The 51,363-nt window shown below is 38.7% G+C and overlaps 1 protein-coding gene and 1 long non-coding RNA gene across 3 annotated transcripts; one reads left to right on the forward strand and one right to left on the reverse strand.

The window, feature by feature from the left end:
* The first annotated feature begins 1,046 nt into the window (after positions 1 to 1,046).
* rnf152 (ring finger protein 152) lies at positions 1,047 to 41,861 on the forward strand. Of its 2 annotated transcripts, XM_028004770.1 has the most exons (3): positions 1,047 to 1,482; positions 34,642 to 34,767; positions 39,805 to 41,861. In XM_028004770.1, exon 3 carries the CDS (start codon positions 39,935 to 39,937, stop codon positions 40,568 to 40,570), a length of 636 nt encoding a protein of 211 aa, XP_027860571.1. In that variant the 5' UTR covers positions 1,047 to 1,482; positions 34,642 to 34,767; positions 39,805 to 39,934; the 3' UTR covers positions 40,571 to 41,861. The 2 variants fall into 2 exon arrangements, with proteins under 2 accessions (XP_027860571.1, XP_027860570.1); XM_028004769.1 differs by lacking the exon at positions 34,642 to 34,767 and having other exon boundaries at positions 1,048 to 1,482.
* On the reverse strand, positions 5,906 to 7,116 carry LOC114136648 (uncharacterized). The gene is made up of 2 exons (XR_003593854.1): positions 6,724 to 7,116; positions 5,906 to 6,418 (listed from the first exon to the last, which is right to left on the reverse strand). It is a non-coding gene; the product is annotated as an uncharacterized LOC114136648 (long non-coding RNA).
* Positions 41,862 to 51,363: the final 9,502 nt, after the last annotated feature.

Below are 51,363 nucleotides of genomic sequence, written 5' to 3' on the forward strand. Positions count from 1 at the left end.
AAATCCAAACCTCCTGCAGTAGCACTCAGAAGAACACAACGCCGACTGTTATAGTCTTAATCTCCTTGGAGGGATTTCACAATTATAATAATTTTCATACCAAGACTTATTCTTTTTGATATTAAAAGTTAATTTAAAGAGCAACGGAGTGAAAATACATTACAGAAACTTTTAATATTTCAAATTAAATTAGATTTGCCAACAAAACAAAAAGATAATTTAGCTTCTTATGCTGCAACATTACAGGAAATAAACCATTAAACAGAACTGACTTGTGTCTTAAGCTTTACTTATAATTTAATTTGTTGGATTTTTTAAGTTTCATTCTGTGTTAGTGTCTCGGACACCTGGTTCTAGTTTTTGAATTACCACACCTTCTTTTTGTCAGTTAATTTTTAAGGTAAACACTACCTCAGTTTTCCTTAAAATATGTTATTTTCTTACACTAACAGGTTGTTAATAAAGTATTTACACCTTTGCACTGAAGAAATTGTAATCTGTCTGTATTTTTATGTTTTTTAACAAACTGCATTTGTTTATTTCAAAAATCTACATCAAATATGACTATAATTTAACGCCTTGAAATTGGGCCTCTGTCTCTTTAAGAAGCTCCTGCTCTTTCTGAAACCCTGCCTTCAGGAAGTCATCCCAACATGGCTCCTCCACTGAGCCGCAGCTCCTATAATCAGCTCAGCAGTTCCACCTGGTGTTTGCTAATTGCTGCTGGCTAGTCTGAAGGAGCAGAGTGGGGGAGGAGCTTCATCTTGAAGGCGGGGCATTAAATAATCAAATCAACACTCCAGGAATGTTGTTTGTGAGGGAAGAACATTAGAAAATTATGTAAATTGAAAAAAAGAGTAAATTTTAAATAATAAAATTTCACTTTAATTTCACTTGTTTTTGTCTACAAATTTAAAAAATTTAATATTTCGGTGTATAAAAGATATATATGAGCGTCCGGCTTTGGATTGAGCGATCTTTTTGATTATATTGTAATTTGTTTGAATGCACCTGAATCAGTGCTGAAACCAGGTCATTGTTCATGGCTATTTTCAGATGTAAACCTTACATTTGAGCAGCCGGTGGGCAGCGAGACCCGCTCTGAAACATGCGGTACCACAACGCCCCATCAGGATGGACATTTCTTCCTTTTTCATCCAGCCTGCCAGCCTCCGGAGCGCAGCGGTGCAGCAGGGGTCCAGGCTGCCCGCCGGATCCGCTCTCGGCTCCGCCCGCTTCCTGTCTCCGTCCGCAGACGCGTTTTAGCGCATTAAACCCGGCGGCACAAACAGGAGGAGTGGAAGCAGTGGGAGGGCTCTCTGCTGTGTTGTTGTGATTTTTTTCTCCCCTATCCTCTCCTTGTGGGTGGAAAACACTGGTGAGGAGCCACGCCGCCCACTAAACAAGCCCAGACGCGCACCAACTGTTTCCCAACCCGGAGCGGAGCCCCGACACACGGCCGGCTGGACGGACCAGAGGACGGTGAGTGCCCTTGCGTTCACATTTTATCCTGAATCTCAACAAACAAGTTGTCTCTGCGTTGTTTTGCACCCAACCTGACATTTAGTGGCTTCGCCTGCAGACTTTCGCATGTGCATCCTGTTTCTTTGCTGTCACGCAGCGCGATGGTTACACTCCAGATATTAAGATGCATTGAGACGCAGTTTTAATCTCTTTGTTTCGTTGCGCTGTCACCTCCGGGTTGCTGTTTTCAGGTTCCTCATTCTCCTTTGACCACATTTCCACCCCGATTGTGGCTCTGATAAGCTTCATCTCTCTTCCGCCACTTTGCAGCCGCATTCCCCTTCTAAAACAATCAGCTTTTTGTTGTAAAATTGATTTAGATAGGTTATTTCTAATAAGTTTAAGGTTCAGGGAATATCTGCGATGCTGATCTTAAGATATAAAAGGTTATTTAATGTAAAATCAGTTCATATCTTGGTTTCTGGATCTTCTTCCTGATGTCCCTTTGACCCCTTTAACAGCTGCCGGACTCCAGCCAATATTTAAGACACTTTATTTTTCAGTCAGAGTAATTGGCTGCAGGATCCGTGTGTTCGGATGAGAGTTTGAGCCCATTTCGGTCCTTGTTCTACAAGCTGTAAACCTTTACTGCTTGGTGAGCACTTTTCCTCTTCCCTGGCTTTTCTTTGTGTCCCTCTGTGGAGGCGACAGTCAGCAGGTTGCTCTCTGTCAGATGGAGTAGTTGCTCGGTTGTTTGGACAAGATGTGCTGTTTAAAGATTGAGGTCAGTGGCGCAAAAAGTGCGGATGCGCTATATGCGACGAATAAGGGCGCCATGCTAGAGGGGGCGCCAAAATATGGCAGAATAATTATAGTTGGCATTTTCTGTATTTGTTCAATCCAGATACATAATTTGGCTTCAGATTTACGAATATCTCTTTATCCCTTCAACAGTGGGAATATTATACTTACCTCTTTGGCTTTTATGCCTTTTTTCATAAGTTTGTCTCAAATTTCAAGCTTTGCACAACCACAGAATTGAAGCTTAAGCAAATGTTTCTGCAAAATAGTTTAAATTTAATCAGGTTAGTTGGAGAGCATCTTCCAACAAGATTCTTTAAGTTTTGCCACAGAATTTCATATTGAATTTTGGTTTAGACTTTGACTAGGACATCTAACACATGAATATAATTGGATATGAACCATCTGTTTATCAGCTGTACCTCTGGCTGCATGTTTACTCTGTGTGTGTTGCTGGAAGGTGAATCTCCACCCCAATTTTAAGTCTTCTGCAGCCTGTTAGGGTTAATTCATACGAGGCTGGTTTAGTTTACTTTGCCCAAACTCCAGTCTGTTTTTCTGGAAAGTCCGGTTTGTTTGTGGAGGTGTGAACTCTGGTCCGCCCACGGTCTCGATTTGGTTGTTGTGAACTCTGATGTGGTTTGAATGCCTTTGTGAATGCCAGGCAGACCGGATTCTGTTTCAAACGCAGGAAGTGGACTACAGTGCAGGGCATTCTGGGTAAATACAATCAAAACATATGCTAGAGTCTAGCCCTAGGAGCAGAAATGGCTTGTGGTTTTTTACCAAACACAAAAGAAGAAATCCTCCAACCACTAAAATCTAGCTCTACTCCTTTTTTGTTTACATTTTGTTAAGAAGGAAGATGCACTCAGTGTCTTCTTTAGAGGTTTTCATGTTGTTTCCTTCAGTGGTTCTTGGTGCAGCGCCCCCACAGGCGAGGAGAGGAACAGGTTTTTCAAAGGGTGTTTTTGATTTGACTCAGTGCAGTGAGAAAACAAACTACAGCATCTGAAATGTAACAAATGTTGCAACTTTGGTCCCAAATCAAACTGAATCTACTTGGTTACCAGGTGGGAAAAAAATATTCTTACAGGATATTTGATCTTATCTTAATGTGGATGTGGTGTATTCAAATTAAGTGGCTGTATTAGTTTTATATGCAGGCTGCAAATTTTCATTCTGGTCTCGTCTGAGCAGACAACGTTCTTTTATATGTTTGCTGTAGCAAATTGTCAATCAGAATTTCATCTGCATTGTGTCTAATATTAATTTACAAACTTGTGAACTCTAGTTACTAAATAGGTCGTTTTAGCAATTTTACCTTGTTTTTTTTTCTTGTAAAAAGTGGTGATAAGACAATACATTTAGTAGTTTGCAATGAAAAGTATGAAAAGTTTTAAGGATCTAAAAAGGTCTGTAGAGCTTAATCATGATTAATCAATTATTGATAAAATTGTCAACTAATTTAGTAATCCATTAATCATTAACTGGACTTTACAGACTAAAAAAAGCATTTTTTCTGAAAGAACAACCCACTCAGACCAGTAAGTAATCCAAAACTGTACAAAAAGTATAAATATTTGGGATTTAAGATGAAAAAAATTATTTTAAAAACCTAGTTTTAACTTCACATTTTTGAAATTCAGTAAAAAACAAATTACCTATTAGGCACCTATTCAACAGTACGGCATATTCATGTTAGGAGGATTTTTTAGCTGCATCATTTGCTATCAAGCATTCACCGAAGGAATTCTGGTTTTTTTGCAACAAAATGTTTCTTTTCTTATTTAAAAATAATAGATTTACTTGTTTAGTTGCATCTTTTAATGTATTCCTAATGCTGCATAAAAAAGGCGTGAGTGGTTAAGTGAAAAACCAGCAGAATGCGCCCATTTTCTATCCGATTAATTGTCAGAATAATCGATTAATTGTTAGTCATAAGGTGTTTTTGTAAAGAAATGCAACATTTAAGCTCCAACATCAGGCTAATAAAGAAGCTAATGTACTGAATTTTCTTTTAAAGTCTTTTGTTGTCTGGCTCTTTGCTGCGTTTCTCTCAGTTGGACCTAATTGATTCCGCTTCACATCAACACCATTTACCTGCTTCAGTACTCTGTTATCGACAATCAATAATCTATAGGAGAAATCTGCTGCTACACACAGAGTCTTTGTTTCCAAATGAACTTCCTAATTTTTCTTAACATCATGATTCTGCTAGAAAACACAAGCAACATGCAGTAGATGTATGTATATTTTTGCAAACCTCATCCAGGCTCTTCCTTTATTTTTATGTCAGTCTTGGAAACGCTGCTGATTATGCAGATCTATAGGATTCTGAACCCTCCGGAGGAATATGTCACTTAATATCGCCCACACTTAAAGGTATTTGCTTTATCTCACTGCTGCCTGACTTGTGTGAGGAGCCAGAGGATATAAAGGCAAAAATTGCCTTTAAATTTCATTAAGGAGCCGAGTTGAAGATGCATTCGCTGCTTTAAATCTCTCCCACTGAGGTTAACCTGTCCTGGCATCTCACCCACCTGTGTTTCTGTTTTTGTTAGTTTTCTGTCTCTGTTGGATAATGAGGAAGATTCAGTTTTACTGTGGTAGAAAAAAAAAACAAGATTTTGACTTCAAAAATTGTATTACACTGAAAAATATATTACTTTTTAATCAGATTAATCGTCACTAATCGATTATTCAAATAATCATCAACTAACGATTAATCGCTAACTGAGGTGTTCAGACTCAAAAAATGCTATTTGTTCAACAAACAACATATTCAGAGCAACAGTTAAGCCAAAAATGTACAAAAATACATACATTTAGTGATAAAAAATCATTCTTTGTATGTGAATCTGTTCACATTTAACAAGATAAATAAAAAATAAGCAGAATGTTGCAATTTTTTACTCTGATTCATCGATTACTCTGACGATTAATTGACTAACAATTAGAATAATAAATTACTAAAATGATTGTGGGCTGCAGATCTTTTACAGTTTTTTTTCATTTTAAGCCTATTTACAATCCATTTGAAGTTGAAGTTTAATGTAATGTTATGAAAATGGTTAGCGTGTAAAGCTAATAACAGTGAATTATTGTTGAAACAGGGATGCATCAGTACAATCCACTCAGAAATGACAACAGGCATGTCAGCAAAAGTTTTTTCTAACGTTTAGGCCGTCCGTTCACACGGATGTGGCGTCTTGGGAGACCAGAAGTTCTACGTATTAATTGTCATTGAAGATTGAAAAATAAAGGAGTAAATTTCCACCAAAAAAGTCTCAGAAATGTTGAGATTTATCTCAGAAAAGTTGTAGAAAAAACTGAACTATTTTGAGGTCGTAAAGTCAAAACATTTTCAACTTTTGGAAATTTTCTGAGTTTCAAAATTAGAATATTTTTTAACTTTTGGAGCTCAGTGATTTCCAAGTTGTTTCTGGAAATTTTCTGACATTAATCTAAAAATTAATGCTCCCTGTTTTTGTCAATTGGTGACTGTGTGGTGTGTTCTATGATTTTGTATTTTTATGATTTAATGCACTTTGAACTGCCTTGTTGCTGAAATGTGCTACACAAATACACTTGATTGATTGATTGAATGGCTCTAATACACCATCGTATGAAACACAACCAGACTCATCAATTCTTTATTTTGCAACCATGTCATTGTAAATCTGGGATTTCAGTTTTACATTACCACTACATTGTCGTTGTCTGGCAGCGCTACAGCGCCACCAATTGATGTGGCGGACCTTCTACACCATTTGAGTGCATTTTTAGTTAAAACCGCGTTTGTTTCTGTGTGAACAAAAGCTGCAGGAAGGTTTTTTGATGTCTGATTTCCAGTTGAATTTGTCCAGATTTAGTTTCTGCCTTCTGCTGCTCGTTGCGTTAACCTTTCTGGGTCCTTCAGTCCGCTCCTCCTTACTCGCCATACATCATTTCCTGCTTTACTCTCTCCCTGTTTTACAGAAGTCCTCCTCCTCCTCCTCCCCCTCTTCCTCCTCAGTCTCCTTCATTAATTTCTCCTCTCCCAGGATGCTGGCAGGTCCACTTCCACCTTCCTCTGGTGATTCATTTGCATCTCGGCTCCACACGGCTGCCCAAGTGTTTTCTGGGAGTCAGGTGGCTAATTGGTTCCCATCTGTTGGGAGAAAACGGCCTTTATGGTTTCTTGGGTGATTTCTGTCAAGAGTTTTTAGCATATTGATTGAGTTTGTTTCCTCTCTACCCAGATTTAATCCCAATTCTCCCTGGAGTGTTTATCTTTTTTCCTGTTTCAGTTAAAGGTCTGAACATCTTACACTCTTGTCCCTAGTGGGGTCGGGAAAGGTTTGGACATTTCTTGGCTATTTTACAGCATCTTAAGTCTTTGTTTCTCTTATCTAAGTTGTTGCTTGTGTGTTTTTATGGTTGTTTTGAGCTTACAAGAGCATAAAAGACACGTACCTTCCCTCCGCTGTGTTTAATAATTTCCCCATCCTTATCTGCGCTGTGAGTTTCGCTCTGTGTGAAGATAAGGTTCAGAGAAGGAAGTTGTTGAGTCTCGCTCAAACCCAGCAGACCAAAACAGGAAGTGACAGGAAACCCTGAGTCGGTGCATGTGCAGCAGACAGCCAGTCAGACTGACTAGAGACAAATTCTCACGACGGATGTTATATGAGAAAGTCAATATTTACAGTGTTGACTGTTAGCTTTGAAGAACAATACATGCTTGTTGAAAATTTTTATATTTTGCCATGTCACAGCATTAACTGTCGGTGTGTGCTTTATGCTAGAGTGGTGGAGGATCGATTAATCGATTAATCGGATAAAAAAATTGGCCTTTTTAAAAACAATATTAGAAATGCATAAAAGTATGCTAATAAACAAATGATTTAATTCTGTATTTAAATAACTTTATTGCCTAAAATGCAATCATGTAGCACTCGTTTAGTAAATCTGAACAAGGTGAAGCTTTAACTGCTTTGCAAGGAGATTTGGGTGAAACATATTTACAGACAAAAGTGTTTTTATCTTAAATGTAAAATGTAAATGCTTTCAATTTCTCCCACTGAGGTTAACCTGTCCTGGCATCTCACCCACCTGTGTTTCTGTTTTTGTTAGTTTTCTGTCTCTATTGGATTATGAGGAAGATTCAGTCTTATTGTGGTAGAAGAAAACAAGATTTTGACTCAATCAGATTAATCGTGATTAATAGATTGTTGACGTAATCGTCAACTAATTTAGCTACTGATTAATCGTTAACTGGGATACACAGACTCAAAAAAGGCAATTTTCTAAAAGACCAACATATTGAAAGCAGTAATTAAGCCAAAACTGCATCAAAATTACAGACATTTTGCATTTAAAATAAGAATCATTTCTTTGTCTGTAAATCTGTTCTACCCAGAACTCATAAGGTGACATGTTTAGCTTCAAATGGTTCAAATTCTGTAAATGCAAAATATATATTTTTCTTTAGCGTTTGGCTACTGCTCTGACTATGTTGTTTTTTCAGAGTCTGTTAACAATTAATCGATTACTAAATTAGTTGACGATTAATCGTTTCAGTCGTTTCTGCAGGCAGCTTTGCTCACTACTATTCAGCTGGCTTTTAATAACTTTGGTTAAAAAGTTCATTTTTGTTGTTGCAGTTTTCCAGTTTTTATGGAATAATTGTATTAATTTTCCACAACAGAACAACACTAAAGGTACCAGTAATATATTTTTTAAAGGTTTTATTTTACATTATTTTCCACAAATGTCAACATCCGATAAGAAAAACGGTGTTTATTTTGTCGTTCAGATTAAAAAAGCACATTTTTAAATCCGTGTTTAAAATAATAAACACAATAATAGAGGAAGAACACATTCTAAAAGATCAATAAATGTTACATTTTAATGAGTGTTTAGCCCTGGAACTGGACGATATTTTAAATATCCAGAATAAATAAACAAAGCAAACTAATAAAACTAATAAAATGAATTATAAAGTATCTGCAAATGAAACTGTTTTGCCTAAAAAAGGCTAGTTGAGACCAAAACACCAGACTGAAGAGTTTTATTATCCAGTTTTTGATTGGGAAAAGAGAAACGATAAATCACACAAATAGAAATTATTGAGTTTGTTTAAATTTATCATTCAATTAATCAATTAATTGATTTATTGTGACAGGCTGAACTGAAACAGACAAAATCAAACTAACAAACCTTACAAATGGAAAGAAAGTGCAATTAGGAATTTTAAATATAATGCAAAACAAATAATAAAACATAGAATCAGACTGTCGATATCAGGACCGATACAGATATTGATTTGATTTTGGATCGGTTCATTTCTAAATTCACGACATTTGTACTAGAAACTCAAATTACTTGTTCAGATTTTGTTCTTTTGTAATGTAACGTCTTTGTTCAGCTTTACATTCCCAGCTTCTCTCCTCTAACGGATTGTGAAAGCAAGGTAAATGATTTGCCTCCGACAATACGCCACGCATTAGCCCTCACCATTCGTCACTGTTTACAATCCACCCAGCAAGCGGAAAATAACGGCATCCATCATCAGCAGAGACGCTTCCCTCTAAACAACAGGGCCACCGGGAGCGACGGTGATGGATTCAGATTGGATCCTTTTCAGGAATTCCTCGTCGCAGGTTCCCTGCGTTCATCAGAAACAGAGTCATTAAGGCCCGATAAATGGGGCTCTGCATATTCGCGCGGGACATTTAGGATTACGGAGGCTGGATGGAGAGACGGAGAGCAGTAACGAGAAAACAGCAGCAACAAATCCCCCGTATGAAGACACTGGAAGTGGTAACTGCCTTTCAGAGGCTGTTAGGTGGAGTTTTACAGAAAGTGTCTCAGTTTTTGAGAGTTTTTTTCTGCCACTATAAACCTCGTCTTTACCTTATTGTTCCGCGTTTCTGTCTCTCTCTCTTGGGAAATTAAATCCATCCAAGTAGTAATGCAGCGCTGAGTTTCAGTCTCTCTGTGTGGACCACAGCAGGTCAGCTGGACAGCACAAATATTTTTTTGCAAATAAAAACCTGAAAAGTGTGGCATGCATTTGAACAAATACTTTGTGGAATCACCTTTCACTGTAGTTGTAACTGCCAGATTTTCAGTGATTTTTAAAAAATCTTACTTTGTTTTTCTATGCAAAAACAGAAAATATTAAATATATACCAAGTGTTTTTGTTTAGTTTCTAGTGCAAATATCTTCATACTCTTGAAATAAGACCAAACTAACTTTTCAGAACTGCGACAGACTGGCGACCTGTCCAGGGTGTACCCCGCCTCTCGCCCGGAACGTAGCTGGAGATGGGCACCAGCAACCCTCCCGACCCCATTAGGGACAAGGGTGAACAGAAAATGGATGGATGGATGGATGGATAACTTTTCAGAAAGATGTAGGAGCTTGTTTTTAGTAAATTATTTCTTAATATTGATACATAAAATGCTAGTTCCATTGGCAGATTATTTAATGTATAACAATAAATTTCCCCATGTTATAAGTGAAATAATCTGCCAGTTTAAATCATTTTAAAGGAATTATTTACTTAAGCAAAGAAGGCGATTCTGTTTGCGGTTACCATGGAGTGATTTAGTAAGGCATTCATAAACGTTTCCCAAAATGTCGGAGCGAAGGCGGCGCTTCCAGAGTTACAGTCTAATGATCCGGGGATGATTGACGATCGGTTTGAAGGTGTGTGTCGCTAAGCAGCGGGATCAGGTGATGATCCATGGGATTTATATCTGAGCCAGGTGTGAACTCTGATTGATGTTTGGTATTTCAGACTGCGTTAGAAAACCTGTGAAGGTCTTTATCATACAACATGGCCCTGCAGTCGTTCACTTGACCTCTTAACCTTTAATGGTCTGCAGTCAAACACTCACCACTTAGCTTTGCTTTATAGGTCTCAGCAAATTCTGACCATCTGTTTCATGGTTTAGAGAAAAGTTCATCTTCCTCCTCATGTCGCAGTTTGATCGGGCATCAACTAGACACCTGACCCACTTATCTTTTATTCCAACATCTGGAGCTGTCTGCCTCGCCTCAGCAGCGCACACAGGCCTTCATTATTTATCACGACTTCCCACAGTCGGTTACAGCTGCTCTTCATGAAATCATCAGAGAAAATGACTGCCGCCGCCGTCTCCGCCGCCGCAGCAGCAGCACATCACGGCTTTATGGAAGCGTTCAAACACTTTTTCATAATCGTTTGATCCGTATCGGATGATGGCATATTAGGGCTGCTGTAGACGGAAAACAAAACAATGGGGTAAATTTCCATTAAAAAAAAATCTTACATTTGAGATTAATCCCAGAGATGTTCAGGAAAAACATGGAAATTTCAGAGTCTAAAAAATCGGAATTTCCCAAGAAGAAAAAATCCTCAAATTTTGAAATTATCAGTAATTTTCTAGAAAAAACAGGGAAATTCCTGAGAACAAAGTTGGAAATTTGCAAAACAAATCCTAAATTTAAGGATTCATCTCAGAAATTTTATAGAAAAACGTTCTCAGAAAAGATTGGAATTGGGTTTCTGAGGAAAAATGATTGGATTTGGGTTGCACTTCCCTGTTGTAGCCCAAGTTACATAATCTGACCCATAACTAACAGATGGGATTATTTTGGTGAAAACGGCTCTGGAGTTTCATTCTTGATGCTAGCTAGCTGGCGGCGCTGGAGCTCTCCATTATCCACTCACTATATTAAAAACTTTACTCCTAACAGTGTGTTGCCTGAAAAAACTCTCTTTATGGTTAAAGTTTAGAAAACTGGCTGAAAATACACTCTTTCATATATAGTTTTATTTGATAGATATTACTGATTCTTCCATACCCGTTTGGCTGTTAGCCTGTGAATCCATTACAAAATTGATCCATTTATTTTCAGCAAAAACATGCAGCTACAAATCCCTGTAATGACCTCAGCATTGCAGCCTGATAACAATGGTGAACTAGAACAATCCCAACTCTATTAACAACACCGACTTATTTTTTTTACTGAACCAATGCCTCTTCTACTCAAAGCTGAACATTATGTCCCAGTAAGGAGATTTGCATTAAATTGTGGTTATGTCACAGTGGAAAGAGTGGTGGAAATCATTGGTATATATTTCAGGATGAGCTCAGCTTTTCTGAGAGGACGTTTTGTAGAAAAGTATGAGTCACAACACACCTGCTGTCACAGCCGCCGCTTCATTTCCAGCGTTGGAGAGCAGGAACCCAGAGGGGTGTGGTGTGACGGAGGCGAGCAGCAGCAAGGTGGAAGTGAGGATGAGTAATCAGGAAAAGTTTAGACGAAGGGCAGATGAAAGGCAGACAAGCTCTTTGACTTTTATTTAAATTTATTTGAAGCACAGCATAAAATCTGAATATCTGGATGCCTTAAATTTAAAAACATGTCAAGTTTTCTGATGGTTTTGAGATGGTCATCTTTGGTATTTGGAAATGCTATTCTTTGTACAGAATTGTCTATTTTTGCTTTTTACTTTTGTATTTTGGTTCAATCTGGTCAATAATGTATATATTTTCTGTCTGAATATCAGTTATTTTTGTTTTGTGTATGTTTTTTATTTGCTAAAGATATTTGGAATATTATGTTTTTGTGTATTATGTTGCTATAAAGCTAGCTAGCTAGCTTTATAGCAACTAGCTATAAAGGAACGAATGCCTTGTTTCTATCTAGATAGCTACTTTGTTACTAGGTAGCTAGCTAGCTAGCTTTGTTGCTAGCTAGATAACTAGTTTTGTTGCTCCGTAGATAGCTAGCTAGTCTTGTTGCTAATTTTGTTGCTAGCTGGATTACTAGATAGCTTTGTTGCTAGCTAGCTAGTTTGCTTTGTTTCTGTCTAGATAGCTAGTTTTGCTGATAGGTAGACAGCTGGGCATGTTGCTAGTTTGTTACTAACTAGATTACTAGTTTTGTTGCTAGCTAACTGGCTAAAAGTAATAGTTCAGATTATTTGACGTATTACAAAATATTTTTCCCATGTTATGAGTGAAATGATCGGCCAGTGGAACGAGTATTTTTTCATCAATATTATGGAATTATTGACTTGAAACAAACTGAAAGGCTACTTTTAAGTTAGTTTTTCTTATTTTGTAGTGCACTAATATATTTTCACTAGAAACTAGAACAAAAATAGTTTTTTTGAAATCTATGTTTTTGTTTTTAACTTTTCTTGTTTGGTATTTTTGTGTTTCTGGTACGTCTATAAATCTGACGCATAAACTACATCCGCTAAGATCAATGGACGACAAAACCACTTTGGCCCTTTGGGGGTTAATTTTTGCTTCAAAACAGATTGGATTGGATTGGATGCTGGAAAAGACTATTGTTGTGTTCAAGTTGTGCTAAAAGGAGTTAGCTTATCAGGAAAGCTAGTCAAGCCTAAAATAGCATCTCAATGCTACCATGCAGCATCAGCACATACAATATATCTATTTATTCAATAATTTAGTAGGAGAAAGTCTTTTATTTTGTCAACATTGTCACAAAATGTGTGATTACTTATAGACACTATTCTTATATTAATGTTTATCAGTGCCGTTGTTCTCTTCCCTTTTACCACTTATCTTTTATTTCACCACTTCATATTTCCATCCGGATCTTTGTGAGCTTCGTCCATTTGCACTATAATAAAGACGTAGTGTCTCTGGATTTACCGCCGCTCAGCGCTGCCAGTGATTCTGTCAGATTTACACACTTGGCATTCGTTCCACAGATCATTGCTGGACATAAAACAAGCGATGGGCACCGAGGATGTAAGAGGAGAAGGTGTTAAGATGAATAATTTTTCTGTTACATTTTCATCCTGTACTTGATTGCTGCATGTATAGCAGATTTAAAAAGCAGTTTTTCCTTCAGTTGTGTGTCTTTTTCAGCACTGATGAGGGTTTTCTGACTTTACCTTTGTTGTTTTTGCTCTACTTGGTATTTGGTCTGAATCAGCACACCACCAGGATGACAAACTGGGCCGTGCTGCGTCCCCTTCTGCTACACTAGGCGCTGTCTCGCCAAGCACCTTGCTGGCGGGGAGGTTGAGGGCAGCATGTGGCACCAGTTGACCTCTTTGAGACGCTTTAATTAACCCACACACAAAGAGAAACACACAGATTCAGCTACATGTGGACGGCAGAAAACAAGGACGCAGTGACATGAAAAACTGGGCCGATATCCGATATTCTTTTATTGAGTATTGTAGGGCTTAGCAACAAATCGATTTCATAGTTCAGAGTGATGCCAGCGCAACCAGGGAATTCTGATTTTTTTTTTCCAGAAATTTTATTAGAATTTAGATTTTTCAGAATTCTGTCTCTTTTCTCAGAATTTTGAGAAAAAAGTCAAAATTCTTTATTTTTTGACCCTAAGCCATTCCCATGCATAAAGCTACAATAGTAGAGTAACGTGAGAATAAAGGTGTAATATCAGGAGAATGAAGTTTGAACATAAAATTTGAACATAAAAAAATTAAAGACTGTTTTAGTTAAAATTACTTTTTTTTCTTGTAATTTTAAGACGTTCTTTTTATGTGTTTCTCTTGATTGAAGTGAACCAACAACTAATTGGATAAAACGTACAGCTAATGTTGTCATTCATCAACATTTCCATCTGTTTCTCCACATTAAGACGTCACTGTTTGGTGTTTATCTTCGGTATTTGATGTTCCGCCCCTCCTCGTTCCTGTTTGCAGCTTTTCTCAAACCCCCCCGTTTGCTTGAAGGACTTTTCAGCTGTTTGCTGAGCTCTAATGAATCCATGCAGAGCATAATCCTCAGATCTGGATCTGAGGCACATTTCACATCCACATCAAACCCAGTTGTCTAAGTTCTAAACTTTTCATTGATGTCTCGTACTTTGCTGTAAACGCCGTCTTGTCCGTCTCTTTGGGAGTTCCTCCACTTCCTCGTTCGTCTTTGTCTTAATGGGACAGCTGATTGTTTTCCTCCTTGTGAGCATGTTTCCACACAATTTGAATTAATTGGATTGTAAATTGATCCCACTTTGGAGCTCAGACCCTGGAAGCCGGAGCATCGGCTGCATACAGCAGTTTAATCTGAATGCTAAATGTTATTAAAAGCCTCCACTGCTTCCTCTGTGTAGGACAGTGTGTACCTGGTAATGAGAAAAGAGCCCCACGGGCCTGTTGCACTCATTGTGCGCCAGCATAGTATAATTCAGTAATTAATTGCTTTAGTGCCTGGATGGCGCTGTAATAGTTGGGAGATAAATAACACGACCTGCTGGTTCTGGGTCCATACGAAGATTTCCGAACCTAAAAGGAAAGAAGCGGGACGAGGAGACAGACTGTAATGTTTTCATAATGAGAAGAAAACCTGCAGGCCAGTGATGCACAAATTCAGTTTGAAATAAATCACTGTCTGAATTTAAGTTCAAAGATTATTTGCGTTATTGATCAGTTTTTTCTTTTGCCTGAAATCCTTTCGTGCCAACTGGAGAGAAAATCCGGAAAAGAAGAATTGGTAAACACACATATGACGACTCAGCGAAAAATTGGCAATATCTCTATTACAACTGAAACGATTAATCTGATTAATTATGATTAATCGATTATTTAAATAATTGTAAACTACTTTAGTAATCAATTAATTATCAGATTAGTCAAATAAAGACTAAACCAACTTAAAAGTAACATTTTAGCAAGATATAGGAGTTTTTTTAGGTTAATAATTCCTTAATATTGATAAAAAGTTCTAGTTTCACTGGCTGATTATTTCATTGATTAAATGGGAAAAATGTCTTATAAGTAGAAATAATCTGCCAGTGTTTTTCATCAATATTAAGACATTATTGACTTAAAACAAGCTCATATTTTTGGCTAAAAAGTTGCTTGTAAGTTAGTTGTCTTATTCCAAGTGTACTAAGATATTTGCACTAAACCGAACCAAAGTATTTGGTCAGATTTTGTGTTTTTGCAGTGAAGTGGTAGTGAGTTTCCACCTTCTCTCTCCCAATAAGTTGCCTGAGAAAAACAAGCAAAGCCAGGAAAGTGAGTCATGACGCCCCTACAGACCGGCCAAACGCCAAGTAACTGTTTCTATCGGACAAAACAACGACCCGTCTTCGGTCATAACAGGATGCAATGATGGCCGACTCCATTCAGGTCCCAAACCTGGACAGTCTGTGCCAAGAACTCCTGGAAACCTGTTGCTATTGTTCTGCTTCCCAGGCTGATGGATGTCAGTAACTTTTCTCATTTGTTCTACAGAAATGATGAGTTGGGGCATTTTTAGATCTTTTAGCCTGCTTCGTGTTTTCAGACAGGTTCTGTTTGAGGGTTTTCTTGATTTTCCAGATCTGGCACTGGGCTATGGGTGCTGAAATTGAATCAAAAACAGTGTTGAGTACTATTTTTCTACTCACTCGGGTTATCTTTCACTAACGTTAGGATTTTTTTTTTTAAAGGGGACCTGTTATTCAAAATGTATATTTTGCACATTTTTGTATTTCCCTTGGAGTTTCTATTGTTTCTAAAAATAGCTCAAGTACTTAAAAACGTTTTTTTTGACAAAACTTTTATGCTTTTTGCTGCCATTATCTAGTTACTTCTGCACCGTTACCTAGCAACACCAGCCAAGGACTGCCCGGTTACCTAGCAACCAGAGTTCCAGCACGTTTGGTCAGCTGGTTTTATGTGCTGTGCAATGGCCACTGGAAGAGAAAAATGTTTCGCTGAAGACTTGGCACCCAGAAACCACTTGCTGCATTTTTGTTGGTTGTGCAGCAGGTTCCACTTCTACTTTTCAAAGATGTAGGGTTGTATAATTGCGCATCTATTTGCAGCTGTTTTCATGCATGAGTGTAAACATTAAGTTCATTCTGAAATCAACTGACTGAAATCTTATCTAAGGATGACTTTATGCAAATAATGTAACAGACATGTTTTGTATAGACCATAGACCAATCCTAAACTGGTCAAGGAAGCACAATAGGTCACAGTTAAATCTAAGACAGTTATCAGCTGGAGTGCGCAGGTGATGTTTTGAATTATTTGCAGGTGTTTCGTTTTTTCTTCTTTCTTTTTTTGTTGCTACTTTGCCATTTCTCTTTGAGACTCCTGATAACCCTTTAATTTTGTCGCACTGGTACATTTTCAGGTCCGCGCCGTATCTGAATTTGCTCTGACAGAATTTTAAATGTCACCCGTCTGAATCCTGCTCTCCCATTGTGCATCTCTATTCTGCTCCGCCCGCCTGCCGTGCTTCCACAGAGGCGGCTCTGCGGAGCGGCGGACGCTCCTCACAATGGAGATGACAGGATAAAAAGAGAAAGAGAGGGGCGAAGAATGAGTGAAGAGGCAGAGGAGAATGGGAGGAGATGTGAAAAGGCCATGGAAGGAGGATAAGCCGCCGTGTCTCTGTTGTCTTGACATTTCTCTCTGTCTCCCCTGAGAATGAAAACCCAGATATAAATGTTCCAGACTGATGATGGAGTAGGGGAGGAGGAAGAGGCAGAAAGGTGGGACTGCATCAGTTTTAGTTGAAGTTGTCGCTGCACGATCCGTTTTAATACGTAGTTCTCATGTGACATCACACTTCCAGGAACTTTGTAGCTGACAGCCATCTTGGTAGGTATCTGTAACTGTCATGACAGTTGCTATGGGGTTGCTATGACAACAATAAACAATCCACATCCTGGTCTGATAGTTTTGTTGATATAACTTTCTCTTGCACTTCGGTCAAGAGTTTCAATATCAGTTTAATTTTTTTGGTCCCGAAGTCAAGGTTCATCTGCGCTTGCCTACCAAGATGGCGGTTCAACAGTGTGGATCACTTCCTATTAAGACAAAGTATTGAAATACTTCCAGGGAGGGCTATTTTTTTTTTATTTTGTGGGTCGTTATTGCAAAAATAGTGTATGATTTAAAAAGAATAACAAGAAAAAAGATTAAAACGGTTTTAACGCATTTTGCTAGACTGCTAAATATTTAGATTGTAAACAAAGTATTTAATTTTGAGCTTAATATTTGGTCTCAAACTAGACATTTATATCTAGATGTTCAGATTTCTAACAACATATTTTTATTTGAAGTTAAATATTTAACTCTAAATTAGATATTTATTTTGCTAACTAAATATTTAGTTCCTAACATCAAAATTTCAAACTAAATATTTAGTTTGAAAGAATTCAATACAAAAACTAAATATGTAGCTTTCTAACTAAATATTTAATTTGGAAGTAAAATATTTAGTTTACAAACTAAATCTTTAGCTCTAATTTAGACATTTCATTTCCTAGCTGTAGTTCCGAACTAAATGTTTATTTTTGCAAATTAAAATTACATTTTCAAACTAAATATTTAGCAATCAAACTAAATATATAGCTTTCTAACTAAATATTTAATTTGAAAGCGAAATATTTCAAATATTTTGCTCCAAATTAAATATTTATTTTGAAACTGTGGCATGTATAAATATATGAATAACATTTTAAAAATATGACTTTAAAAAATAAACACCCACTGTTTTTATGACGAACTGTTTAAAGCAAGTTATTGCTACAAATTGTTTTTTTTTCTGTTTACCTTTATGGACATTATACGTCTGGAGAAGGTCAAGCAGTGACTCAAAGACATGAATATTGAATTATTGAATATTATATTTATGTCTAGCAGTGAAAGATGTAATTAAAGGGTTACGGTGTCAGCGGTTTGCACCGGACTAATTTGTTTAGGAAGCGCTGTATCCGCCGCTGACGTCGTGACTCTGTTGTGGCGGCAGCTGTTGCCGGTCGCCATGGCAACAGGAGGGTCCCACAGGTGTCCGCGTTAATATCCGAGCGCTCCTGGAGTGAACCGCATTTATATTCAGCAGTTTGCAGCAGGTGCTGTTTATCCACACAGCGGAGCGGGACGCTCACCTGCTGGATGGCGCAGGAAGTCGGGCGGCCGTCCGCAGCAGGTGACTTCCTGCTTCGTTTTAAATTACCGCTCTGCTGATGAAGGATGGGGCTGACCTTTACCGCCCGCGGTCCGCCGGGACAGAAGTTACTCCGCCTTTTTGTTGTATTTAAGCTGTGGCCGCATTTTGAAGAGTTCCTGCGTTCCGGAAAAGTCTGGAAGGAAATTGAAGTTCTGCTCAGGTCGGGATGGGAAGAGGAAAGCAAGAGAGAAAGAAAATGTTTAGATTTTAACATCCATCCATCCATCCATCCATCCATCCATCCACCCGTTCGTCCTCCATCTTTAAATCCATTCATCCATCCATCTTTAAATCCATCCATCCATCCGTCCATCCATCTTTAAATCCCTCCATCCATCCATCCATCCATCCATCCATCCATCTATCCATCTGTCCATCTTTAAATCCATCCGTCTATCCATCCATTCGTCCTCCATCCATCCATCCATCCATCCATCCATCCATCCATCCATCCATCCATCCATCCATCCATCTATCCGTCTGTCCATCCATCCATCCATCCATCCATCCATCTATCCATCTGTCCATCTTTAAATCCATCCGTCTATCCATCCATTCGTCCTCCATCCATCCATCCGTCTGTCCATCCATCCATCCATCCATCCATCCATCCATCCATCCATCCATCCATCCATCCATCCATCCATCTTTAAATCCATCCATCCTGATGTTTTATCATTTCTATGCTGAAGACATTCATTTCTCCTCTTCTTTCCATTCAGCTGAATATTGTGAGTTTTCCTCGTTGATGAACAGTTTTGGTGGGTTGAATTAATGTTCCTCTGATTTCAGTCTGAACTGTCGTCCTAACGGCTGAAGCCTTTTGACCTAATTTAGGTTGGAACAGTTTTTTCCTCTTCCTGCCTTTTCAAGCAGCAGATTTATCTTCTTTGCCTTCTTTCTGTCCTAATGTGTGGATTTAAAGTGGACCTAAATGCAGCAGGCAGACGTGTTTTTGTGGATTTTAATAAAAGAATGAAAAGAAATTCATGGAGATCACAGGGAGCCAGAGCAGAGCAAAAAAATCACAGGAAGCAGGGCATTGGGAGCGTATACAGCGTAGGGTACTAACTAATTACATTTATGTAACTTTTTTGAAAAAATTTACTTTTAGATTTATAAACATTTTATTTTACCTGGTTTTATTTTTTTCCTACTTATATGAATTATTGTAATTTTTGTCCTTAAAATTCCAAAATTTCTACTTAACTGTATATTTTGGTCCATCTGATGATGTAATTTTTAAATCTTAAGTATTTGATCAGTTGCTCAGTAACTGAGTAGACTTTTCACCAAATATATTTTTACTCTTACGGCTAATTTTTGCTTTTACTTGAGTAAAACTTTTAGGTTCTCTGCCCACCTCTGGAATCCAACACTAGAGAATAACTATGGATCATAATTAAACTAGAGGAACAAAGAATAACTAGAGACGAGAAATGAACATAATAAACTAGAATCACTGCAAAGTAAGAAAATAAACACAGGAGTACTAAATGAACAAACCTCCAACCAACTCCAGAACCGAACACTTTAAGATTTTACTGAAGGTTATCAAACCTCTTTCCAGATCAGTCTAGAAGAAATCTGTCCAGTTTACTATAAGTGGAAAAACTTCCATTCCTCCCTCTTATTATTTAGCCTCTTTGCAGCGTTTAGCGCAGCAGCTGCGCTGTGTCAGACTGCTGCTTTTGGGATTGGTTTTCTCTGCGTGGCACTCAATAAGCAGTACAGCTTTATCTGCATCCAGAGGCCAAACCTCAGCGTGTTTTGGGACCGGTCCTGCAGCTCTGCCTCCACCCGGACAGCCGCTGATAATCTCCACTCCTCAGGTGGCCCGGCTGAAGCTGCCGGATCAAAACAAGCCCCCCTCCTCGCTTCCATTCTCACTTTGCTCGCCGAATAAACGATGTTCCGCTTTGATGCTTTAAAAAAGAAACTCCAGATGGTGAGCAGTCGATAACCAGGGAAGGTGGCCATGGATTTTACAATCAATCTATAAATTGTTTTGATCATTTTCCTCAGATTTTTTTTCAGGATTTCCAGCCCTGTCGCAATAAATCAGTTAATCACTTGATAAATTAAAACAAGCTCAATAATTATTTAAAGGTGACCTGTTATGCTATACAAAACACGTTCAGCACATTTTTTGCACAAAATCATTCATAGATAATGAGATTTTAGTCTATTTTTATCTCCTGTCAGAATTGGCTGTTTTAGAGTCTTAAAAGTGAAAACAAATAAATAAAGTGGATTTAAAGTGACAGTAGTCACTGGCCCACACCCACTAACTCAATGTTTACACTCGCATGTGAAAATGGCTGCAAACAGATACGTAATTATACAACCATACATCTTTGAAAAGCAGAACTGGAGCCTCCAAAATGCAGCAAATGGTTTCTTAACTCTTATGTTTTCCAGCAGCCATCGTACAGCGGTAAAACTAGCTGACCAAACATTCTGAAACTCTGCTGGGGTTGCTAGGTGTTCAGGGTATGCGCAGGTCAGCTGGCTGGTGTCCTAACAGACATTTTTAACACCTCACTGGACCAAGCCACAGTGCCAGCCTGTCTCAAAACTGCCTCCATCATTCCGGTGCCAAAGAAACCTCAACTCACCTCTTTCAACGATTACCGGCCTGTGGCACTGACTCCCATCATGATGAAGTGCTTTGAAAGGCTGGTAAAAGAACACATCGTCTCCAGACTCCCCTCCACATTCGACCCGTTCCAGTTTGCCTACCGCCGAAACCGCTTCACTGAGGACGCCATCTCCTCTGCCCTACACCTGAGCCTGGCTCACCTGGAGGAGAAGAACACTCATGTGCGGATGTTGTTCCTGGACTTCAGCTCAGCATTCAACACAATCATCCCACAGCATCTGGCAGGAAAACTGGGACACCTGGGCTTCAGCACCCCCCTGCGCAACTGGCTGCTAGACTTCCTCACCGACAGACCTCAGTCAGTCCGGATCGGACAACACACCTCCGATGTCATCACCCTCAACACAGGCTCCCCTCAGGGCTGCGTCCTGAGCCCTCTGCTGTTCACTCTGATGACACACGACTGCGTCCCCAGGTTCGCCACCAACCACATCGTGAAGTTCGCGGACGACACAACGGTGGTGGGCCTCATCAGAGACGACAACGACCTGGACTACAGAGAGGAGGTGGAGCAGCTGGTGGACTGGTGCAGAGACAACAGCCTGATCCTGAACGTTGACAAGACGAAGGAGATGATCGTCGACTTCAGGAAGAACCGGCCCAGCCACGCTCCACTGCTCATCAACAGCTCGGCTGTGGAGGTGGTTAGCAGCACCAAATTCCTGGGGGTGCACATCACAAACGACCTCACCTGGACTGTGAACACCACGTCTCTGGTCAAGAGGGCACAGAAACGCTTGTATTTCCTGCGGAGGATGAGAAGAGCACACCTGCCCCCGCCCATCCTCAAGACGTTCTACAGAAGCACCATAGAGAGCATTCTGACCAGCTGCCTCTCTGTGGTGTGGAGGCTGCAGCGCCTCCGACTGGAAGAACGTGAGGAGAGTGGTGCGGACAGCAGAGAGGATCATCGGGGCCCCCCTTCCCTCCATCCAGGACATTTCATCCCAGCGCTGCGTGTCCCGAGGCCGAAACATCATCAGTGACCCCTCACACCCCCACCATGGACTGTTCTCCCTGCTGCCCTCTGGAAAGAGGTTCTGCAGCATCCGGTGCAGGCCCACCAGGTTCCAAAACAGCTTTTTCCCACTTGCCATCAGACTGCTGAACTCTTAACTGGACTGCACTTAAAATCTGGTCTCCACTTTATACCTTGCACATGTACAGAGCTAAATAACTTATTTTTTACTGTCACTCCTGCACTTTATATTTTATATTTTATATTCATATTTTATACTGTATTTTATTTTATTCTGGAGTAACCTCACAATTGAAAGCTCAAAACATTGTCCTGAGCCGTATGCAACCAAATTTCGTTCTGTATACACCCTGTGCATGCAAAATGACAATAAACTCAGTCTAAGTCTAAGTCTAAGTCTAGGTAACAGGCGGAACTCTGCTGGGGTTGCTAGGTAACGGGCGGAACTCTGCTGGGGTTGCTAGGTAACGGGCGAAACTCTGCTGGGGTTGCTAGGTAACGGGCGAAACTCTGCTGGGGTTGCTAGGTAATGGGCGGAACTCTGCTGGGGTTGCTAGGTAATGGGCGGAACTCTGCTGGGGTTGCTAGGTAATGGGCGGAACTCTGCTGGGGTTGCTAGGTAATGGGCGGAACTCTGCTGGGGTTGCTAGGTAATGGGCGGAACTCTGCTGGGATTGCTAGGTAATGGGCGGAACTCTGCTGGGGTTGCTAGGTAACAGGCGGAACTCTGCTGGGGTTGCTAGGTAATGGGCGGAACTCTGCTGGGGTTGCTAGGTAACGGGCAGAACTCTGCTGGGGTTGCTAGGTAACGGGCGGAACTCTGCTGGGGTTGCTAGGTAACGGGCGGAACTCTGCTGGGGTTGCTAGGTAATGGGCGGAACTCTCCTGGGGTTGCTTGATAACAGGGAAGTGCCTGCTGATTTGTGACGTAACATTCCGGAGGTTTTAGAAACATCTCGTTTTCCAGATACAAAAAAAACATTTTCTTATTGCCAACTGGGTGTTTTTGGTTGTTGTTTTTTTCAGTTTTTTTTAAATTCGTGGACTATTTTTAGTAGCAGTAGAGATCAAAATGGAAGTACAAAATGTGCAAAATGTGAATTTTGTATAATGTGTCCCATTTGACTGCTATTATTTTGTTGAAATAAGTTTTAACTTTGAAATAAAAGTGCTTAAAAAAATTTATTTTTAAATTCCCAATTTCCTCAATCATGATTGATTCCTAAAAGTAATAAAAAGGTTAAATCATCCGATATTGGTGAATACTTTTTACAGGAATATTTTTTAACAAACAGGAGTCTGCTGGTAAACAGTCTCTGGTTTTTATTTTAGCTCTACAGAGCGTAAAGTAAATGTGGCTGTGTGTGTCTCCATGTGTTTGCTCCACCTAAAAGCTTCATCCGTGTTTTGATGCTGTCGGCTTTATCGCCGCCCTGGTGACTGAAAGCATCTGCTGTCCTGACACTAGATGCCAAGCAGCTGATTTATGACCTCTGTAGCGCCGACTCTCCCATCTGTTTGTATTCGAGGAGTTTTTTTTTTTACGTGCTCGGATGATTTGCAGGTTTTCGGATCAACCCCAGTAAAACAGCTGATTTCCTGAAGGCGGTTCGCCGCTCGCTTCCCTCCGTGTGCCAGGCGCTCTTCTTCCTTTATCTCTTCCTGGCATTGATTAACTCTGCGGGCGTCTTCGGAGCTTGTTAGTCTGTCAATTTTCTCACCAACTGCTGGAGTCATTAGCATTTAGGGTTACTGTGCAAAAATGCCTCAGCAGGTGTTACTGCTGCTCATTCCTCTCTGCACACCTGTGCTGCTGTCAGATATGGAAGTGTGACGGAAAGATGCAAGAAAAACAAAACAAACCTGGAGCTGATGCAGCTGCTGGTAGCAAACTCCTAACTTTAAAGTTATGGTGGGTAAATAGTTTCCACATCAAGGATGGATGATATGGACTTAAAGTTTTATCACAGTATTTTGTGTGAATACTTAACTTGTTTATATACTTGTTTGTATTTCCTTTTAATTCCTGTAAAGGACTTTGCTTTACAGGAATTAAAAGACTCAGCAGCAAAGTAACGCTTTGCCCTGTTGCTGAAAATGTGCTATATAAATAAAATTACCTTTACCTTTACTATTATGCCGTTTTTAGGTAACTGTATGGTTCTGACTGCAGTAAACAGAAATAATAGTCATACAAATATAGATACTGCGCTGGAAAAAACATTCCTGTTGTTGGTATTTGTTTATTTATGGATACTTTCATTGAAAAAACTGTGGAGAAAATGGTAAAAACTAACAATCCAGACAACATGGACAGATTAGGGGGGTTAATTAAATCATCATTTTAAAAATTTATTGTGACAAAGATAAACACAAAATCTTATCAAGTATTTTTGTCTACTTTCTAGTGCAAATATCTTCATGCACTTGAAATAAGAGAAAACTAAATTACTAGCAAGTTTTCCCCAATACATAGGAGTTTGTTTTCAGTAAATAATTTCTAAGCTGTTTCCCCCGCGACCCGACCCCGGATAAGCGGAAAAAAACGGATGGATGGATGGAATTTCTAAGTAATTGGTTATATTTGTGTTGGTAATATATGTAAACAGTGACTAAATGATGAGTTTGGTTTCCGTGAACCACAAAGTGAATAAAACTCGGTAAAATCTTCCCGTTGTGTGTTCATGTTGCCTGGTGTCTGCGGGCTGCAGGGCGAAGCATCGTGTTTCCGCTGCAGCTCTGACGCCTCTCAGGGAAGCTTCCTGCAGCGACGCAGCGGCTGGCAGGCTATTGTGAGGCGGTTCCATTAGAGATACCTTGAAAGCATGCGAGCAAATGTAGTGTTTGGCCTCCAGAGACGTTTCTGAAGGTCAGACATGTCACCTGCGTTTGCTCAGTGTTTGTGTGTTTAATGTTTGACATTTCTTTCTTTGTCCGGCTCTCTCGGCGGCGCAGCTCTTGTCTCATGTGCAAAGAGCTTCAAAGAGAGATGATGCTGCAGGCGGATAATCACAGGTTCGTCTGGGACGCCGTCCCTCTGGTGTTTGCTCAGGTGGAAGTGGAGGAAGAGAGAGAAACCGGGCATACAGCACAAAAATTAGCCAATTACAAGTCTGGTTTTATGCAATTGATCTTTTTTCACACTAAAAATACAAAGTATTTTTGTTAGTTTCTATTGCAAATATCTTAATGCACTTGAAATAAGACAAAACTAACGTAGAAGTAACTTTTCAGAAGGAAATATGAGCTTGTTATAAGTCAGTTATTCCTTAATATTAATGAAACAGTTTTAGTTCCACTGACAGATTATTTCACCATATAAAAAAACATTTTTCCTATTATAAGTTAAATAATCTGCCAGGGGAGCTGGTACTTTTTCCTTCAACATTTACAATTACTAAATTAGTCGACAATGATTTTAGTAAACATTCAATCACAATTAATCTGATTGTTTCAGCCCTAAAATATATTCACCAGAAAATAAGCAAAGCATCAAGCAGGAAGTGACTGATTTTCACCTTCTGAATCACGATTGATTTCTCTCTTTGAAACTGATGATTAATGCGTTGGGTTCAGCTGCGCTCTGAAGCCATCAGTTACATTTAACTGTAATTAAACGGGTCGTTAGGGAAACTGACAGCGTGAGCAGCTGAGCTTTATTCAGTTTGAAACGTCTCAGGACGTTTCTGTTGTCTTACAGCTCAGGATGTGGAGATGTTGGTGGAAATCAATTGGAAATAACTGATAATTTGGAGGTTTAAGCTCTAAAAGCTGGTCGTTTAATCCTGCCAATTATTCTGAGGATTAGGGCCACAAAAAAACCTAAATAATAATTCTGACATTAATCTCAGAATTTTGACGTTAACTGCACAATTCTGATGTCAAAATCAAGATTCTGATTTTATTCGCAGGATTTGTACTTTTTTCTCAGAATTCTTACTTTAATTACTCAATTCTGATCCAAACTCAGAATTTTGTCTTGAATTGCAGAATTCAGACTTTTTTCTGGAATTCTAACTTTTTTGTCCTCAGAATTCTAATCTCACAACTTTGACTCTTTTTTTTCAGGAATCAGACATTTTTAGAATTTTAACTTTCTTCAGAATTCTAACTTTTTTTCCCACGATTCTGACTTTTTAGAATTCTGACTTTTTAGAATTCTGACTTTTTAGAATTCTGACTTTTTAGAATTCTGACTTTAATCTCAGAATTCAAACTTTAATCTCAGAATTCAAACTTTAATCTCAGAATTCAAACTTTTTTTTATTTTAGAATTTTGACTTTTTTCACGGAAGATTAAAGCCAGAATTTGGAGAATAAAGTCAAAAATATATCTTTTAATTTAGGGTCCCTAACCCCCTTCCATGGTTTTCTGTCATAATTTCTAAGTGAAAAGATGCAGACTGCATCCTGTCCTTCTTGGCTTAAGGTGGGATTAAGCGCAGCAGATGTCCTGGACACGCTGACAGAACCAAACGGCCGCCACCCTCAGTAATGAGCAACACCTGATGGCGCGGCATCAGCTCGCCGTCCGGCTTTAATCCTGACAAATCGCCGCCACGGCTCCTCCGCTCAATCCCTCCTTATCTGCCTCACCTGCAGATTCTGCAATCCATATCCTCCGCGGCAGGGCTCATTATCTGAAGCGAGCGTTGATGGGGTGTGCTTGATTTCCCCTCTGCGTGAGCTGGCGGGAGGCGGGCGGGGCGGTTTCTGTGTGACCCGGGTCCCGCAGGTGAGCGGCTTCTGCTTCAGGTGTTCATGCACGTAAGGAAGAGCAGCATGAACACCTGGTGACTGTCAACACAGACAGACCATCAGCAGGAGAGAAAGTATGCAGAAATATGAAAGATGGTCACCATGGCAACGTGTGAGGAACAACAAGCGTTGGTCTAAAAATTGAGACTTTCAGGTAAAAATTATCTTCAGTTTATTCTAAACTCTAGATAAGATTTATAAGGTTTTAATAAATCCACCCATTTCTGCGTCTTTTCTTCTTTCCCTCCTTCTCTCCTTCCTTCCTTTCCTTCCTTTCCTAGCCAAAATACAACACTAAAACTACCGTTATAAATAATAAAAATGAAACATTTAATTAGTAATAAATAATAATAATAACTGGCAAACACTGTAAAATCTAATTAAAACTGAATTAGACAAACAAAAAATCACAATGAAATAAAACTTAACTATAATGAAAACACCAAACTAGTATAAACTCTGATATTTATTTGTGTTTTTGTTGGTTTTATCCATGAATGAACGACTGATGTTATTTTAGTTTCCGGTCTGCGGTGAGTCCTGATGGATTTGTCGTGAGTCGGAGCTTCATGCCGATCAGTTTATCGACCCAAATCCGGCTCATCTGTCCCGGTGAAATATTCCTCTGTTTGGGCGACGCTCCCATCTTTGGAGCTGTCGCTCACGCTAACAGAGATAAACGGGGGAAGAGTGATGGCGTGAAAACAGCTGACAGAGAACATGGCAGCCATTTTGTCTGAGTCCGATCTGCACAGGAAGTCCTGAACTCACATAGTTTCCTTCACTTTACTCTGACAAGTTTTCCAGAAGTTTGATGTTTGTTTTAAAACATATTTTATGGATCATTTGACCAGAGTTGGTTCCTTCAGCTGTTTCTGGGTAATTTCTGCTGCTGCTCCGTTCACAAGAAAATTATTTAATATCTTTAAACTCAAAGCATTTAGGATTGTAAACAAGAGTTGGTCTGAAAAACGAGACTTATTACTGAGAAATTACCTCAGTAATAAATCAATTTATTCTGAACTGTAGGAAAGTTAGAAAAGATTTGTTATAAAGCATTAAATACATCCATCATTTATCCGTCCATCTGTCTATTCATCCAACCATCCATCATCCAACTGTTGAGTCAGCATCCATCCAACACTAATCCTTTTTATTAGTCCATCATTCATTTTTCCATCACTCAACCAACCAAAGAAACAAACAACCTCCCAACCAACCAACCAACCAACCAACCAACCAACCAATCATCCAACCAACCAACCAACCAACCAATCATCCAACCAACCAACCAACCAACCAACATTCCTCATAACCAACCAACCATCATTTATTCTGCCTACTAAATCTAATTTAATGCCAAAATATGATTTGCCTATATTTATCCCTTTACTTTGCTGAAAGCCAAGTGAAGAGATATATGTGGATTTGATCAAATAAGAACATTTACTTAACTGATTGGAGGTGTGTGTACTTTACGTGGATGTTTCGTTGAGAATTGAAGATGTAGTAGTTACAGTAATCTACAAGCAATTCATATTTTTTGTAACTGTTGGTGCAAACTATTGAATTTTCAGGCCGAAGTCTTGACAGTTTAATAATCCGTGAGTTTCCAGGTGTCAGACGAATGTTTCTTTGCTCCTATAGATTTCTTTTAATCAATTTCCTTCGCACATGACTCTTGGAAACAATGCAGCTTCTGTTTGAAACTACAATTGATTTAAAAGGGAAGACAGAGATGATGGCGGCAGTCACAAAGGGGACGCAAAGACAGGGAGGGAAATTATGAAAAACACAAAAGACGTCGTTGTTAAAGATTGAAAGACGCTTCAGAGACGGAGGAGCGTTACTGTGATCCTGAATAATCACAAAATCAATCAACTGGGCGTAATCTAGAACAACATGACCATGAAATGATTCAGTGACCCCAGAGGGAAAATAGGACAATCAGAGAGACGAAGAGAAAACACAACTTGGCTTGAAATGGATCAGAAACAAAGAAAAAGTTATAAAAAGATTTTTTTAAAAAGCGACAAAGGATGAGATGCAAAATCTACATCCATCTATCTAGCCTCTTATCCATCCAACCAACCATTGACCCTTTTATCCATCATTCTTTCTTTTTTACATCATCAATTCATCCTTCTATCAACCATTTTATCTGTCTGTCCATCCAACATCCAATCCTCAACCAACCTGTCAAACTGTTTAGTCAGCATCCATCCATCCAACCATCCTTCCAACCAACCACCATTCACTCATCCATCCATCCATCCATCCTTTTTGTCAGTCCATCATCCTTTTATCCATCCAATCATCCATCCATTGACTGTATGTCCATCCATCCATTTATCTTTATTCCATCCCTCCATCCGACCATTCTTCTTATCAGTTCATTGTTCTTGTATCCTTCAATTCACCCATCCAGTCCTCATCCATCCATTTTTCCTTTTTTTCCATCCATCCAACCATCCATCCATCCATCCATCCATCTATATATACTGTGTGTATATATATATATATATATATATATATATTTTTTTTTTTTTTTTGAGTTAGACCTTTGGAAGAAAGTAGAAAATATAAAACTGAGATTAAATTGTTATCCCTCTGGTTCCTGTGTAAAGCATTTCTTCTTCTTGACCGAATTTGTGTTTTGTTACTGGTCTCTCTGGTTGTTTTGCTGTTACTGGTTTATCTGGTTGTTTTTTTACTGTTACAGGTTTATCTGGTTGTTTTTCTGTTACTGGTTTATCTGGTTGTTTTTTTACTGTTACAGGTTTATCTGGTTGTTTTTCTGTTACTGGTCTCTCTGGTTGTTTTGCTGTTACTGGTATATCTGGTTGTTCACCAACAGGAAGTGAACTGTTTTGTCAGTATTGGTGATCCTGCAGTGATGCTGACTGTCACTGCGTCTGCTGGTCAATATCTAAACTGTTCCTTCATTGGACTCAGTGTTACCAGGCAACAGCTCACATCCTTGTTGTGGTTCTTGACTCTCCTTGAATCCATTCATGTCATTTTGGAGTAATGTAATTCAGCTTAATTAGCATTTTAGGTGTTGCATTAAATAGAAAATAGCTGTTCTCCATTAGATTTAGTGGGACTTCAGCAGGATCACGGCTAACGGCAGCGAAACTTATCTCACATTAACTTACAGCAGAGAGGAAATTAATGCATGAAGGTTAAAGTGGTTGTTGAATTATACAGAAGCTGTCAAGGGCTTCTTATGAGGTGTAGGGTTGGGACTACATTATAAGATGCGTAGTCTGAACTTATGTAAAGATTGTTTTCCTGCCAGTTTTTTTTATATTGCTTTTTTTGCAGACGGACAAGTGTAAAGTGTAAGCATATTGTCAGAAAATGCTTTTTTGTGCCTGTATCTTATTTTATTAGTGTCACTTGCTGAATCATCCATCTATTTGGTTGTTTATGAGGTTCATTTAATCAGTATTTAGACTGAATTTAATTGTTTTTCTGCTCAAATACAGTTTTCTTGTCTTAAATCATCCTTGATGGAAAAAATCTTTACATAAATTTTTTTTTGGACAAATTTCAACCACGTTCTGCTTATTTGTCCATCACAGGTTGATAACATGACAACTGTTATGGATTGAGGCACTTTCCAAAACATACAGGCCAAATCTGTATTTAATTGTACAGAATCCAACTGGACCCAGATTAAATTAATTCAATCCAATCAGATTCAGATCGAGGTAATCAGTCACCAAACAATAATACTGTTAAATTTCATACAGCACCATGCAAACGCTCTGTCTGCGCTGATGAAGCTTCATTCACTTGGATTGTTGGATGCTTGGAATTGACAACATGACCTACTTTATGATTGGGTGGGTGAATAATTATATGACCTTTGAGATTTATTCAAGAAAAAATCTGAGTTTTGTCTCCCAAACTTACTTCTTATTTAATTTAGATTAATCTCAAAATTTAGATTTTTCTTTCTAGCAAATTTTTCAACTTTTTAAACTCATAAATTTACAAGTTTTTCAGCAGAATTTACTCTTTTTTTTTCTATCTACAACACGCTGAAACAGTTTGAAGACAGTTCCATAAATGTGCCTTCACCTCAGGGATTTTTCCAACCACTCTGGGTCAAATCTTTGACAAACCAGCGGCGATGCGCCAGCCTCCGTCCCCCGGCAACGTGCCTGACGTTCTGTATGCGCGCTTCAAGGTGGAGGTTAAGCAGAAGCCGATACATGTGATGAATATCCAATAAGGTGCGTTAGTTATTTATTTATCTCAACCTGGAACGCTTCCCTGCTGAGTTTCATTTTAAGCTTCTGCAGAGGGAGCGAACACTCACAGCTTGTCCTGCTGTGCATCTCGATGATGTGGAAAATATTCCCATAGTCACAGGAAGTGAGGTCGTGATGCATTCACTGCCTTCGCAAAAGAAAAAAAGCAGCATTGGGTTTGATTGAAGAGTTTAGTTTCTGACGTGCTGAAGTGTTGGCGCTGCCTGGGAACTGATATAGTTCTCATTTCTGTGGTTGGGTTATGACAGAGTATTAGGGCGATTCCAGATAGAACAGAAAAGGAGTAAATTTCCAACAGAAAACTCAGACATTTTCTAGAAAAAACCTCTGAAATTTCTGAGTTTGAAAAATCAAACATTTGCTCAAAAAAACATGGAAATTTTGATGTTAATCTCAGAAGTTAAAAAAAAACAAGTAGGAAATTTCAGAGTTTCAAAGGTCAACAAATTTTTACTTTTTTAAGTTTTTTTCTAGAAAATTTTACATTTTTTTACTTTTGAAACTCAGATCTCCAAGTTCTCTCTAAAGAAATTCCTAAAATTAATTAAAAAATTTCTAAGTTTTTTTTCTAGCAAACGTTTGACGTTTGCTAGTCGTTTTACTTTTTTAACTGAGAAACTTTTTCTTCTTCAACATTTTTTTGTTCTGGTAATCTTTTGACTCTTTGAATTCCGAAATGTTGTTTTTCTTGGATATTTTGAGATTAATCTAGAAGTTTCTGACTTTTTTCCTGCAAATTTTCGACTTTTTCAAACTCCCAAAAAATTCCTTGTGTTTCTAAAAAAAATAAAAAAAAACCCTGCTGGGATTAATCTCAAAATGTTTGAGTTTTTGGCATACGATTTTTCCTTTCTGAATTGACCATCATAATTACTTTACACAGCGTGTTTCGGAAGTGTTCAGATATTGCCATCCCTGCTGGTTAGTCATGTGGACTCCATTAAATCTTCAGCTCTTTATTAAGGGATTTTCACGTGTTGATGTGTAATCTCATCTCCTTCTTCTCTCATAAAGTTACGGCTGTAAGTTTTGTCATTTTGAAACGTTGTAAGAAACAAACCCAAGATGGCCGTCCAGTGTGTTTCTAAGGCGATGAGGCTGAATGCATTTCTGCATTAAGAGGTAGATTTTTGCTCATCGCTGCCACAGTGACGCATCCTGTGTTGGTGTGTCAGAACCGCAGATGGAGCCGCACAACGAGGCCTGTGCAGCCGACCACTGCAGGACACATTATGGCAATTTCCAGCTTGACAAGCCAACGAGTGTCAGCCCTGACACGATGCGCCTCTCTCCGGTTTCCAGCTCCCGTGGTGCAACAGGAAACTACATCAACTCCTGGAATACGCGCCTCTTGGCGCGCTTTTCTTACTTCCTACTTGATAAATCAAATATTTGGCAACAAAAAACGTTTTGGGCTTCCAAAGCAAACCATCTCCAACTGGTTTGATTCCAGTTCATAATGTAAATACCTTTTCATTGATGAAAATTGATATTTACCATGACTGCAACAAAACAATTATTTTTATAATTGTAATCTAGTAAAACATTGTGCCAATAAATAAAGATGATTTTGAGGGCAATTGTGAGTTAATGGAGCCAAATTGCAGCATTAATTTAAGACAATTTCTGCACGAACGTCCCTCTGTTTATGCCTTTTATACATTTAGTTCTTTTCATCTTTTATTTTTCTCTTCAAAAATCAGCCTAGGAGCTTACTGTTTTGCTATGTTTTATAAATGGGTCTAATGTGAGAAAATCACTTTTATTTGTTAATTCAGTCAGTAAAATGTTATTTTTTTTCTAAGCACAGGTTTTTAATAAGAAATGAAATGTTAGATCAGTCAACTTTAAATTAACTCATTAATTGATATAAACCATGAAATGCAACATTTCTGAAGAACAGTTTGATCTTTTTCCGTGAAACATCCAGTTGATCCGGTTTTATTTTAGGTTCTGCATGGCTGCTTCAGCTGTTAGACACTTTAAAGGAGTTTTATCTCCAGTCCAGATGGAGATATCTGGGTGAGGAGGTCACCACGCCATCTTTGTGCCTCCGTGGAGGAAGCTGTGTTTTGGTTTCCTGACCTATTTATCTTCATGCAAAAATCCCACCAGCTCAACCAAGTCAGGCGGAGACGGGAGAATAAAAGGAAATAAAAGCAAACGGAGATGAATCGCTCACTAAAACCAACTCTTACAGCAGTCAGAATCCATTTATCTGTCATGTGAGCGTGAGCTGCTGTAAATCACTTTCAGCTGCTGAGGTTTACGATTCCATTTTGTGAAATATTATTGTGTTTCCTCCGCCGCGGATCAGGTGAGAATAAAGGACGACGGCGGTGAAAAGGAGAAGTGAGCGCTTCTGTCTGTGAATGCAAATCTGGACTCAGTGCAGATAAATCAGCTGGTCAGATAATGTAGAACTGGATGAAATCGGCTTATCGCGGCTGGCATTTATCAATATTTATGCTGGCAGGAGGGTCGCGGCAAGGACAACGTACCGTTTTCTTAGAGAGAAGAGAAAATATACTTTATTCTCTCAGCTTCTGACCTCCAGAAAACTCTCTGGGGATTGTTTGTGCAGGAGTACAACATTAAATTTCAGTCATAAAATGTGTTTTTTATTGGCAACCCAGTACAAAATCAATCAAAAATAATCTTCCTCTAAAAACTTTGAAAAATCAATTTTATCCAGAGAGACAAAAAATCTCCCTTGCCGACCGATGTGGCGCAAAAAAATTCAGATTAGTTTTTTCATACAAGATAAGATTTTTCTCACTTTCTTTAAACGACAAATACAGGAAATATTTTCCAAAAAGTGGCTTTTATTTCAATCATTCCTTCTATGAGTTGCACTACAGATTTTTATCGAATAGAGTCATAGTGTAAGCAGAAAAACATCTAAAATGATGAGACGAAAGCTTGGTTATCGGGATCTGACATGAGACATAGACTTGTTTCAAAGTCCTGCTACTGATAATAATTTGATGCTGACGTGTTAAGATCAAATTCATCAAAAATTCCTTACTTTTCTAGCAAATTTTCAACTTTTAAAACTCAGAAAATTTTCTTGTTTCTAAAAAAAAAGTTCAAAGATTAATTTCAAAATTTCTGTTTTTTTTCTAGAAAATTTTGGACTTCTCAAACTCAAAGTTTTTTGCTGAAAATGCGTGAGATAAATTTTTAAATTTCTAAGGGCTTCTTGCAAACTTTTGGTTTTTGAAACTCAATTGAAAAGTAGAAAATATGCTAGCAATAACAAAAACAATGTTTTTTAGATTATGCAGAGAAATATTCCTGAAAAAACTTTTCTAGTTTCTAAAGTCAGAATTTTTCCACTTTTGGAAGTCTTTTTCAAGAAATTTTGGAGATTAATCTCAACATTTCAAATATTTTTAGAAGATTTTTGATGTTACTCTCAAAATGTGTGTTTTTTTCTAACAATTATTTTTCTTTTCAAACTCAGAAATGTCCTTGTTTTTGTTTTATGGCAGAAATTTACTCCTCCTTATTTTTCCTACCTATAATGGCCATGATACGCCGTCGTAAGACACACATCCATAGCGAAGTTGCACGTTTGAAGCTGCATCCCTCTGTGCGTCACCGCCGCTCTGACATTTCACCGGTTCAAACCACCCGAGGGTTCCCGCATGAAAACAATCTTCTGCTTTGTGCTGCTTCCAGCTATGTTATTATGTCAGCCGTGTGGAGTTGGATGTGCGGTTATTTTTACCTCCTGTCCGTGTCCTCAGGTGTGCGGCGCTTCCTGGTGGATCAGACGCGTTACAGCTGCTGCTCGGTCACTCTTCGTCCTCTAGCTACAAAAGCAGAAGCTTTCACACAAACTGCTTGAAAGACTGGAAAACTTTCCCTCAGACGTTTGTTTCTCTGGATATTTCTGTGTTTGTGTCTACAGTTGGTGGGTGTGAGAGAAAGTGGGTCAGCCAGCTCGCCCTGGTTACTGCTCAGTTGAACCGATAAATCATATCATTATGCTGCAGATGGAGTTGGTCCTCTCTGTTGTTTTACGACCTCGGAAATGTTTCTAAAAAAACTAGAAAAAGGAAAAAGGTTTTTCTCCATTTATCTGAACGACGACGTGTAAAAACTGTTGCTAAAATGACCAAATACAGCTAAAACCAACAGAAGCTGCTCAGCCTTGTAGCTTGAGCATCTTTATAACCTTGTATTGATTTCTTTTACAGAAACTCAGTTCATGAAAAACGTTTTTTAACTAAATTATTTGCAATAGTGGAATTGAACTATTTTCCATTTAATAGTTTAAATGTACAGGTCGCCAGTTTAATAGTTAGGGGAACTATCGTGCCAAATTTACATTCTTCATCCATCCATCCATCTTCTAACATCCTTGTCCCTAATAGGGTCAGGAGGAGCTGCTGCCTGCCTCTCCAGCTAACATTCTGGGCGAGAGGCGGGGTCACCTGGACAGGTCGCCAGTCGGTCGCAGGGCAACACAGAGACAGACGGGACACACAACCACACACACTCACACCTAGGGAGAATTTAGAAAGACCAATTAACCTAACAGTCATGTTTTTGGACTGTGGAAGGAATCCGGAGAATCCGGAGAGAACCCACCATGGACAGGAAGAACATGCAAACTCCATGCAGAAAGACCAGGAATCGAACCCAGGACCTTCTTGCTGCTAGGCAACAGTGCTGCCAACTGCACCACTATGCAGCCCATTCACCTTCTTCATGTTTTATTATTCCACTTGGGTCTCGGCAACAACACCCAAACATTTTTAGTAATAACTTAATGTTTTTTGCTGTCTGGAAAATGAGCTGTTTTAAAAACCTCTGGCTTGTTAAGGCACATTCAAAGGGCACAGCCGTTACCCAGCAACCTAAACAGAGTTCCGCCCGTTACCTAGCAACTCAAGGAGCTCCTGCATCTTTGGTCAGCTGGTTTTACCGCTGTATGTGCCATACAATGGCTGCTGGAGAGGACAAGTGTAGAAACCACTTGCTGCATTCTTGTGGGTTGTGCAGGTGGCTCCACTAATGCTTTTCAAAGATATATGGTTGCATAATTACACATTTATTTAAGCTATTATCTACTAAATTTACCTTTGGGATCAATAATCATTAGAGTTTGTTTATTTTTGAATTCATATTTACTCTGTTTTCAGCCATTTTTACCTGGTTGAGTTGGGGGCGTGGCTTATTTGGATTTAAAGTGACAAGACGCCCTTTAAAAGCGTATTCTGAAAGGAACAGACTAAATTCTCATTATCTAAGAATGATTTTGTGCAAAACTTTGTAATGAACATGTTTTGCATAGACCATAAACCTATCCTGACCTGTTCAGAGAAGCATAGTAGGTCATTTTTAACATAATTTACCTCATATTGTTGGTATTGGCGTTCATAAATTAGGTATTTTAGCTTCTGTTTTATCTTTAACGTGTAGAAAACGTGTGGCTGAGGCAGAAAAAGGAAGTAAGTCACTTGAAAAATTATAAGTGTGAAGATTTTGTGTAGAGGAAGAAAGGATTCTTAGTCAAAACGGAGCAGCAGAGTGTATGGGAATACTGGGCCACAAAGCCCTTTAGTCAGATCAAAGCTAATCCATATCTGTGGGGAGAGGACTTGGTAAAACCCTCAACTGTCAGTGGGAATCCTCTGCCTTCCTCTCCATCTGTCCCATCTTCCTCAGTGCTCCATGAAACCGGACTTTTCAGCACCTTTTCTCTACTTTGAGCCGGTGTGGAGAAACTAGGTCAGCCATGGAGGAAGAAGTGAGCAGTCTGGCCTCCAGACTCGGTTAAGGAGGGAGTGTTTTGCCTCCAGGGAGGCAGAGGATGGAGAGGTTTGAGCAGCTGGAGTCGATGACACTCACGAGGTATTGACCTGGCAAACCTAACGAGGATCCGCTCAACACTTGGTGCTGAAGTAAAGTCTTTACTGGCTGCAGGCATCATGGCTCCTATTTAACACAGAGGTTCATTCCCACCAGCCGTCTTTAGTCCACTTTAATCCGACTCTAGAAGGTCCGGTTTGTTTGTTGAGGTGTGAATGTGCAATCATACCAAAAGATTGAACTCTGGTCTGTCTACGAACTTCATCTTAGTTTGTTTAATGTGAACTCTGGTGCGGTTCGAATGCATATGTGAACGCCTAGCGGACCGGATACCGCTCCAAAAACAGGAAGTGGATTACAGCGCAGGGCATTCTGGGTAAATACGACCAAAACAAATGAGTCTAGCTCTAGCTGGAAAAAAAGACATACGATAAATCCTACAAAATCTGAAATCTGCTGTATTTTTGTTTGTATTTTGTGAAGAAGGAAGTTGCGCTCATGTTGGCTTTGGAGGTTTTTGTGTTGTTTCCTTTGGTGGTTCTTGGTACAGCGCCCCCACAGACGAGGAGGGGAACAGGTTTTTCAAACGGTTTGGTTTACTGAGAGCAGTGGGAAAGAAAACCACAGCAGATGAAAATGTAACAAATAGTGCAATTTGTTTTCACCAATGGAACAGAATCTAGGTTTGAAAACACCCTAAAACTGAATCATAAAGTCAAAACTCTCTTTATTTGTCAGCTATATGTCTCAATTTTGAGGCAATATTTAAAAAATATATTTTCAGAAAACCCAAAAAGGTACATTAAAAGCTACTATGTTATAACATTTAAACACATTGTGAACTACTTCTCAGTTCTTTGCTCCTAAAACAGTTGTAAATGGCATAAGGAGGAGCATTGTTGTGATTACTTCCTAGACGTTTCACACAGAACAGGAGCTTCTGAAAGAGACAAAAACTAATCATGTTTAATTTTTACAGTATTTTTATAATGACTGAAGGTGAAATAGTTACTAGATTGTGATAAAAAGTGACCCTCTGTGTCTGGAAAATACATAATGTCGCCCCTTTAAGAGAGAGAGAGACTTAACTAATCTGAAGCAATGTTGGAAAGAAAAGCGGGCTAAAATTCATTATGCGTTCTTCTTGTGTCCATGCACAGCTTTTCCATTTTGCTCTTATGTTTGTCTAATAAATTATTATGAAATGTGAGATGGTATACTTTCTTTCCATACTGAAATTCTTTATATTCAGAGAGGATTTGAGTAGATATTTGATGTTTTTTTTCTGGTCCTGTTATGTTTTTCCATCCAAGGTCGAGTTTGATCTGCACTTTAATGAACCTCGCCAGCAGGACTGAATGATCTGCTCTGAACATGTTTGATGTGAAACCTCTTCTTATCTCTCTCCTGCTGCATCGGTGTCCCTACGGGGCGCCACGAGAGCTGTAATTACCTGATATCTTGTTTCTGATAAGGGACACCGACGCTCAGTATTGCGAGACAATCAGTGGTCACCTTTTTCTATTTCTATCATCGTTTCTCTCCATCTCACTTCGTCCTCTCCCGCTTTTTACGCCTGAAGGGACAGCGTCTCTGTCGTGATGGCAGCGTAGAAAAAAAAGAGAAAGAGAGGAAAATCTACTCGTTTTTCTTCCTTTTTTTCCTCCTCAGCAGTTTTCATACTTGAAAATTTGGGCAAAGAAACAAAACGTAAAGGCGGCTTGGCCCTGTTTGGTATTCCATGTTTCCATGGTGGTATTTTGACAGGGCTTAATCATCTGTAAAAACAAACTATGGCCGCTTCCGTATGAATTAACACTGAGGACGTGATTATGCAAGAAGAGTCGGATGTAGACGGAGGGGTTCCTGGAGTGTGAGGCCTAAAGGAGAAAAAGGAAACAGCCACAGTCGAGACAAATACCGAAGGATCGTATGAATACACTGCTGCTGCAGTCACCTGCTGGATGATACATACATTGTCTGCATCATTCACAAGAATGCCAGTTGTTTCTCATATCTAAATATAGGGCTGCAACTAATAGTTATTTTAGAAAACAGCTATTCTATCAATTATTCTAGCGATTAATCAATTATTCTAGCGATTAATCGGATACAAATCTGCCATGTTTTTGTGTCTTGGATTAACCAATTAATTGGGTATCAAGAAAGTTTTTAATATGAAATTTCTTTTTATATAATTTGAACCGGGTGAAGCCAAGACTGAAACTTGAGGAGTTTTGTGTAGAACAGATGTACAAGCTTTTTTCTTTCTCTTTTTTTTATTTTTATTTAAATGCAAATTGTATTTATTGTTCAGTTTTGAATTCATTGCTGCTCTAATTGTGTGGTTCTTTCTGCAAATAACATCTTTCAATCTGCAACTAACAATTATTTTAGTAATTGATTTTTCTGCTAATTATTTTGACAATTAATCTATTAATCGGTTATTCTGACAATTAATTGATTAATCGGATACCAATTTAGCACTTTCTGCACATTTTTTGCCTGTTTTATACAATATTAGAAATACATGAGGAGATGCAAAAAAAAAACAAGTAATTGAATTTCTTTTTTAAATGAGAAAATAAACATTTTATTCCATAAATTGCAATAACATTGCATTCCTTTAGCAAACTCTGGATTATTTGTCACAGAAAAATTCATCTGCAGCTAAAAAAATGGTCAAGCATCAGAGCAAAAAGCTCAGCCCTTTTTGCTTGACTTCACTGCAGTACAGCGTAGGACTGATCTGTTAATTGTTTTAGATTAACTGATGTATAATTAAATTGCAGTAAGTGCTTAATAGGAGTTTTTTTTTTTGGTTTTGTTAACATAATTTGAAGTTAATTTTAAGGTAAAATTGCCACTTGAAGAGTTTTGAATAGAGCACATTTACAAAGATTTTTTTAAATCTTAAATTCAAAATGCAAAAACAATAAATCATTCAAATAAAAATTATTGAACTAATTTTAATTCATCATGCGATTAATTGATTTCTTTCTTATTACAACAGGTCTTGTCGTATGATTGAGAAAGGCTTTCATTTTACATGCAGTTTCTAAAGACTGGTCTTTCTTCTTCTTCTGTTGCAGATGGAACATTTCGCCAACTGAAGGGTTTTGACGACAGTGAAGTTGAGGACAGTGTTGGATTGCAAAACATCACAACCTGCTCTGCATTGAGACTAACCAAGCTACTGGCTGCTGGTTGCACCTTTCCAACATGGAGACTCTTTCCCAGGACTCCATTCTGGAATGCCAGATCTGCTTTAACTACTACAGCCCCCGGCGGCGGCCCAAACTCCTGGACTGCAGGCACACCTGCTGCTCCGTGTGCCTGACCCAGATGCGCAGCACCCAGAAGGAGATCCGCTGCCCTTGGTGCCGCGGCGTCACCAAGCTTCCCCCCGGCCTGTCCGTCTCCCAGCTGCCAGACGACCCGGACATCATCACTGTCATCGCTATACCTCACGCCTCGGAGCATACGCCCGTCTTCATCCGCCTCCCTAGCAATGGTTGCTACATGTTGCCGTTGCCGGTCACCAAGGAGCGGGCGCTCGGCCTGCCGGGAGACCTGGGTTGCCGCTTTCTTCCTGGCGGCCAGCAGAAGGGCGTGACGGTGGTGACCGTGGCCGAACAGCAACCTCTGGGCCTGGCGATGGGTCTGGAGAGCGTCGGGCTGGACGGCAGCGAAGGTGAGAGGAGAGTTCCCGGCCCTGTTGGAGGAGGAAAGGGTTCCACATGGTCCGGCGTTTGCACGGTTATTTTGGTGGCGTGTGTGCTGCTGTTCCTGTTGGGAATCGTGCTGCACAACATGTCCTGCATCTCCAAACGCTTCACTGTCATCTCCTGCGGCTGAGGGAGGTCGATTTGACCTCCTGCGGACCTCCGCCCCTTCCTCAGTGGCTCAAACTCTTCTGAGGAGTGGAGACATTGCTTAACATCACAGGAAAACCCGGCAACGACGGAACAAAGGGAAGTAGTACTGATGAGGGAACAATGAAAAGGAGATTTACAAACTGTCTGTCAGAATTGTTTTTTGTTTTCAATTATGAAAACTGAAAATGGATATTTTCCACCAGCTGTGTGTTGGTTCTAAAAACTGCTACATCTTTGTGTTTTCTTCAAGAACGTTCTGAAAGTCACCGTGGATCTGTTTTTTAGACAGCTGATTGTGTTTTCCTAGAGTGACGTAGACATCCATTACACTCGAAGTGACTGGAACGCCTGTTTGCTCTGTGGTTTGTAAAAGTTCATCAGTTATCTGTGTTTTTATTAGCCATATTGAGGCTTTGAGCGCTGTGTCTTAAAGGTGACCTATAATGCTTGCTTGAACAGGTTAGGATAGGTCTATGGTTTGTACAAAATATGTTTGTTACTTTTGTTTGCACAAAGTCATTCTTAGATGATGAGATTTTAGTCTATTTTGAGCTCCTTTCATAATGAGCTGTTTTAGGGCATCTTGTCACTTTAAATCCAAATAAGCTCCTGCTGGCCACGCCCCCCAACTCAACATTTACACTCACACAAGAAAATGGCTGCAAACAGATGCGCAATTATACAACCATACATATTTGAAAAGCAAAAGTGGAGCCTCCTGCACAACCAATAATAATGCAGCAAGTGGTTTCTGGTTGGCAAGTCAACAACTACACATTGTCTTTTCCAGCAGCCATTGTACTGATACAGTGATAAAACCAGCTGCCCAAACATCCTGGAGCCCAGCTTGGTTTGTGACGTTAAACATTTCAAAATGGTTAATTTTCCAAACACCAAAAAACATCAACTTGGGATTTTTTAAGCACTTGTGCTGTTTTAGAAGCAATTGAGACCCACATAAAAGAGAAAAACATGCAAAATGGAAATTTTGCATAATAGAAAAGATCCTTTAAAATCCAGAACCTGGACTGTTCTCTGATTCGGTGGGAATCAACATCCACACCTTCCCATTTGATTTTCTTTTTTTTCCTGTTAAAGACCCTGTATAGGCTGAATTGTTGAGCAGTATATTGTACAGCTGAACTATACACAGCTAGCTCTGAGATGCTTTAGGATTGTAAAAGTGTGAATTTTTGTTTAAATCAGCCAATAGAAGTTTTTTATTGCTTTACTTATATTTTAATTAAAAACATTTGTTTGTTCAAGCCTCATAAATCTCAATGGTTCTTTTTTGTGTGTATTGAGTTTTGGCTTTTAGGTTGCGCCAAACAAGCAGTTTAATCCTTGAGAGCTACTATCCTTCAACCTTTGGATTCTTCTTATCTGTAAAACCTTGCATTCTCTGGCATCAGTCAATTATTTCCAGTTTTTATCTAACAGAAATCCTATTTTTCACAGCTGACTGAACTTAATAACTCACTCCTTTCCTTTGTTTATCCTCAAGAATCTCTTTTTCCTTCAAATCTTTATGGATTTATTGTCACGGAGGTAATTAACATTCCTCAGGGCCAATTGCAGCCAGCTTTTCTACAGCATGCCACTTCGGTTAACTACAGCCAGCAGCAGCAGCGCTTGTTAATGAAGAGCTCCACATGCTTGGTGTTTATTTCTTTACTCTAAGGATCATTGAAGGGTTTTGTTTATCTCCAAGTGCCTAAAGACTGGACAAAATTTCTAAGATTTTCACTTTGCCTTTCATTTTCATTGTAGATGAATACTTACATCACACTGAAATTATCAAGCAGCTTTTAGTTCTACTTTATAGCCCATTGAGCTAATTTAATTAAAAGTTATAGTTTTTGTTTTACACAAATGTAAAAACTCACACCATCCAAAATGAAGGAGAAATCTGAAAATAATTTATGAAAACAAATTAGCTCACATTCACACTGACAAAAGTTACTGCCTCCAGCTGGTGCTAATCACCGCTAAGCTGGACGTGAAAGCACTGGTTGCCAGGCTTAACATTTAAATATGCAAATCTGCATTTTCAGAATGTTGATGGAGGAGTTCCTGGAGGTTCCTGTTACTTCGGTTTAAGTGACATTATTGATTTTTAGGTTTTTGTTTTTTTTTACAGCTGATTTTTGAAAAATCATTTGTGAAAAATGTGAACAGCAAAACAAAGTTGTAGCTTACTTTCAGGCTTTACAAGAAGGCAACAAATTCTTTTAGTGTAGGTTTTGGTATTAGAAACTAAGCCAAATTTAGAGAACAAAGTCATTGGAATATAGTTGAAACCAGAAGTTTACATACACCAGGGGTTCCCAAACTTCTGCAGGCCATGGCCCAAACAGCATTAGCTTCTGGCCGGGGAACCTCTTACAAGACCCACAAATGCTACAAAATATGTAAAGAAACTATTTTTTCTCGCTTTTATTCACTATTTTAATAATTTTTGCATTTGTTTAGCATGAATGCTGCCTCATACCGTCTGATTTTAATCGGATATGAGGTCTTTTCCTCACCCATGTTGCACTTGTCCTAGCTTGAGGAGCAAAGTAGCTTAGTAGCCAATCAGAAACATGAGCATGCTAAAAAACATTTAAAGAAATTATTTTAACTTACATTTTGTAATAATAATTGAAGAACAGATTAGAGTTTATGATTTAATTTCATTCAGTTGATCTTTATAGCACCAATACAGAAGCAGCTGCTACAAAAAGGCTGGAAGAGAGTCTGGAGGTAATTTTACTTTCTAATATTCTGATTTATTTTCTACCATCCCATCCTCAGAGTCAACTGTAGCTCACTGCAGTTTCCCAGCCCTCACTTTCACTGTAGATCATTTGCATTTCTCCCATATTAGAGCTATAAAATTCTTTTTTTCCCCCATATCTCTGACACACAGCATTACTGTAAATGCTTTTCAGGGGAGCTGTTTTCCTGTGTCACTGTGTTATATGAGCTCTGCTGAGGATGTATCCTGGATTTTCCACATAAGCTGAGCAGAGGTTGTCATCCCGTTAAGCCCGGCAGAAGATCAGACTGCTTCCTCATGCTGCGGAAGGGGAAGAGAGTTAAAAACAGTGATGGTTCCTATTTGTAGGAGACAGTGTGCAACTGAGTGAATAAATAGGTATATCAATTTTTCAGTGAACAGCCGCACAGTGTTTCTGACAACTTAAAACCTAAATATTTGAAAAGATTAGAGGGAAGCGTTGTGTGTTAACTCGAACTGTGATGTGTCAGGACAGGGAACCTGTTTCAAAACTGTTTCAAAGGAGTCTGAACTCGTGACTTAAGCTGCTTTAACAAGAACATCGTGTTTATTAAAGGTTAGTTTCCAGATTCAGGCTAGAGAGTTTCTTTCAAGCCAGGTATATGAGTTTTATAGGGTATTTGTGAACCTTATTCTGAAAGTACAAGTTAAAAGTTCTTTCGGATGTGTATTAATTCTGAGTACTGCAAAATTATTCTCAGTTACAAGGCAACTATGAAGGAATAACATATAAAAGAATGAAATCAATGCCATAAAGACCACAAATACAGAAAATGTTGAACCACTTGTTGCTTTGGTGATTCCACTATGTTGAGAAGAACAAACAAAACAGAAACAAATCAATGTCTCAAACAAACAGTTGCTGTTTGAAAACCAAAAATCATTTTTAAAAAAATCTCAGGCTGTTGTGTGCCAGACCCTCTGGTTGCCATATACAGTCATTTTTACATTTCTTTACCATTTTATAGGTAAACGAAGAATGCTCAATTCCAGCTTTGAAAGAAAAATTTTGTGCTGATATGATGGGAGTGAATTGTAGTTTGTGTGAGAGATCTCTGCACTCTGGTGGGATTTGAAAGAAAACAGAATCTGTTAAACCAGAGAGATGTGCACTGGGTGAAAACAGAGAGAAATGCTTACGTTTTGATATGTAAATTGTCTCTGTGGAGGAGAAACTGTGAACATGAAAGTGGTTTAATCAAAAAGGTTTCTGGATATTTCACAGGGTTGAAAACTAGTGTGACAACACCACCTTCTGAGAGAAAAAAAGACATAAAACTTACAGTGGGATCGTGTTAAAGCAATAAAAGTTATTTAAATACTAGTTTATTTTAGTAAAGTCCAACTTTCTATAACTTTCTAAAACTTTAAATGGTGTTTCCACTTCAAAGTGTGGCTGAGCTATGGATCTTCAGAGGACTGTGTTTTTCTGTCTATTGCTAAAAACCCTTTGCAATACATGGGCTAATTCATGTTTATGTTTTAAAATTTCATAAACAATGCAGAATGGATCAATAATGCATATTACAGAGCACCATTTCCTATCGAGCAACACGTTCTGATGGGTTTTGTTGTTTGTTCTCCATTGTTATGAAGAGAAGCAAACCAACAATCAGCATCTAGACGAGGAGTTTGAATTATAAAAATGCCAAAAAGCATCCAAAATAAATAGCTTTTCTGTTGGCCACAGAAATAATTATTTTTCTACTGTGTTTGTGCAACCATTTCTGTTTCACAAACTGAATGCAATCAAACTGAAAAATGGCAACTTCAGAAAAATGACCCCCAATCTCTGCAGCTGCTAAATGTGAGAGTTGTGAAAAAGCAATTTTGGTGCTTCAGGTGTGGATATAATGACAGGTTAATTAGTCTGCGTGTGTGAGGTTCTTGTATTTGTTCACCTGTGACCCTCAGTAACTGATGGTTGGGGTTGTGGGGTTGGCAGAGTATGAAGGAGCTCGTTTCCATCCTGACAGCATGTCAATCTCTGCTTATGAGAGGTTTACATGTTCAAAAATTTCCATCAGACCAGAGGAAATTAGAAACTTTTTCCTCCATAACTTGAAGGAAAAATGACAGAAATTTGTTTGGAATAGGTTGAACTGTAGCCTGAACAGTAACGCAAAAGCTGTAAATTATTTCAGCACCTAGCTGGATACTCTCATGGATTTTAATGTTTTATTTATGGACCCTTGCTAAAGAGGTGTTTAAAAGTCCACACTGCTAAAATGGCAACAGTTTCAAGCATTTATTCAAACATTATTGGGAGCAACATGACCATTTCTTGAAAAGACATTTCTCCAGCTAACCATCCTTTCAGACAACCTACCTACCAACCAATTAGCCAACCAAAAACTAACCAACCTTCTAGACGACCTACTAGCAACTTACCAACCAACCAAACAAAAACCAACCAATCATCTTTCCAGACAACTTACTAACCAACCAACCATCATTCCGCCAACAAACCTTCTTCCTAACCAACCAACTATCAAATTAACCTTCCTTCCAACCATCTTTCAAACCAACCAATCAACTATCCTATAAGCCAACCACCCACACAATCAATTAGCCTTTCAGCCAATCAGCCAACCATTCTTCCAACAGACCAACCAACCACCCTTTCTCCCAACCAGCTCAGTTTTAGAATCACCCAACAACTTCTCTGACTCATTTAAAGGCCTTACTGGCAACATTGACACAGGACGTTCAATCTGTCTTCCACAGTTTAGAGCTGCAAGGTGTAAATCTTTTATGGTGATTTGATTTGCCAAGAGGCTGCCTTGAACCCTAAAACATTTAGAGAATTTTTATATGGAGGAGTGGGTTGACATCCCTGCTGAGATAAGTGCAAAACTGGTAAACAGCTGCAAGAAATGCCTAAAGTTTCTCCACCAAGTTCATTTATTCCACTCAATGAGATGCAAACAGTTTTAAACTCTCGTGTAATTTAGTCCATTGAACTCAAACTGTTAATTTCTTTTAGTAAAAGGCCAAACATCCCTCTGCTGTTTGTCAGAAAACATTTGTTTATCGTCTTCCAGAAGCAATAATCACCAATATTCTCTCTCACTTCTTCTGCCCATTGTGGAAACCAACCTGAAAACCAAGTTCGTACACAATATGTACAACATGCTCCAAGACATTTGCCACAACTAATCTTCAGTTTTCTCCATTTCACTGCATAACTTTAGTCCAAAACTCTCTGTGACTTCGGTTAAGTCACTGCAGACCTCACAGGGAGGAAAGCTCAGGCTCTCATCAGGGGATGTTAAATGAATAAAAACCAGGGCTTTTAAATTCGAGAGCACTCATCAGCTCCTGTGCTTTTGTCTCATTTTCTTCACAGAGGATGCCCATGAGGTAACGCCAGGGTGTAAACAACAGATGGTTCAGTATATCAGCAGTAAGCCCTCGCCTCCTCAACTTAAGTCCTTTACTGGAGTATTGTTTAGAGTAAAAGGAGCACAAACTCCTTACAGCCTCCACCTTCTGCTTTGGAAATCTAGATGACACAGCTTGACTTTTTAAACCCTGATTTTTCATAACTCATCAACTGAATTCAGTTTTTTGTGCATCTGTTTCTTCCTATCATTAAGAGGACAAGGGATGGCAATGATATCTATCATACAGACCGGCCCAAGGCTGATTAGGGCCCCCACACCACCAGGGCTCTAAAAAAAGTAAAATTAGTAGTTCAGTTCAGACAGTGAGAGTGTTACATATCAAAGATGTAGCGTTTCTCTTTCAGACCAACTCAAACATTGACTGTATAATGTAGTTATTCCCCGATACATAAACATTAACACAAGTAGTCAACATATGTCGGCTAAAGAACCTCTGAATGACAGATTTTGCTTTAAAATGCTAAAATCAAACATGTAAAAATGATCATCAAACTAATTTTCATATCAAAGCTAACTGTCGCAAACTATAAATTGTAGCCTAATTTTTCAAGAGCGAATACACAGCAAGTTGATTAAGTATATGTCTGCTTCAAAACAAACTGAAAATCTCTTTCAGTAGACTGCTACGATGAAATCTTTGACAAGCACTGCTAATCCACCTCATTTGCTTTTGTTGCTCCTCTTTAAATGGCTGCCTTTATATGGTTAAAGTTTGAATTCCTCCTTCTGTCTCTGCTCTCTGTATTTATGAAACTCCTCTGGGATTTGCGATCATATTTGAGGTATTATTTGAGCTTTTGAGGTACTAATTAGATGCTCCCAGTTGTAAAAGCAGTTTCTTGTTGCCATGGGTATGCGTTATAACAATTGTCTGAAAGTGAAAAAGTAAGAGCAGGAATTTTTCCTGCTACATAACATCCAAACAAAAGGGAAAAATGGTCCAAACATGCAATACAACTCAACCAAAAACATTTTGAGTAAAAGTAAAATAACAAACATTTTTCAGTTGGCTTACATATTTTCTTACTTTTTTCTTATAACATGCCACAAAAAGTTGAAATTCTATCAGATTTTTTTATGTTGTTTATTTTTTTCATTTGACGTAATTCTCTTCCGTACAAAAACTTTCAGAAGTGATTTAGATAGCTAGCGTTGTAACGTAATTCAAACAACAGGAAGTTTGATCAACCAATCACAGCTCGAGTTTCAGCCAATGGGCGTTTCCCGCCGCTGCAGGGAATTCTGGAACGTTCCATTAGCGGTGAAGGGGCGGGGAAGCTAACTCACGTTCAGTAGCTTCCAGGAATGTTGAAAATATTAACAATTAGATTAAATATCGTTTTTGGGGTAATAGTTATATTTGTGTGGGTTCCAGCACATATTGGGGTTGAAGGAAACGAGAGAGCAGATAAAATGGCAAAGAGGGTAATTCAAAATCCTATTAGTTTTACAGTTAAAACAAGTAAATCTGAGGGAAAGAGTATGGTTAAAGGAAAACTGATGGAAAAATGGCAAAAAAGGTGGGATGAAGAAAAAACAGGAAGATGGTTTTATAAAATTCAGAAAATAGTAGGAGAGAGAAGAAATGGAAGAAGAAATAGAAAGGAGGAAAGGGTGATAACAAGATTAAGATTTGGGCATACAGGACTTCAGTATACACTTTTTAAAATAAAAAAAGCATGATAATGGCAAATGTGATTACTGTGGAAAATATGAAACAATAGAGCATATTATATTAGAATGTCATAAGTATGAAAGATAAAGAAGATACATGAGAAGAGAGTTTGAATGTATTAAGGAAAAGATTAATTTATTAGATATTTTGAGGAAGAATTTGGGGAGCAAACACATACAAATAATTATTAAATATTTAAAGAAAACTAAATTGTTTCACAGAATTTGACTATAGTAGGTGTGTTTGTGAATATGTGCATGATCTAGAGGGGTATAGTATAAAGTTAAGTGTAAAAATGGATGAATGTGTGTGTATATATATATATATATATTTATATGATTTATTTATTTAGTTTATTTATTATTGTTATTTGTAGGAGTATATATATTTATATAAATAGATAGTCCATCTCGAACCACACTCCATACCAGTAAGTGGCGGTAATGCTACTTAAAGTTTGTTGCCAACCGCCAATAAACTCAAGAAGAAGAAGAAGAAGAAGAAGATCGTTTTTGGGGATTCCACTGTTGGACATTTTGGGCAATTATCTAATAAAAACAATGTCAGTATTTAAAGAGGACGTCCTCCAGCCGAGCTTATTGAGTCCAGGCATGGTTTAAGTTGCTAGCTAATTTCAGGTTAGCAGCAGGAGGAATGAGCAGCTGTGTGTAGCGTCTGTATGTTTTCGGACTCCTGTGGGATTATTTGGCAGTTTAAAGGGAAAAGAAACGCTGTAAATGGATCGGAGTGGTAAATACGCTCAGGACAGTGTGTTCGTCTTTGACAATGGACGCCTTTCTACTTTACCCAAGACGCCACTCCCACACACATGGCTTTTTAATTTTAGCTACAGAAACTAAAATGCAGTGAACCTATTCTGAAGACCCAAGGACTGGATGTGGAGGAATTTCAACTGCAGTGGTGAGTCAACCCGGTTTCTAACCCCCAATTATATTTGGCTGGTTTTGCTGCACTTGTTTTGCAGCAAAACAAGTGCAGCAAATGTTACAATACTAACATATTGTATGCACTTCATTTTAAATATATGGAGCTAAATTGGAGTCATCAAGTTTGATGAAAAAAAATTAAATAAATCAAATTGAAGAATAATTTTCAAGCTGAACAAAAGTTTTTGAAACTGGAAAAACAATTTTAAGATTTTTGTTTTAGTTTTGGATTTATTTTTTCTTTGTTTTTAACTTCCATTGAGACTAGTGTCATGTGCTGAGATAATTTGCTTATATCATTGAGGCATGTTGTTTTAAATAAATGTATAATATGAATGACGATTTAAAGATATTTCCAGTTCCTGAGAGCATCAACAGGGAATATTTTGACCTGTGTTGAGTTGTCAGTCATGGTTTTACAACCCCCATCATCTGAGGTCCAACACCACAAAAAAGAGCCAGAACTTTTAATTTTGAAACTGAGAAAAAAAAACTTATTTCAGTTTCAAATCATTTTTTTTTTTAAGCATCTAACAAATTCCAAATACATCACTTACGGATTTGTTTTCAGATTGTATCCATCCAGCTACATTTTTCTCCACAAATTGGAGCTGGAGCTGGAAACGGTATCAAGTCTCTGATCTCAATGAAAAATGTTCTGTTGTCTATTAAGTTTAGCCTAAATCAGATCAGATTTTTTGACAGCTAGCTGTGACACAAGAAGACTTAATGCAGTTGTGACAGGAGCAGGTAGAAATTAATATGTTTTTATACCAGGAAACAGTTTTTTTTTTTTACCATTACCATTTTACCATTATCGTAAAGTGTTTTAAACAACTTAAAGAAGCAATCTAGTGGAGATGCAAAGCTCCCTTATATTTAGTATCCCTTACTAAAGGGATACTGGGTGATGTTTTCCCCTTGGTCTTCCAATTTATTTACGCCCATATTGATTGCGATGGTTCCTAGCGATGCGTGGCCGCAGACAAATGATTGGCCCACACTGGAATATCGACTGTAGAAACCTTTATTGTGCTATCATCACACAAGCCTGCAAGCCGTTTTCTGCAGGCGCTGCATATTTTATGCTCACAATCATAAAAGCAGACAAGCAGAATTATGCACCAACACACACAAACACACACCTGCATCCCTCCATCCTCTGACACACACTCCACACTTGTTTCCTTCGCCCCCTGTTGAAATGAAGCGTTGAGTGAGACTGGCTCTGTTTGAAACGTGCTGCTTTCCCGCACACAGCCTTTGCTTCGGCTTGTCTAATCCATCAGATGTGGTAAAAACGCTGGGCCAGCCGTTTCCACTAAATCCCCTTCCATCAAAGTCATCAGATGAGCGCTGCATCTGTCCCACCAACATTTACTCAGCTCCGATTTTCTCACCTTTTACAGGCGATGCCTTGGATTATTTAAAAGCAAATCTTTCCCTCCTGCAGGTGAGAATTTCCCAAAGATCTGTCAAATATTACTGACCCAGTTTGGGTGTTTCGAACTGAAAATGCAGATGCTATCAGTGGAAATATATAGACAAGTTTCTCGCTGTTTAGAACTACCATTAGTTTTAGCTGTCAGCTTGTCAACATAACATGCTAAATCTTAAATATGCGTATGATGTATACAAGAAAAAGGATTGAAGTGCTTTGCTAGTCATATATAGTCTGTCATGTGACGTCAGAATTCTGGGAACTTTGTAGGTGACAGCCATCTTGGTAGGTGCCGTAGCTAACTGTCATGACAGTTGCTATGAAGTTGCTATGACAACAATAAACAAGCCACAAGCTTAGAACTGACTCTTGCCTCATTCCTGTCTAATTTAAAAACAATTTAAGTACATTATAACTATTATTTGAGTACAATGTTTGAGCATTCTACCCACCTCTGTGTAATACTAAGATAAAAAAATATTTACTGTTGCACTTACTTCTGAACTAGCAAAATTAGGTTA

The sequence above is a fragment of the Xiphophorus couchianus genome, chromosome 21 (assembly GCF_001444195.1).
Source record: "Xiphophorus couchianus chromosome 21, X_couchianus-1.0, whole genome shotgun sequence".
NCBI lineage: Eukaryota > Metazoa > Chordata > Actinopteri > Cyprinodontiformes > Poeciliidae > Xiphophorus > Xiphophorus couchianus.

Excerpts from the sequence above, each read along its gene's own strand:
- rnf152 (XM_028004770.1), top strand. The coding sequence starts at position 39,935 with ATGGAGACTCTTTCCCAGGACTCCATTCTGGAATGCCAGATCTGCTTT.